This window comes from Herpailurus yagouaroundi, unplaced genomic scaffold, assembly GCF_014898765.1.
Source record: "Herpailurus yagouaroundi ecotype Mexico unplaced genomic scaffold, PumYag 188, whole genome shotgun sequence".
In the NCBI taxonomy this organism is placed as follows: domain Eukaryota; kingdom Metazoa; phylum Chordata; class Mammalia; order Carnivora; family Felidae; genus Herpailurus; species Herpailurus yagouaroundi.
Window position 1 is genome coordinate 32,885,260 of NW_024412419.1, and position 71,895 is coordinate 32,957,154.

Sequence of the window (71,895 nt, forward strand, 5' to 3'; positions counted from 1 at the left end):
TTTTCGTTAGGGCACAGTCCCTAGGAGAGTGACGTTCTGTACTGTACCTAGGATCATGGCTTGCAAATGTGAACAGCCACTAAATGTTATTGTTGCAGATGATAAATAACAGTGACAACAGCTGCCGTTTATATCCGGACCACTTATTATAGGTCAGCCTTTACATTCACTATGTTGCTAAGTGCTTTATGATCACTTACTTGGATTTGCTTTGATTTGGATTTGATTCTTACGGCAACCCTAAGAAGAATATTACTGCTTGGATCCCCATTGCTCACATGAGGGAACAGAGGTGTGGAGAGGCTATGTAAGTCCCTCTTCCCCACAACAAAATCACGCTAGAATTTGAACCCAAGTCTTGGACTCCACATCCCAGACTCTGTATTGTCTCTCTATGTATCATCAGGACATATCACTGGACCCCCCTGCCTTGGCTGGGAGGGGGGGGGGGCGTGCATTATCTTGGTGTGCTTGAGTGTTTACGAGGAGGCCTTGATGTGAACCTCTCAATTCTTCTAGCTACATTTCCCCCTAAGCAATCTTATCTCATCCCGAGAATTTAAATATCAACATACATACAACACCTATATGCTGACATCTCTACAAATCTAAATCTTCATTCCAGAATGCTTGCCTGCCTCTCAGGCTCATATATCCAACGGAGATTTCTAAATGGCATCTTCAGCCTAACAAATCCAAAACAGAATTTTTACTTCTCCCCCAAGTATCCTGACATCCCACACATGATACCACAGTTCGAACAGACCAGAAATGGGTGCCTGGGCCTTGGTTTCTCCTTTCCCTCATCTGGACTCCCAGTAATTCTGTGACTTCAACCTCTACCCACTTCTCTGTGTCTGTTGTTGTCTCTTTAGTCTAAACCACTAATAACCCTTGTCTGGACTATTGCAATAGACTCCAGACTGGTTTCCCCTGCTTTTGTACCTGCCATCCTCAGCCCCAATTCACTTTTCCCATAGTCTTCTGAGTGACATTTAAAACACAAATCAACTCATGCTCCACACCTGCTTAAAACTCTTCAAAGGCTTTCATTTGACTAAACTCCAAACTCCATAGCATGGCCTTCAAGACCACATCTGATCTGGCCCTTGGCTAGGCCTGCAACTGAATCTCATACCCACTCACTGCCTTACTTCTTGCTCTCTGGCTATAGTGGTCTCTTTTCAGTTCCTCAGTGGTACAAAGCTCTTTCGTGCCTCAGGACCTTTGCACTGGCTGTTCCCGCTACCTGGAATGTTCTCTCCCTGGCCCGTAGGCACTCAAGAAACGTTACATGAAAAAATGAGAATAGTAGATTGCCTCTCCTACAAAAATAATATAAATAATGTGAAAGACATCACGTCATTAATAACTTATTTAGCCATTTGTGTTTATGATATATAAATGAGGTGAGTTTAAGATAATTAGGTTATGGATTTTCTGAAGCCTGTTTATATGGAGTAGAGAGAAGGTAGAAGGTAGTCGGGGGGAGGGTGGGGGGTAACATATTTAACATGCGGTAATCATGAATTGTGAATCCTGTGGGGTAGGTGTTGATATCCCTTTTTGTTGAAACTTAGGTGATTTGGAGACGTCAGCTAACTGGTTAAGTGTTAGCAGGCAGGAAGCGGCAGGTCTGCAATTTACAGGTGGTCTGACTCCAGTGCCTCTGTGCGGTTCCCAGATCCGGGTGACTTAGAGCAGACAGAGTGGAGGGAGGAGGTTCAAAGGTAAGAGAAAGGGAGTCACCTGGAAACACTAGCTCTTTTGTTCACGTGGACAGCGTCCCCGGCTGCCATGGACTGGAGAGGCTGAGTATCTCAACTATATCCAATTCTACACTGGTTGTCAAACGTGGCCTCAGTGAGCTGCACTAGACCCCAACTTCAAAACCCAGTATCCACATACACAGACAAGGCAGGAAATACAGTTACGTATGGCAATTAATAAGTTACCATCTGCTGAAACATCACACTCTGAGTGGGATTTAACATGGCTCTGGATTTCTTTGAATGTGTGTGTGTGTGTGTGTGTGTGTGTGTGTGTTTTTCCCACCATATGTGTTTAAAGGCTCCAAAAAGGAAACAGCTTAATCCAGGAATGTGAAAAAAATTGGTGACATTCTGTGGTGTGTCACTGAAATGAGAAACTTATCAGGCACCGTCTATTTCGGGGGTTTTGTGGTATTTTATGGTTCCAGGGTTTGAGTTAGTGACAAAATGGCACTCCCAGCGTGACTTACCACCTGCGTGGGGTGCAGAAGAGCACTGTGGTAGGCACCACTTTTAAAATTTACTTTTGGCTTTGCCCTGGGCTGAGATGACACACATACAGAAAATATGCCTTTCCCTCCAAGGCCTAACTGAGATCGCGTCTATTCCACTTGGCTTTACCTGTATTCTTCCCAGTGGAAATTAACCTCTCTGTACTAGATTTTCCTCTGTGAACCTCTGTGATGGTGCTCATCCCAGACAATCCTTCCTTGCATAGCCTCTTGCATTTTTATTTTCCTCCTCCACGGACTTAAACTCCCTTGAGGGCACAGGCCCTGGTTTTTTCATCCCTGCATAATCCGGTCGGACCTAGACGTCCTCAATATATGCTATTGAATGAAATTAAAATTGTTTTAGGGAAACAGATCGGGATAATGACTTTAACACAAGATACTTCAGTTATTTGCAGAAACGACATATTGCATATCAATAACATCATTCACTAGATCCTTATGTGAAATGCTAAAAAAAAGTCTGATATTACCAAAAAAAAAAAAAAAAAAAAAAAGCAAAAAAATCCCATTCTTTATTAAGCCAGGGGGTGGTTTGGTTAAACTTCACAGTCTAAATTCTGTGGAATCCAAATGTTTGAAATGAAGAACGATGTTGCTTTTGGTCTCAACATTGGGGCAAAAGGGTGAAAGCCTTTTAGAATGTTCATGGTTAGCATGGGTAGCTTAGCATAGGTATGTCAAAAAATCATTGCCGTGGCTCTGTGATAAGTGGAGGTTTGTGCACACACACACGGACATTTTGTAAGGAAATATTTATTTAAGAACTTCCTGGTTGTGAAGAGAAATACGATGAATGTCACAAAGCACCTAGATATTATGATAAGTGTGTTTGCAGAAGACAAAAGTATTTTGTTTTCTAAATATTTAAACATGGCCAACACACCAGTCGGGATGTGTAAACGTTATGGGAATAAAGAAGGACTCTAGAGTAATATAGCGGATAATGTGAGTAATATAGTGGGTAATGCTCTCGAACCTGGAAAGGAGAGTTGGAAGCCGAAGGATGACATAATCAAAGTCTTATTTGAGAAAGAGGCATTTGGCAACAGTATCCAGGATAACTTCAGGCAGTGCTGCTCGTGAAACCATTGGGGCCAAAAGGGAGGCTGTGACAATAATCCAGATGTGAGGGGATAGAGACATAGTGATGGCAAGTGGCAGAAATGTAGAGGAAGGACTGGCTATAAAAGATGTTTCAAAGGAAAAACCCCTGTGATTTTTGTGAACGTGATAGATAATTCTCCAATACTGAGTTTGAGGACTTGAATGACCTGTCAACGCCAAGGAAGGAGAAGTGGGGAGGGGCAGCCAGACCACAGGAAAATAGGAATTTGCTTTTGCACATGTAGAAGTCAATAATGCAGTGAGACACCCACATGGCAGTTCCCTGGCTCTACCCCCATCATTTCAGGATGTTGTGGCTCCCTGAGGGATGCAAAGGGGATATCAGACCTTGCGATGGCAAAGACGAAATTTAAAGCAGATGAGAAACCAGTTAAGTTTGAAAATGTTGAGGTCATAACATGGCCACAGCTGAGACATGCCACCATGTTCTGGTTGGATATCTGACCTCCTATCTCCTTGACTCTCTGCCAGGCTAAAAGCCCTCACACACTGACCGTATTCTGGCTTACACTTCTGCTTCTAGTCATCTGCAAGCATTTAGCTTGGCGTCCGGCATTAGAACATGCTGGCTTCAAGATTTAAAAATGTGGAAAACACTTCTTATTTTACGGTGGCCCCAAATATTAAAGCCTCCAAGCTTGTGAAGTAGATCTGTAAATCAAAGAGGTACATTCTGACTGTAATGCCAATATCTCTGATCTAATCCTCTTGGTAAAGTTTAACGCATCCTTTGGAACTAACTCAGAAGTTACTCTCTCTCTAAGTAGCCTGCCTGACTCCCCAGGCATTTTTTCATTGTCCGTGTTCCCACAACACTTTGTTCTTATTTCTGCTAGAGCACATGGGACTGATTATGTGATTCTCTTACCACTGGCCTGGGAGCATCTTGAAGAGGGGAACTGTTCACTCATCTTTGTACCTCCACGCCCCTAACAGAGTGGGGGTTAGTGGGTGATACTTCATTGTCAGAAATATCCAAAGGAGAATTTTTAGGAACATGGACGGTGCGATGTGCAGTTGCCGTAGCAAAGAGTGTGTATACATCATATGTCACATCCCTGCTGATGCTGTTAATGCTGCATCGGCAGAGGCAGGGCTCTCATTACATGCTGCTGGCCCATGTTTGTAATGTGTGACATTTTTTACGAAATACTATCAAGGGTAATCCATCATAGAGTAACCTTTGGATTATATGCTGAGACTGGTTTTGACCATAGGCATAAATGAACTTCAGAAATAATGCTATTTTCTAAGGAGGGTATGATCAAAGAGTTCCGGCTAGGAAAATAAAGCAGAACATTAGGTTCTTTTAAGTTAAACAAAAGTGCCTGAAAAAGAGGTTTCCTTCTGTGCACTTCAGTTGGGGACAGGGTTCTTGGGTGAAGATAATCAGGTGACCCTGAAACGTGGCATAATATTTATTTCTTGCAGGATGTCTGTGCATGAAAAAGGGGTGAGGGCTTGCTAAGGTCTGATGACCCTTGGGGCTTGCAACGTTTCTCTCAAGAGGCATTTTTTTTTTTTTAAATAAAAAGACATGTGACAATTTGAGTGAATTTCAGATGTCAACTGTAGGCTCACTGTTAGAGGTATTTCTCTCTTGTGTATCCACAAAGATCGAGGATTTTACACACATTATAGAGTATAAATAAAAGAAAGCTTCTAAGGCTCATAATTTTTGTGTAAATCCAGATAAGACTCCTTTGATGAGCTTAGCGTTTCCTGTTAAGGAAAAGCTTATAGGTGAGAGAAACACTAAAATTATAATTCTTTGTCTTCCTTAATTAGACCAGAGCTCCCCATAGATTGTGCTGAAGCTGTGAGAAAACCCAGGCCATAATTCACATTGTCAGGTCAGCAGATATGGGCACGGGGGTCCGATGTGCGGAAAGGTTTGCTTAAGCGACCTATCTGTGAACTACACAGCTCAGAAGAGGTACACCGTCTTCATCGGAAACATATGCTCCGAAGCTGCCCAGCACAAACAGCTATGGAAATAAATCCCAGCAAGATTCTCATGCCACCTTCACAGACACCATTCCAGAGGAAGTGTATAAATCCCATTAATACCAATTGATGTGGGGCACTAATTAATAAGTCCCATTAAATCATGCAGTAATGACATTTAGCGTCTAATGAATGCCTCATAATCTCTTGATCATTAATATTTTATAGCACAAGAACACAAGAATTGGCATCCCTGGGCTCATGCAGCAAGGTTTTCTGTCTGTGACATGGCCCCAAGGGCATTAAATGGCACCAGGGTATCGCACCTCTGTAGGAAGACGACACAACATAAGCCATTGAATCCCTCAGTTACCCCCTGCCTTCTAACACTTCGTCATTTTAGGAAATGTGAAGCTGTCATTCTCCTAATTAACATCTATGACCGCCGAGTGCCCTGGAAGACCAGAAGAGGGCTGAGCTGTGGACTTTGTCGTGCAGCGTTGCTTTTTTGTCGACCCTCCCATCCCATGCAAGAAACTTGGGCGGGAGAAAATCATTTCTTTTAAAATCACTGATCTATCCCTGGGGGCTTTCTTTATTCAAATGCAATAATCGCCTCACAGAGCACGTGCCATTGCAAGGGTTCGTGGATCCTCTGCTCTTCTAGAAATTCCAGGAGGCCGTCACTCTGCCTGGAGATAGAGGTGGTCTACAAAAAAGCAGTCGTCTCACAACAGGCTCAGGGGAAGTGGAAGAACATCCCCCGCCAACGTTCCATCGCTCCAGTGACACTCGGTGCCTCTCCCGCCCCCCCAGCCCCCGCCCCCAGAAGAGGGGCTGGAGCAGAGAGAACGCTTAGAGGTTGCAGTGGACAAGTGAGAGGGAAAGAGAGCACCGACAGAGAGCGGCCAAGGGGTCTAAGAGGCTGCATCCTTCAGGCGTCGAGAGACCGGGGCTCCAGCTCCAGATCACGATTCCAAAGAGTTAAATATCACCACGCAGCCAGCTCTGGATGGGATTTGCTTCTGGGTGCAAAACGGGACACTGATCAAAATCAACTTGGACAAGTGACAAGACTGAGTCTGATTTCGGTGGATGTCTTTTAAGGTCGTTGGAGGGGAGAGGACGCGAGGCAGCGTGCTCGGGGGTAGGTGGAGAGAAGCTTCCAGTCCAGGGCAGGGGTATAAAGGGACACGGAGTCGGCGAACGGCGAGACCAAACGAGTGGGGAAAAGAGAGAGGAAGAGTTGAAGAAAAGTAGGGGGAAGTGGGGCCAGGGTTAGGGGGGGAGAGAGGAGGACAGGAGAGAAAAGTGAGGGCGGCGGGGAGGGATTAAAAGGGAAGGGGGATCGCCGGGGAGAAGGGCGGACGGCAGGCACGGGCGGTGGAGAGGAGGCGAGGGGAGTGAGCGGGTGGGGGGCGCCGCGGGGCCGGGGAGGAGGGGGAGGGGGAGGGCCGGAAAGTGCGAGCGGCGCGGGGGGGGGCGGCGGGGAGCCGGGGGCCCGGTGGGGGCGGGGGGGGGCGGTCGGAGGAGCGGAGCCGGGCGGGGAGCCGGGGGGGCGGGGAGGCCGCGGGAGGGAGGGAGGTGGGGGGCAGGTGGGGGAGCGCGGGAGGGAGCGCGGCGGAGAGCCGAGGCCAAGTGCATTGTGTCTGGCGGCGGCGCGCGAGCCCACCGGCGGCTGCGGCGGGGCGGGAAGCCATGGAGCCGCGGGCGCTCGTCACGGCGCTCAGCCTCGGCCTCAGCCTCTGCTCCCTGGGGCTGCTGGTCACGGCCATCTTCACCGACCACTGGTACGAGACCGACCCCCGGCGCCACAAGGAGAGCTGCGAGCGCAGCCGCGCGGGCGCCGACCCCCCGGACCAGAAGAACCGCCTCATGCCGCTGTCGCACCTGCCGCTGCGGGACTCGCCCCCGCTGGGGCGCCGACTGCTCCCGGGGGGCCCGGGGCGCGCCGACCCCGAGTCCTGGCGCTCGCTGCTGGGGCTCGGCGGGCTGGACGCCGAGTGCGGCCGGCCGCTCTTCGCCACCTACTCGGGCCTCTGGAGGAAGTGCTACTTCCTGGGCATCGACCGGGACATCGACACCCTCATCCTGAAAGGTGAGCGGCGGGCGCGCCCTGCGCCCCGGGCGCCCGCGCGGGGAGCGCCGGTCCCCGCGGCCGCGTCCCCGCGCCCCTCTCCCCGGCCCATTCTTTCATCCTTCCCGGCCGCCTCGGTTCTTCCTTTCTCGTCCTTTCTTGCTTCCCCGTCCCTCCCCTCTTCTCTTCTCTGGCTCTTAATTTCCACGACTCTTCCCTTCTCATCCTGCCCTCCCCTCCTTCCCTCAAGCCTGTGCTGTAGCCACCCCCCCCCCCCCCCACGGCTTCTAGCTGCTTCTTTCTTTCCCTTGCCTCCTGTGCCCCTCTTCCTTTCCTCTCCCCTCGTCCTTCGCTGTCTTTGTACACCTGCCAGACTTGGGATGCATGTGCAGCTTTTCTCGCCGCTGCTCCCCTACGGAGGGTAACAATAAGAAAGACCCGACCTTTCCGAGCCGGCCACCTCTCAAGTTGTGCCTTCCTTTTAGAAATACCTTTGGAAGTAAAGTGGTGCAAGCCTCAGAAGAGGCAGAAAGGGGCTTTTTCTTGTATTGTGCTCCTGTCGGCATTGGACGGAACTGGTGTGGTCATCCCAGCCTGGCAGGCTAATGGGAAGCTAAGGAGGCCCGAGGTTTTCTTCCCAACCCCAAAGTGCAGGGTTCGTATTGATTAGACCTCAGATAGCATTAATTCGTTGGTGAGGCAGCTGCACACAGATAGGACGTCTACTTTTTTTCCAGCCTTCCGGATCCATCACTCCTCACACCATCCTCTGTGTCTAGGCACGCCAGGGTGAGAGGAGAGAACCCTCCAAAGCCCTTTAAAGTGCAGCTTTCTGGGTTTGGAGTGGAGTCTCTCGTGTTTGGGATACCGTGTAAGGCTGCTTTTGTCGTTTTGGTTTTGGGTACTGAGTTGTAGAGCATCAGTTTGCTCTTCTGAAGTCTATGCAACACCTGGGTCCCGTGCATGTAATCAAAAGTTTGATTTTTTTTTTTTTTTTTTTTTTGGTAATCTCATTCATGTAAAAATATTCAACGAGACCGTCCTATGGGTGAAGCTTCCTTCTAACTTTCAGGGTTCCACTCTTAATGTACATTCTTTTTCTCTGAGATGAAAAAGCATACCTTCTTTCCCTTGGACTCATTCTTGCAAAAAGGAAAAAGTCTAAAATTTGTACGTTTTAGTATCTAGGAGCCATTCAGGAAAGCCAGAGAAGGGACTTGTGTTGAATTATAGTGTGGAACGGAATCCTGTAGAAAGGAGGGGGTTAATAACGGTTTGGCCTTCAGAGTCTTGTTAGTTGGCATATTCTTCATTTCTCATACATGTCAACTTCCTCCTTCCCATGGCTAGCTCAGCTGGGGACTGCCATCTGAAACCTGTCTGTGCATGGAAGGACTCCAGAGCTTTTTTTTGGGGGGGGGGGGGAGGAATAAGGACAGAAGCCTTCCTTAAGGAAGTAAACCTTTTTCTTTCCTCTCCTAACTCACATCCAAATCTGATTTCACCTCATGAAGATGCTGCATAATTAATTCTGATAGTAGCATAGTACATGAACAAACTGCAAAAGCTGAATTTGGAGGCTCAGTTATGGAATGCTCATTTAGGCAAGGCAATTTTGAAAGCTAAGCAGCGTAGTCTGTCTTTGGAAACGAGAGAGCTGCATTGCCTTACACTCTTTCTATGCCTACAGTAGTTGATTGCATGTAAATTGGCTAGAGAGGAATGCCTGGGACAGCAGGGCAGAGTCTAACCTGACAACAGGAGAGGGACCACCTCCCCACCCCCACCCTGGGATACCGCACCTTCCCCACCTCTGGAAGTGCCCTGGCTAGCTGTGGTGCCCAGGTCTTGGGCAGTCCAGAATCAAATGATCCTAAAGGTGGAAGGGACTTTAGAGGTCACTGAATCCAATCTCCTGCCTATTGTTCAAAATCCCTTCTTCTACAGTCTTTCTGGCAAATGTTTGTCCAGACTACAACTTCCATAAGATTCCTATACTAGTTAAAAGAATTATATTTTTCTCATCATGAATGCGGTGTTTTAGATGAAAGCAATATCAGCTTTGTAATATTGATGGTGTTTAGCTCATTCTTTGTGCAGAACACTAGAGGGTTCTAGGCTGTAACCAGAAGACACGGGCTCTGCTGCTCAGTTGCAATGTGTCCTCCAAGAAGTGTCTGGGTCTCATTGGCCTTCAGTTTGCTTGTCGGTGGTATCAGGAAAGCTGACTACTCTTTAGGGAATTTTCTAGTTCTAAAATTTAACATTGTTGTAATAATAACAGTGTAAATTTAGCTTTCTGGGAAGTTAATGAGCTGACATTATTAAGACATGAGGAGTTTGGAGAAAATGACAGATATCAGTACATTATAGGATCATAATTTGTTTTTTGGGAGATGGCCAAAAATGTGTCAAGTACTTTCAACATTCCTACTAATCTACCTTGGGCTGGTTATATAACTCTTATGGATCTCCGTTTCATTAGCTACGAAATGAATGGGCAAAACGAACGGCTTTAAAATTCTGTGAGTCTATGAACAATTTGATTTTGGCATCAGTATTAGGGAAACATTATTACCTTTGTCTTGGCATCAGACCTTAGTGGCTGTGGTATGAATTTCTTAAATGAGTCATATACATCTAGCAGTTGAAATCACATCTCACTTAAAAATTTAGGGGCACCTGGGTGGCGCAGTCGGTTAAGCGTCCGACTTCAGCCAGGTCACGATCTCACGGTCCGTGAGTTCGAGCCCCGCGTCAGGCTCTGGGCTGATGGCTCGGAGCCTGGAGCCTGTTTCCGATTCTGTGTCTCCCTCTCTCTCTGCCCCTCCCCCGTTCATGCTGTCTCTGTCTGTCCCATAAATAAATAAAAACGTTGAAAAAAAATTAAAAAAAAAAATTTAGATAACTAGGGTCTTATGTTCTATTTTTACTTTCTTCTCTGAATTGCCTTGTTTATGAGTTCTAACCTTTAGAAATTTTAACCATAAGAAATGAAGGAAAGTAGATTCAAATGGGAGAGTGGGGTGGGGTGGGCAAGGGCCACAGACCTGCCTGGGATAGTTAGTGAGCTTTTGAGAGAAAAAGAAAGAGATTAGCTGTTCTACATACGGACTTAGAAGGCCAAGCCTGGAGGTGAGTAAAGTTGGGGAGAAGAAAGTGTGAGTTGATAATGTGGAAAACATTCTCATAGTTGGGATTGTTTGCATTTCGTGTTCCCGGAGGCCAGGCAAGTATTTCTGAGAGATGTAGAGGAGACAGAAACAGTCTCAATGTAGAGAATGAGAGATTAGTTTAGAAATGACACGGATAGACGGATAGTCTATGTCATCTTACTCTACTGAAGAGAAATCACATGAGCCAGAAAAGCATTGGTCTCGATGGGACAGATATTTGGGAAAAGTCACCAAATTCTGATCGTCACCCTTCATTTATGATTCTAGTTCACTGCTAGCCCAGCGTGACCCTAGGAGGTCTAGACTGGCCCTACAAGCAGGACCTTCAATGAGAATGGCGGTGAAGTTATTATTGATAAATCCATTAAGAACCAAGACTAGATAGAGCCTACCAGGCTGACAGAGGGCCATTCGACAGCACAATTGGAAGACATTTGTTTTTCCAGCTGCAAGTCCTCTAACCAGCCCTACGCTGACCAGTCCACATTTCACTCTCTTGCCCACTGGGATAGCTTGTAAAGGCTTTAGAGATATTAGGTTCACACTGTATTTTTCCATAGTTTACTATCCAGTGTGGTAAGTGCCCACTGAAAACCTATTATGTTCAAGGCAATATGAGGAAGATTTGCCATGTGTGGCTCTTTTGTGTTTGAGTTGGTCCGTTGATTCTAAATTATTTTTCCATGTAGTTCCTTCTTGCAGCTAACTTTTGATGCTAAGGAAGCTTCACTGGTCAAAGTAGGGACTATATCCAAAGAAGTCATCCTCCACTTGCCAGTAAGAATATAAAAGTTGAGAGACCCTGGTTGCAGGAACTTGAGAGAATAGACTTAAAGCATAGAGCCTCAGGTGCCTCAGTGCCACCGGGACTGCTAGAATTTTGAATGCGACCTGTCCATGCAAAAGTCACAGAAAGCCAGTAAAGCGGGTAGACGTGGCATGGATTAAATAAGAAGCCCAGAAAATGAGAAGAGGTGACCTAAAGACAGGATCTTCATTCATTCATTGACTCATTCATTCATCCATCCGATTTATTCACTCAACAGATATATATTAGGTACCCTGTATTACTGTAAGTGTGGAGGATACAGGAATGAATCAATGCATACAAACATTTGTCCTCGTAGAGTTCATATCAAGTGGTGCAGTTAGTTTCTAGTGGGTTATGTAGTAACTGCACTTAGTAGGTTATGGGAAGAGCACTTGGGGAGGGCAGCTAGCACTGGTTGGCAAATGATAGAGAGTACAGTGCATAGTGATGGAGTGCTCTGCCCTTTGGGGTCCCCGGCCCTTCTGTTCCAAGTACAACTCCTCTGTTTAAACCACTCGATGAACATTCAAATAGGAGGGCAGATGGAAGGAATCTCAGTTGGAAACATTATATAATGCTGCTTTCAGTAACTGAAAACACTGATTTTAATAAATAAACATTGATGAGACTTGTGAATACATTATGTGGTGAGCTTTGGAGAAATTAATTTTGAATGGGGATTAGTCGTTGAAATTATATCAGAAGTTCCAACTGTTCTTACTGGCCTTCACTTTAGTTTCCTAAAATTTTTTAATTAAAAATCTTCATTAAAAGCAATTAACATTATGTTTCAAATATATGTGCCTTGTTGATGGAGATCACATTCTGATTATATATTGCCTGCAATAAACAAAAAGAAAATTAATGTTGCAGTGTTTTGTTTTTATGAAATTTAAAGGGATAGAATTTCAGAAATGTGAAGATCATAATTCTGTATGCATAATGTTAACTTGTATAAATCATTTGGGATTGAATTCTTGAAACTTGAAATAAAACATGTCCTTGTGGTTTCAGAAGCATTTTTCATCTAATGAGATAAACAGAGATATCAAAGACAGTGGGACACAAATACTTTGTCATTTTGTTCTCTGCAAGAGAAAGAAAGTAGGAAAATTGGTAGGAAATTCACTGGATCACTCTGCTAATGATTTATCTGTTTCGCTTGTTGCTTATTTTCCATGAAATTAATAGTCTGTACAGGACCCACAAAGTTCTACCTGACACAGAATTAGATTGATGCTTTTCTTCAGCCCGTTTGTAGACCAAAGTATCATTTGTGTTAGAATAATTATCTCCCAAGAGTAGCTATATCTAGGAAGGTTGAGAGACTAGCACTGTTTCTCCCCTCTGACCCATTAGGTCACATATTGTTCCCAGATCTTCTCTTGGACCGGAAGACGCCGCTGGCAAAGGGATTCCTTAGTTTTGGGGGTGCTGGGGATATCAATAAGACTTCCTTTTTCTTTCTTTTTTCTCAAAGCAAGTGGTCTCTGAAACTGTTTTGAGCAGCACTCCATATCGCTTGTATTTATTCATTTTTAAATTATGTGCATGGACCGTACTAACACATGCATCATAAAGCACAGACAGAAGCAAATTTTGAAGGGATGTGGTAATAGATATCGACAGAAGTTCAACTCTTTTCACCCTGCATTCCAAAAGATGGCACGTACACACCCCACTTGGAAGAGCGTTTCTCTCCCTGCTCGTTAGCAGAGCCAAGTCTCTCATCTGAGCAGAGAAAGGAGTGATCTTTCCCATCCTGGCTGAACTTCATGGGGGATCTCCCAGTGCACTGTTATGTCACACACATTCATCTTGCACGAGGGGAAGAAGACACATTTTCTTTCTGCATCATTTCTGACACTAGGCACAGTATTAAATGAGCCCTTTTTGATTAAACAACTGCCGGCTCATACCACACAACTCTTAACGACTAGATTTGTAGTTTTGCCGCACAGCGTTTTGAGGCTGAACAGAGTGTGTTTCCACACATTCTATTGCTAACGCTCCTGAAGGTTATCTTGAAGAGAAATTAAATTCTGACTTGCCACTCTGCTAGCAAAAAAAAAAAAAAAAAAAAAAAATACTTGCTTAAATTCTTTCCGTCTGCACATAGGAATTGTCTTTTAAAACGGACTTCTAAACACAAAAGTGGATGGTGTGTTAAGTGGCTTGTGAACGAAATTGCCAGAATCAATGACATTTGTATCCACCATGTCTCATGGATAACATTTAGCAATGGCTTTGAGGGAGAAAAAAGGAAGAGTTTTTGCTATGTCATAGAAAGTTCATATCCAATTATATCCAAGTTGCTGTGATTTTTTTTGTGTTAGCTACTGATTTTTCTTCTCCACAGCTCAACAAGAGCCCTCAAATCCCATCAGGCAGGCTACTGGTAATTGCAAGTGTTCTTGATTGCTGTGGAAGATAAGCTTTTGTTAGGGGAGCATCTGGACGTTACATTCCATTGAGGGAGTAAGGGAGACTCCCAGTGTGGATGCTGAGCTGGAGACCGTAATGAGTGGGAACATTGAAGGAATTTAGGCGGGCCATCCGGTGTTCCCAACACTTACCAAGCATGACCTTTCCTTTGATCTCCCTTATACCTGAAGTGCAGTGCACCCCAGATTATTGGTCTGTGACCTCTGCCAAGCAAGCTGTGACCTTGGTGTGGCTGTCTCCTCATTCCCTCAGCCCACCTTGCTTGTTCCCATCTTACCTCTCAGGGAGCTTCCACTGTTCTTTGCTACCCAATCGCGTGAACATCTGGGTTCCATTTTCTGGTACTGCTTGCTGGCTAAAAGAATAAAAATAATCAGATTTGGTCATCCTCTTCACTTCCTCCCCCCTTGCAAAAGCAACTGGTGAAATAGAAAGGCCAAGTTAAAAACAATCAAACTGGAAGATTGGTAAATACATCACATAGCCAATATGTCTCTTTCGGAGTAAAACCTAACGCCACATTTTGGGGCAATTCAGCTAAGATCATTTTTAAGACCGTGTAGACTTGCTTTAGGTTTAAAAAATTTGTTTTTTCCTACAGTTACGATTAAAAAAAAAAAACCAGCACAATATTGATATTGTCTAAAGCTTTGCACAACTGGTTGTAAAGATTTTTATCAAAATAAAGGCATCTGTAAATAGAAAGTGGACGTTGTCTTCGAAACCTGATAAAATTTATGTCAGTTTATTTTTTTCCCCACTTTCTTACAGTGTTTCTCTGTGGTTAAAAGTGATTGCAGTGATTAATCTATTTTATTGCAAGTTTTAACTAAAAGGATGTGACTGAACTTGGAGCATGGGAGTAGGCATTGGCCGTCTGAGGCCGGCAGCCTTTGTTTGCTGCGGAGTTAACTGGAAACTGTATGCCGCGCTCCATCTTTCTTGGAGTTCAGCCAGATAAACTGATTGCAGACCTAACAATAATGTCATGGGGGCATCCATCAGAGGATGCATTAGCAAGGGGAAAAAGGGAAACAATACCAACCGTATTTTAGTTTCTGTGATCTTAAATTACTGCGGACACATGGAATGATTTTCTAGAACTTGCTAGAAAAGTGTTCAGACTTTTCGATGTTTTGTTCACAGGTAAAAATCAATCGACTCATTTCTCCTCTAAGGACCTAGAGGATGTACTATGTTCCCTTTTGGTTTCTCCGGGTAATTTGATACCATATAAGTATGGAGGGAAAAGATTCCAGGAACAGAAGTTGGAAATTCCGAATGTATCCATAATTCCAGGGGGGCTTGACTGTCCCTTTGCAACAGGTCACTCAACTGCAAATCAACACTAATCCTTTCATCTGCCAATAAGCACTGACATGCAGACTTCCGGTCTGTCGCAGGGGAACAGGCAAGGTTGGGAGAATGGTTGGAGTGGGGAGGGTGGGGAACCTATATTTGGCTCGGATCTCTTTTGTTTAACATTTTAAGGAATTTTTCTTTGGTGTAGGGGATGTGAGCATTTGCTTCACTCAGTGATCAGTCAACAAATATTACTGAGTGTTGGAAAGGAAATGCCTTTGAAGATAAGAGGCTGCTTAGTGAAAAATATGGGTGCTATGTCCTCCCGTCTTGTGGGGTTGTACTTTCCCTAACCATACCCAGAGCAGTGAGGAAGGAGGTTTGGGTAGGTCGTTAATTTGGGTTCAAAAGCCATTTCTTAAGTTCTCACGATTTTGAAAACTGCTTACAGTAACGGTTACAGCTGTCATGGAATTTTAAGCATGTGCCTGCCGTAAAATGGTCCTCAATGAAGTTATTCCGAAAAACAACAGAACTGGTCACCTTGTCATGGGATTGAGAAATCATGAAACAGATCATCACGGTGACAATGGGAGTTACAATGGGAGTAACTGAGCCCAGGCCAACTGGAGCTCAGTATTTGTTTTATGTCACTGATGCTTCAGAATCACTTCTTCTGGATCATTTCCTTCTTCGCATCCAACACATTGGAGGAAACTTTGGTGTTCAGACAATGGAAGCTTTGGCTGAAGAAAGCTAAAACTCACAAGCACTAGACAAATGATGAGACGAGCTGAAGAAAAGTGTGGCGGGAAAAGTGACAGTGACTGCTAACACGAATGTTTCTGAAAAGCGCCGTCTCTTTGTTCGGGTGTCGAAACAAACAAAACAAAAGATGCAAGGAAAGCGTTTACTACTCAGCAGTAGAAGAGAACATCCAGCCAGAAGATGTCCGCCCAAGAAGCATGAAAGTCAGGTTGTAGTTCTTTCCTCCTTTTTTCTCAAGAGTTACCTTTTCTTTCTGAAGGACACTCAGCATGGTAGGAGGAAAATAGGTAAGCACATGTAGAATCAAAGATCCACAGAGTTGAAAGGAACTTTGAGCGGCGATCCTCACCCAATTTTTTTTGCGACGATGCCTGGGGTAGAAGATTTCCACGTGTGCTGCGAATGCCTATCAATTACATGCAATTCCCAGCACACCGGCCCGAATTCCCTCCTTTTCTTCCTGAAAGCCCATTATCAGAATGCCTGTGAGGGAGGGGATGTTGTAATCAGCAGCATTTTGAATCTGTTTTAATTTATAAAACAGTCTATCATTTGGAGAAAGGAGGCCCTTCAATCTTGTATAGAAGAAGCTGAGAGATTGCAGTCTGACAGGCAGTGGGGGGCTTTATCCACATTGCATATTCTTCGTGGAGGGCGGTGAAGGGAGCTGATGGATATTGTGCGCATGGGCGCTTCGGTCCCCCGGAGTCATTCTGGACACCACTACTGACTTGGAAAATTGGGAGCTGTGTAAATAACTCATTACCGGTTAGTCTTCTGAACTGGCCCCAGCACACCTGATTTGGGACAATTTTTAAAAAGTGACAGGAGCACAGTTTTGTATGCCCTCCAAATGTGACACGGTTATTGAAATAAATATGTCTGAGAGCCTCTGAGAGACCTTAAACGGAGTCACTCCCTGTTCTCTAATCCACACATACAGATGATTCTGCAGTAATATTTTGATTACGCCACGGGGGATATTGAGCGCTTCTTCCTAATTGGCCAGATTTTCATTTTGGAGATTTGTGGCATGGATACTTTTTAGAGCATGTTTTTTTTGTTTTTTTGTTTGGTTGGTTTTTTATTTCTAAACTATCACAGAGTTTTTGTTTTAGCATGCTTCCAGTTCTATTTACAGGTTAAAATGGCAGACTTATTTCCTGCCCCTGGCCAAGTAGTCTATATATGGAGTTTTCTGGAGTTGTTTTTATTTCTGCAAAGGTCAGGTAGAGCAGCATTTCTGATTAGGTATGAAACATTATAATTTGAGCTGTGGGTCTAATTTTTATAAAAGGCAATTAATAAAGTGCTTGATAAACACCCACTTACCTAGGTGGGTTTATCAGTTGAGGATCTCTTAGTGCCAAATGACAGAAAACCTAAATAAAAACGGCTTTACCTACAAGGAAAATGTATTATCTCCCATAACAAGAAGACTGGAGGAAGCCTGCACCTGGGCTGATTAAAGATTCAGTGCTATTGGGCTTTAGTAGTCCCAACATGGCTGTTTTTGCCTCCAGGCTTGTCTCTTCCTGGTCACAGCGGTGCCATGAGTCACTTCCCCATACAGCAACAGTTCAAACTAGGAAGGAAGGGAGACTACCCCATTTGGTGAACCTCTTTGATAAAAAGTGTAATTTCCCATAAGTCTCCCAGCAGACTTCCCAGAGGTCTCATTGGTGAGAATTCTGTCACATGACCGTTCCCTAAACCAATCCCTGGAAGTGGAATGGAATGATCAGAATTCCCGTAGACCAATTAAGTTTTCTTCTGGCCCTGGAGAAGGAAGGGCCCAGTGTTCCCAGGAAGCATTTGGCTGCCTGACAGGGTAACAAGATTTGGTTTCTGTTAGCTAAGGAAATGTGGTTGTTGTGTTTACAACCATAGTGCCTGCCGCAGTAGGGAACTTCAAATGGCAGTCCTGGCCCAGCTCTGGTTATTCTGCAGGTAGATCAGGACTGAGAGGAGAACCCAGGTTTTCTACTAGCTTTCCCAGATTTACTATGTTGTCTCTCTGTATCCTGCCCTCATGGGCAAAGGGGAAGAAAAATACCTTTTTCCCTCTGCACGCCTAGCTTCTCTACTTGGGACCTTATAAATCAGATTTATGGAATTCACATTAACAAAAGGAAAACAACAGAAATTTAACATATGCATGGTGCATATACACAGGAGCACTTAGAGATGAATTTCCAACCTTCCTGGTAGATAGGGGAAGGAGGAGGGCAGAGAAGTAGTCTTATATCTACTTCTTCTCAATTGCCTTCAGCTCACAATAGTCCTTATGCAAAAGTAGCATGTTTTGGGGCAGCATATTCTGCTAACTTTCTTGGGCACACAGTAGTGCCTTGAAATCCCAGTGCCTTTGTTGTTGTTTTTTTTCTTTAATTGTTAAAAAGTATTTATTTATTTTTGAAACAGAGACAGAGACAGAGCGTGAGCAGGGGAGGGGCAGAGAGAGAGAGAGAGAGAGAGAGAGAGCGAGATACAATCTGAAGCAGGCTCCAGGCTCTGTGCTGACAGCACAGGCTCAGCACAGAGCCTTGACGCAGGGCTCGAACTCACGAACTGTGAGATCATGACCTGAGCCAAAACCAAGAGTCAGATGTGTAACCGACTGAGTCACCCAGGTGAAATCCCGGTACCTTTGTGAAGAGCCCGTTGTGATTCTTTACTCTCTAATGACCTAGAGACCTCATGATTATTTCTAAGGAGGCTTATTTATAATTGCACTTTTAGACATGGAAGGTAAAGTGTTCAAAATTGTGTGTGTTAGGGGCTATGGATGTACTCTAAGATTTGATAGTGCAGTTGCTATAAATCTGATGCACACTACTTTGGTGAGTTCAATGTTTTTAGTGCTTCCTGGATATACATTTGCCCCCATCCCCAACCTCCCCTCCCCCCACTCAACCCATGTAGAAGTTCAGTGCACAGTAGAGAAGAGCTCTGTGGCGACCATTATTCTGAATATACCTTTCTCCCCACCTCAAGCCAGCTTGGTTTATAAAAATCTGTTCACCCCATAGTATGACTTGTTTTAATTTCTTGTAGGAAAACCATGGTGACTATAACATATTTCATTCTCATCCCTTGACTGGTGACCGAGTGGCCATTATTAGAGACAGCATGTGTCTGTCACTACAACAACTGGAGAAAGGAAATGAGCAACTCACTCCGCGGTTGTCCGTGTCCTGATGTGTTGGTACAGGCACGTAGTCAAAACCTGAGAAGCTAACCAATTCTAATCTGAAGAAGAGCCGCTTTACCAGTGTCTTTACGGGGCTTGAATAATCCTTGAGATCTCTGTGAAGAACTGTTTGCTTTCAGAATTGCAAATCCGGAAGGCCACGTGAGGAGGCAGTTGTTTGGTCGTGTATGATCTTGGGTTTGGAGGAGGGGGTGGAGGGAGACTGTGTCAGGGTGAATCTCAGTCATCTCAGCAGGAATGTTCAAAGCCAGCCCACTCCAGCGCACCTCACATTTCTTGATGGAATTGCTACGCTCCTCTTGGACGTCTTATTTGAAACTGAGCGGCCTATTTATTAAAGCTTGATACCTCTTTAGAGCAGGAATTTCAAGGCAAGAAAATAATCTGAACCATTGCAGATGGGCTGAGCTAGCAGGATTTTAGCACAGAAGCCTCAGAAGATGGTGGAGAGCCACAAGGTATGTGGGTGGACATATATTTGGACCACCAGATTGCATGCCAATTTGTAGGTTCAAAAAAAAAAAAAAAAAAAGGCAAGAGAGCAGGCAGGAAAGGAAAGAAAGCAGGAAAGAACAAATGAGCAACTATTTGGTGAATCGTTGGAGGACCATCTCTATGGGGATCTTATTTCTTTAAATATCTATTAGTGCATTAATCTTTCTAAAATACAATCTTATCATGCCTTTCCTTTTATTAAAAGTCTCTGTCTGCAGGGTTCCTCAATAAATTAAGCACAGAATTACCAAATGATCCAGCCATTCCACTCGTAGAAATAAACTCGGAAGAATCGAAAACGGGGACTCAAATGAAATCTTCTACACGAATGTGCCTAGCACCATTCATATTAGCCCAAAGTGGATACAACCCAGATGTCCATCCATTGATGAATAGATCAACAAAATGTGGTATATTATACCATGGAACATTATGCAGCCATAAAAAGGAATTATTTGCTGATGCATGTTTCAATACAGATGAATCATGAAACCATTATGCTAAGTGGAAGGAGCCAGACACAAAAGGCAAAGTATTGTATGATTCCATTTATAGAAATGTCCAGAATAGGCCAATCCACAGAGAAACACCGTGCCCTCTTGTCCATCTGGGCACTCTTCCTTGAAAGCTTAGTGCCTTTGTTATTTCCTCTCTAAACTTCCTTGACCCTAGCCTCAGCCCCTTGCTTGGCAAAATTAATTGCTTTATTAGCTGAGACCCCAGTGTGTTTTATACATTCCTCTATGAAAGCACTTCTTACATTGTATTGTGGTTTGTTTCCTTGTCCGTTTTTCTCCCTACCTTACGGCCAGGGACAGATGCCACCCAGCCCAGCATCTGGCACATGGTGATCTTTCCATAGAATGGCTGTTGAAAGAATTGCATTGGATTGATTCAAGTCGTGGTCATCCTATCTGGTTCATTTTCTTGTCACCCCCTCCATCATTTTTTGTGCAATTCATGGGCAAGGAGAAGGGAGAATTATTCCCAGTTTTCAAAGCCTGGGACTCTAATAATGAATTCAAGACAAAGTACTTGGCATTTTTAAAAAGTAGTCATAGTTTAGATGTAAAAAAGCATTTATGACCTGCTTTTATTTTTGAAGTGCTCAAAACAATCACTGTAAAATTAACAAAGTGCTTCTGTACGAGGGATTTTCCTCCTGAAATGTTCTTAATCCTGCACTAAAGGATTATATTATTATTGAGGTTTTCTTGTCTTTCTGCTTATCTCCACAGGAAGTCTCTCCCCTCAAGGAACTGCCCAGGTTGTCCCTGTTCACTCACAGGACTTAGCAGGGCGCTTTATAAGTACTAGGAACCCGGTACATACGTAGTGTTTTGCAAAGCTCGTTCTAAGTGTTCCTTTGTACAGTTTTGGTATGTTAAATACTCTTTTTTTTTTTTTCCAATAGCATTGTTGCAAGCCCAATTACATACTTCCTTTGACCAGCAACCTGAATAGCTGGAATAAACTGCAGAAAGACCTTTGGCTGTGCCCTTCATCAGGCTCGATACCGAGCTGTCCGCTGAGTCGGGCTCATTACTAGAAGGCTCTCATCAGCTAGAGAATCGAACGGGGTACAAGAGCACTTTTAGGGCTCTCCCAGCAGAGGTGGCTCTCCAGGAGCTTTGCTGGCATTCTGAAGTGATCTCTCTCCAACACGTTTATTTTGCAGTTTTCTGAGGAGACAGGAGTCAGGAGACTTGGGGCATCCTCACCGCTCTGTTATTAACTCACTCTGTGACCTTGGGCAAGTCGCCTCACCTCTCCAGCCTCATTTTCTCATTCGTACATACAGAGATTGGATCAGCGTAACCTGTAGGGTCTCTTTCACCATTACCTGGTGGTAATTACAGGATACCCAGAAAACAGCAGCTTAATTGACTTTGCAAAGTGTAAGGATAGGAAAAGGTCAGTTCTCTCTAGAAGCAGGTGAGCATTAGGACAATTCAAATTTGAGAGGCTTTTCCTGTGTTCAGATTGTTCCCCCATATGTCTTTCTTTTCTTTGCTTTTTTGAATGTGACAGGCTTTCTTACTGCTTAATTTTCTTTTTCGTTTCCTGAGGCTTTCAAGAGAGAAAGCAGGACTTTTCTGTATTGTTCCGGGAATTCTCTTCTGTGGGAGCAATGTTTGCCATTTGGTTGGAAGAATTCACCTGTATAATTTTTTTTTTCTTCTTAGAGGATTTTATAGGGAATTGGTAATAATATGTTCTATCTGGTTTTAGGGACTAGAGTCAGAGTTTATAATAGAGAACAAAAAGGATTACCCTTTAGAAAATTGCATAGTATCATTTAAATATTGCCTTACTTGCTCATTTTTAAATGTCTTTGAGGAAGTTTTGAAAAGATTTTGATGAAAGAAAAAAACTCATATATTTTTTTTGTTACTACAGAAAAAATTCTAGCTTTATTCCTTCTTTGCTTCGAAGAGTGTTTAATACTTATAATCCACGTGAAGTCAATGAGAAGTCTACAGTTATGTGTTACACTTCATTTTGTTCAAAAGTTTTAAAGATATGCTTTCTGAATTTAATATTCCACTGTGTGTGATACCTGGAAGTTATATTTGATCAGTTTAATTTAATTCTTGTTATGAATCCTGATTATTCATTTCAGTTTCTTTTTCCCCCCTCAAATGATATTTTAGGTTGCTTGCCACATATTGTAACTGGCATAATAGTTAATTTTAGGGGCACCTGGGTGGCTTAGTCGGTTAAGCGTCTGACTTTGGCTCAGGTCATGATTTCACAGTTTGTGAGTCCGAGCCCCGCGTCGGGCTCTGTGCTGACCGCTCAGAGCCTGGAGCCTGCTTCGGATTCTGTGTCTGCCCCTCTCTCTGCCCTCCCCAGCTTGTGCTCTGTCTCTCTCTCTCTCTCTCTCTCAAAAATAAAATAAACTTTAAAAAAATTTTTTAAATAGTTAATTATACTGAAAGCCTTATTCAAAAAATTTGAACATGCCATGACTTTCCTTGACCCCAAATTTCCTCCTTTGCCGAGGAAAGGATATACCCAGGTAACCTCTTTAGTCATCCCTGGCCGTGATAGCACATCTGCTGCTCAACTTCTGATCCTTGATAGGAACAGTTGTTTTCACTGAAATCCTTCCACACGAAGCAGAGAATAGGTAGACAGGTCAATTATCTACATCGTCTCCATTGGGGTCAGGCTGGTTCTCACCGAGAGAGCCAGAGTGTGACTTCCAGAAGACAGTATGTGGTCTAAGGTACTGAGTGTAGTCCCTAACCTGGCCCCTGTCGTAAGCATTTGGTTATTTGGAAGACCTACTTAGAAGATTGTCTAAGAGGAGGGAAAAAAGTTAAGGAAACCACACTGAACGGTGATGGGAAAGAAGGGAGAGAAGCAAGTCCATGGAGAATGAGAGGCGTCACAGAATGGTCTTAATTTTGGTCCCTTGATTTGGGAATATTTTTCTTAGAAAGTTTCTTCCTTCTTTTGGGATTTTGTTTCTCTCTTTCCTTTTATTTTATTTATTTTATTTTTTTTAATTTTTTTCAACGTTTATTTATTTTTGGGACAGAGAGAGACAGAGCATGAATGGGCGAGGGGCAGAGAGAGAGGGAGACACAGAATCGGAAACAGGCTCCAGGCTCCGAGCCATCAGCCCAGAGCCTGACGCGGGGCTCGAACTCCCGGACCGCGAGATCGTGACCTGGCTGAAGTCGGACGCTTAACCGACTGTGCCACCCAGGCGCCCCTCTCTTTCCTTTTATAAACAGTAATGCTAGGGAAGAGTTTTATACAATCCCTGGGAGATTATGAACTAGGTAAGTGAAATTACTCTGTCGTAGCCATGCGATGAGCATGATGCTTATGGAGTAAGAAAAAAGCACCTTAAATGTACACAGCATGTTCCTTTCACGTCACTCGAAGCAGCTTTTTACGAGGAGAAAGAGGAAACGTGTTTCCAGAGTAAGTACATGTGGTAGAGGAGAAGGACATTAGAACTGCTGGTAGTTACCATTTATATACAGAGGGGGTTCAAGTGTTCCAGCGGTGGTGGGATATGGGGGCAGGGGGGAGATGAGGAAACCTGGGCACCAGGAGCTACAGGCCTACCTGTATGCATAGAAGACCTTGCCGAGTCACGTAAACCTCTCTAGACCTCAGCTGGACGTATGTATGTATGTATGTGTGTATGTATGTATTTATTTATTATATTTATTTATTTATTTAAAAATAAGTGAAAGTTATTTCCTTAATTTTATTTATTTATTTATTTAAAAATTAATAAATTTTATTTGAAAATAAATTTATTGATTTATATTTAAAAATAAATTTTATTCATACTTAAAAATAAGTTTATGTATTTATATTTAAATATAAATAAATTTATATATTTAAATCAATAAATTTATATTTTAAATATATTTAAATTTAAATATTTAAATATTAATTCAAAATATAAATTTATTTATATTTAAAAATAAATTTATTTATTTAAATATATAAGCTTATTTATTTAAGAGTATAAATAAATTTATTTATTTAAGAATATAAATACCTTTATTTATTTAAGAATACATAAATAAATAAATAAGTAGAATAAAAAGAATAGATAAATAAAATAAATTTAAAGAAGGGGGGCAGAGAGAGAAGGAGACAGAGAATCCAGAGCAGACTTTGTGGTGTCAGTGCAGAGCCCCACGTGAGGCTCAAACTCAAACTCAGGAACCGTGAGATCACGACCGAGCCGAAGTCAGACGCTTAACTGACTGAGCCACCCAGGCTCCCCTCAGCTGGTCATTTTTAAAGTGAAGGGTCGGACTTCATGACTTCTAAGAGTTTTCCAAATTATTACATTTTATGGTTTATTTATAGCATCAGGACGTCGGGGTGAGTTTTCCAGATAGCTGAAACCTGCCTTTCTGTGCATCAATACTGGTGTTTATCTAAATGGATGGATATATTTATTCAATGCCTTATGCGCATCCCTGCCTTCTGGAACAGCACTAAATTTAACTTTTGCGTAGTGATTCAGGTGATCGTTATGAACAATGATGTAGTACTTAGGTACCCGTAGGGAATGTAGTGAGTGTGTAGAACTATTGGCCTCAAGACTAAGTAACACCACAGTCTACTATTCTTAAAAAAATTGTGCTTTCTCTCTTTTTTGTTTTGTTTTCGTTTGTTTTTTAAGGCTTGCTGCTTTTCTAAATACCACTTCCTTTTGCTTCTGTTATCTGACCCGCCGCCTCTAACTTCCCTTTTTATATTCTACTTTGCTGGTTTGAATGGGCTAGGAACAGGGGGCTGGAGACAAGCAAGTAGGAATTAGGTCTGAAGTTAGAGCAAACAGCCTCTAGGAGGGATTTCAGGAGGTATTCCTGCCAGTTGAAGACCTGATTGCCAGCGCTTGAGGCTTTTGGGGGCGTTCTTCCCCGTTGCAGTAAGTAAGCCTTGCATGAGTACAGTATGAAGGTATATTTACGGAACGATGTAAAGTTTGTGACCACTCTCCTTGCAGGAGAAAACATGAACGGTGGTAGGGCAAGAATGCCAAGAGGGCTCAGAAATAGAAAGGGGTCACTGAGAGGGCAAATGGGCGGATCTGTGAGAGTGTCAGATGATGGACAGGCAAGGCCAGGTCTCATTCGTAGGGCGTCCCCCACCATCATCCTGTTCCTAGCCTTGGCTTGCCAGCCATTCTCTGCCGTGACAGCCCATTACTACCTCCTTTAGATAAAGCAGATACAGGGGGTTGGCAGTGGCCGAGTTGAATTAGGACCCATGGATGCTGAACTTCTGGTTAATTGTCATCGTACTGATCCTCAAGGCCACTTGTAGAAGATTAAGAAAAGGTAAATTGGTTATTCATTTTCTGCATATTTACATGGAAATGCCACTTTATTAGCTTGCAAAATACGGTATCTTCCCTTTCAGCATAAATTTGGACACTGACTAATTTGCACTTGTTTAATCTTGCAAGCTTGGCAATTTTGGGAAGCCTCCTACACCCCCCCCCCCATCCTCCCTCCCCATAGTCTCACCTCACCCATCCGGCAAAGCCAAGAATGTTGCTTCACGCTCTAGGAGCCATATTAAAAAATACCACTGGGTTTCTCTAAGCTTTTCTGAAGTAAATTAATTAATTAATAAGCATCGCATAGGTTGGTCTCTCCTAGGGCTCTCTTTGCTGTGCTTTCTGGGTGCACCCAGCGAAGCAGTGAGACCTGGTGCTTCCTGGGACCACAGCTCCCTTGCCCAGGTGGGGGACAGGAGCTCATCCTGGGTAGGAGGGGAGCATGGGGGCTCTAAAGTCGGCAGCTGTGGCTTCATCCAGGTGTTTACGTACCTCTTGAGGGTAATAGGGAGGTATGGGGGGAAAGCCACGAGGTGATCAGTAATTAGAGAAATGGGGCTACACGCGCCACCTCTTTTGTCGTGGAAGTTACGTGTGCCACGATTGTGTACCTACCACCTGTGTTAGCTTTGTCCTCCCTTTTAACACAATCAGCGTGGGTGACGATGGGCACAGGTGCGGAAGCAACTTCTGCTTTCTTCCCTACTAATGCTGTCCCCGCCTCACTTCCAGAAAAATGCTGTCAGACTTGAGCTCAGGATTCTGGAATATATAACAGTATATATAACAGTATAGCCTGTGGGCTTATTTATCCGAGGCTTCGGATTGACTTCTGCTTTATTGATCGGGGCTGATAATCATGCAGTCTGTTGGGCTGTTCCTAATTATTCTGGCTATCTTAATTATTGGATTGTGCATGATCTGTTCTGTTCAAATAATTTCTCAGCAAAAAGAATTGAACCAGCTGAAGAGTGTGTATACATCTACCTCATTCCTATCTACTCTGCCTCTAGCCCTCTGTGTCACGTTAAATGAATCATTTTCGCCTCCCTGTTTTTCATTTTCCTCTCTGTGAACACAGAACGATATGATCTTGTGGCTTAAGATTTAGGGTCACTGGATATCAGGCACTAGCAAAATGTAAATTGTTGCCACCAGTTTGATAGGACCATTCATGCTGACTTTATGTCGTTTAAATCTTGATATTTTTCTCATTATGAGCTTACAAAAACATATGCTCGTCGTAGAAACTGCTGAAAACCGCAGAGAGGAAAACAAAAATCATTTATAACCCTGCGACTTAGTTATAGAAGCCTGGTAAAGTTTGATTTCTTCTCATCCAGACTTTACACAAATGTATACACAAAGACGTATTTGGGATAATATAATATATACTGCTTTGCAGCCAGCGTTAAGCCACAAGAATTTTTGCAGTTTTCATCATTTTTAATATCTGCATAGTATTTTAATGTGTGGACGCCCAGTCTTCTAGTTAACTATTCTTTCTGACTCTCCTATGTCCTCATATCCCTTTTTTTCCCCCCCAACTGACAGAATCTTCTATCTGAAATAAAACTTGATCCTATCACTGGCCTGCTGAAACCCTTCTGTGGCTCCTGATAACCTACTGGGTGAGGCCTTGCAGTGGGGAGAAAGCTAGGCTGCCAGCTGCCTGCCAACCTCTCCTTTCAGATCCTTATTCTTATCACTCTCCATCTCACACTTCATGCTCCGGCAGCACTGACCCTCCTGTCCGTCAGTCCCTGCAAACGCTCCTTCCCTCTGCACTTTTGCCTTAGCTCTTCCTCTGTCCGGAATGCCCATTCCTTCCCCTGACGTCACCACCTGTGACCTGGCTGACGCTGACTCAGTTTTAAAATTCACTCCTGGGGGCGCCTGGGTGGCGCAGTCGGTTAAGCGTCCGACTTCAGCCAGGTCACGATCTCGCGGTCCGTGAGTTCGAGCCCCGCGTCGGGCTCTGGGCTGATGGCTCAGAGCCTGGAGCCTGTTTCCGATTCTGTGTCTCCCTCTCTCTCTGCCCCTCCCCCGTTCATGCTCTGTCTCTCTCTGTCCCAAAAATAAATAAACGTTGAAAAAAAAATTTTTTTTAAATTCACTCCTGGATGGCATCTCTGACTTCCCCCTTTCACGGGGAACGGGTCTCTCCGGGCAGTTCTGTAACAGCCTGTTTGTACCCCCATCACTTAAGTGACTCCTGGCCCCCTCCAATCCGTTCTCTACATGAAGGCAAGAATGAAGTGCTTTATACTTGTTTCAAAAACAAAAAATCAATTCTGAGCCTGTCCTCAATTCTGATCGTTTGTAATCTGTGGCGACTCCCATTGAGGCTCTGCCTCAATCCGCCTTCAGGCTCTCCATGTTCCAGTCCCCACTCAGCTCTCTAGCAACACCTTCCCTGGCCCCCTCACACTCTGCACCCCAGTACCTCAGACCCTCCTCTTATCACAGGATTTTGCAACTTTGAAGAATGAAGAGGTGGGCACAAAATGAGCAGCAGGCAAAAGTTTATTAGAATATAAGATTGGAAAGGGAGAGAATAGTAGGCAAGTTCTTTTTACAGAAAGGGGGCATTCGAAAGTGAATGCCTGCGAACTATAGGCGAGGGTTCTTGTTTTATAAGGGTCTGATGCCCTCCTCCTTCCCCTCAAGTGGGGTCTGCACCTGTTCCTTCTCAGGTTCTACCCTTCTTGGCTTGATAGTTTTAGGTGCTGTGTTGTCCATTCCTGATTGGCTCATTTCCATTGTAGGAGGGGTGGTCTATGGCCATCTTCTGTCAGATTCCTGAGGGAAACCTCAGGGGGAGTGGGAAGTGTCTGTTACATTCTTAACAGGAACCTTATGCCTTCAGGGGGTTTGCTGTGGTCACCTGTTCCCAGCATTGTTGCAGAGTAAGTGTTTTCCCCACCCAGGGACCTCAAGTCCCATCCTTTCCATCTCTGACTATTTTATCCTATCTTTTCCTATCATACTCTTCAAAGTCCTGTCCATGCCCTTCCTTCTGCCCCATGAGAATATTCCTGCCTATCCTCAAGACCTCAGCCGTCTTGGACTGCCCTCATGGCTCAGGCATCCTGTCCCATGGTCTCAGGGAACTGTGTGCTTCTCCTTCATGTCTGAGTTGCAATGTTGCATCTATTTGTGCTATTATTTCAATAACGCCAGTGTCTTTCACTAGACTCTAAGCTCTCTGAGGGTAGGGCCTCTGTTCGTTTTCATCCAGTTTATAGATAGAATTGGATTGGGGGAAGAATCCCCACATCCAATAGCTGAGGTTAGGCAAAGTCTTCAAGAGATCGAGCTGGATAGATGTGAGATAGATGTGACCAAGTCGGGCAGCGCAGGAGCTGTGGATTAAAGGTGGTCGTGCATAAAAGTACCTGCTCTTTTATAGTCCTGGGCATACCCTGTGAAATCAATACTACCAGCCCCATTTTACAGGTTAACGAAGACTCAGAGAATTTCATAAAGATGGCAGGTGGTAGGGCCATAATTGGATGTTGAGCCATCTTTCAGGATGGGGAGGCAGCCTGGAATGAAGGACAGGCCAGTCCAGGCTGTCTACTAGGAAGTGATGGACCTCTTGGGGTACTGTTGTAGAGCCCCACATGTTCTTTATGTGCCCCAGGTTGTCCTTTGGCAGCTGGCTGACTCGTTTGCGTGGTCTGAAACCGGCCAGGCAGCAAAGACGTGCAGCCAGAAGCATTTCATCACTGCACATTTGTGCCCCTGGCAATTAATGGTGCTCTCCCAGTCCTTTTGCCTTGCGCTACACAGGTGGGGGCAGCTCCTGGCCAGGGTACCGGGATCCTCGGAGGGTACTGTGCTAAGTCCTGGGCACAGCGCTGAGACTAGGGAAACAGGTATTCCGAGCCCTGCGAGGAAACCAAGGTGGCCCTTCCGCTTCTAGTCCAAGGCTTTCGAAAGTTACCCCCACCCCCACCCCTACAGGAGGCTGAGAACCGTGGGGTTCCCTGGAACGCCAGACTTCTAGCCCCAGGCTTTGAAAACCCAACAGAGGCAAAACATAAGTCTTCTGGCAAAGGAGAATAATCCAGGAAGGATGTTGCCAGAGAGTTTTAAAAAAATTCTTCAGGATTTTCTTAAATTAGGTTTTCCTTTTAATTACCTAGTTATCCTTCAGAAACTTGGAACAGTCCCATTCCTTATCAACATATTCCTTGTCAATTATGCACAGGCTCAGGCTTATGGTGCCGAGGGTGATGCTTAAGTACCAGGCAGCTGGAAGTTTTCCCCTTGGGTTGTGGGGAGTGTCAGGAATGCTAATGCGCTGTGCTCTGGGCTGAGCTGGTGGCTGAAGGCAGAGGCCTCACTGAGCACTGGCCCAGGGGCAGGGCGGGGAGCAGATAAGAGGCTTGGGGTCTGCACTGCCCTCCCCAGGGGGAGGGAGGGTGGCCCCACCCGGCGAACTGGGGGGCTGAGCGTTAATCTCTAATTTTTGTGATTCTGATAGACCCTCCCCCACTCCCTGGTTCTTAACACTGCATTCTCACAGGATTGGAATGATGCTTAGCAAAACTGCTTATTGGCACTTTTTTTTCCCCCCCTGTCTGGCTGTCTGTGTCATTCAGGCTGCCTGAGGTAAAATTAGGGCTGGAAACATCGTGCGGGCATGTTCTGATGTGATGTGGGCTGGAGCGTGGCAGGGCTCGTGTGTGATGCGAGGCCACAGTGGTGAGGTGCAGGTCTGGACCATTCGCGAGTTATCTTGTCCCCTCCACGTCCTCCGCCGAGGCTTCTGGGGGCTGCATGTGATAAGCACAGGTGGTCAGAGAGAGAAGCCCAGCTTCGCTGCACGCTGTCGTTGGAACTGGACCAGAAGCACGTTTTATATTTCGGGCCCAAGCCCTTGACGGTTGTTTTGACCCTTTGAGCTGTGTGGGTGGGTGGGGAGTTGTGGTAGGAGGAAGAATGGGGACTTCACTTTGGAGTGTGCAGCCGTGGGGGTGGGCCTCTTTCCCCACATAGAGATTCCCAAATGGATGGAGGTTCCAATTTGGCCCAGGGGGAGTGTTTCTAGGTTTGGAGTGTTTCCCCTCCAATCTGGGGCTCAGGTGTGGGGCTCTGGGTGACAGAGAGATGCAGTCGAGCCCTCATTCCCGGCCACCGTGCTCCACCTGCTTCCCTCTCCTCAGGCACCCCTGTGCCCCTTCTGTTTGTTCTCAGCCCTCCTCCGGGGTTTTAGGCACCTGACTGCCTGCTCGGCCAGCAGGGAAAGAAATCTGTGCATGCAGAGGTTTGGACAGTGGTTTCCTCGAGTATTTCCTTCTGTTTCCTTGTGGGTAGAGGGCAGCATGAGAACAAAGGAAATGGAAGCATACAAATAATACTGCGGATAAAAGCAACGCACAAGTCCAGCCGTGCCTGCCTGCTTTGTCCTCGTCCCTTTAAGGGGACCAGTTGGGCACGATCAGGTGTAGTCATTAGTGACTCACACCTGACAAGGTCTGTTAAGATATCTGAGACTGGCTTTGGAAGGAGATACAGATTCCATGCCAGCTCTGTTAGCCCTGGGACTTTGGACAGATGGTTTAGCCTCACTGAGCCTCAGTTTCCTCCTCTGTAAAACAGAGGTAGCCTCAGAGTCTGTCTCACGAGGGACATGTGAGCAAAGCGCTGAGCCTAGAGTCTGGCGTCATCTAGCAATCCTTCAGTAAGCTATGCTCACAACTACTTATTTCTTTATGTATCTAAAATCTTTGTATTTTTGGAGAGAGCAGTGGGGGAGGGGCAGAGAGAGGGGGACAGAGGATCTGAAGCAGGGTCTGTGCCGACAGGCTGACGCCAGCGAGCCCGATGTGGGGCTCGGCCTCACGGATCGGGACAGGCCACCTAAGGGGTGTGTGCCTTGTTCTTCCTATTTGTAAGAGGAACAGAATGTCGTCCGTATATGACTTGTGAGGATGTGTGACGAGACACTCTGAACACAGCGTAACAGGCTACGTGATAAATAAAAGCATGATTATGCCATTTTCCTGTAGGCCACACCAGAGCAATTCTGGTGGTCCCGCACCGGTGCTTACCTGGCTGCAGAGTTATGCCATGACTTAGGGGTGTCTGTGGAGCTGCTGGAGGAACCGGCACACACGGGAAATAGTGGGAAAGAGGGTCCCGCCCGGACTCTCATCTTCCTTGCCGCTGCCTCAAAAGGCTCTGGGGATGTGGTTTCTTCCTACCATAAAGTTCTTGCTGCTGGGAGGTGGTGAGTGCCATCCTCCATTGTTCACGTTGCAGTGAATCCTGGATAATCCATTCAATTTGGAGATTTTGTCCCCCTTCACTTCTTGTCTCTGGTGTCTTCCCGGCCACCTGACTATGAAGGGGCCGGAGAAGGGAAAGGAAATGAAATCGGACTTGTCAGGTTTGCTCGGTCGTTGCTCATTCTTGATCATTACTGCGAAAAAGTTGAAAATATTGTTTCCAATCAATTTATATTGTTTTTTGAAATTGATTTCAATAGCCTACCGAAGCCCAGGAGTACAACTCTATCAATTATCGAGCCAGCAATAGAACAGGTGCTCTCTATAGATCGCGAAGTCTGGCTCTAAAGGGCTCCCAGTTTCCATTTATCTTGATATGTATCTGTGACATGTCTCATCATAAATCCAGCAGCCCATCTGGTGAAGGGGACATAAGAACATTGTTCATGGTAGCAAATACGTTTAAATTTTTTCACAGTTTGAGCAGATCCATTACCCTTGTCTATACTGCCATAAATTAGTTCTACCAAACATTGCTTCCCTAATCTCCATATCCGCCAGTAATTAGTCAATTCAGCTTGATCCAGGGTTCACTTTCATAAAGGAAACAAACTTCTGAAAGTTAGGAATTCCTAATCTTCAATTAGGAAGACTCTATGAAGGCACCTGGAAACAGCCAAGAGTGCATTGTTTTTAAGGATAATTTGCCCTGGAACACTGCCAACCCACTCCACAATGGGCAGTCTTTCTCCAGTAACTTGCTCTTTTCTGAGTAGTTGGGAAACTGCTAACGTCATCAGAAGTTATGGGTCCCCATGTGGCATGTGGGAGATTTCTCTCCCTCTCTCTCTCTCTCTATCTCTCCATCCCTCCTTCCGCCCTCCCTGTTTCAGAGTCAGGGCATTTTTGTGGAACCATAGTCTAGATTCAGAAAGTAGGTCTTCTGTCTAGAAGGCACTTGCCAAATAAATGTTTGTTGAACAAATGAATAAATGAATGAGTGAAAGAAAGACTAAATGAGGAGATGATTGACTTTTGATGGCAAAAGGTAATGACTGATCCTTGGCCCCTAATTTTTTCCCCAAATGCTGGAGGTGAGGATGAGGTTACAAGTATCGCAGTCCCTCTGGTCAGGACTCACGCTTTACTGGTGCTACTTACAAAGACAGCAGGAAGAGGGCGTGGATGACCACTGTCCCTGTGCACTAGGCACTGTTAGGACACTTTATATATATTATCTCATTCGGTCCTCATGACAATTCTGTGAGGTTGTATTACCTCTACGGTACAAATGAGGAAAGGGAGGCTCAGAGTTGTTGAGTTTATTGCTCTAAGTCACATAGCTGGTTCTAAAAACAATATTCTCCTTTACACACTTGTGTGCCGCTGTTTCTACGCACATACTAAATGTAGAAAAGTCCCGATATTTGAGAGTACGCAGGTTTAAACTTCCAATTAAAAAAGTCATATTCATCAATGTTCATACTACTGGAAAAAAGTCACACTGGAGAGTGAATGAATAAAGCTGAGGTTTGCTTCCCACACCGACCGGATGCCTTCCAGAATCTAGGAGATTTGAACATCAGGTGTGTATTAACAGCTTTAGACTCGTGTACTATTAAGACAGGTTTTGTTCAGACTGTATCGATCTCTCTGAGGTCAGCAGGTCATGATCAGAGCAAGAGTAACCAGCAGCAACTGTTGGCCTGTCCCTGTAACATGGCATCCCCCGTGGGAAGGGAAATACCACTGTGTACTGAGCTGGAACGTCCATTGAGCCCGTGGCTGTATTTGGTCTCACCTGGGTCGGGGCCCAGGGAGCAAGGTATGGGACAGGTGTCAGACCTTGCTTGTGTCCGCCTTCTCACCAATGGCGTAATCATATCTCCCTTGCCCACATCGGCAGCTCTGAGATGGAGAGGAAAGAATGGAACCTAGCTCCACATTGTGGTTCACCATCTCCCGTTAGAGAGAGAAGGTAAAAGGAAGGAGAGGAGAAAGTGGAGGGAGAGAGAAACAAGCAGACAGCACTCCGGTGGGCTGAAATCCCCCATCAGCTGCATAAAATCACATCCTGTCTTTAATCTCCAATCGTGAATCCATGTCCTACCAGCTAATCACCAACTGCGTGCTCTCACGGTTTTGAGAAGCTGAGAATCCCTGGTTTTGATTTTTTTAATTCTTTTTTTTTTTTTTTATTGTAGATATACTAACTACACTAAAGGAAATTGAAAAATGGATTCAGCAAACCAGCGGTCTTTCACTGCTTTAACCCCGTGACAGCTGCTACCTGTGCACAAGATCATGCTTGTTTGAGCACTGTTATTTCTGGTTTGCTCCCCTGCTCCCCTCCTCCTTTCAACTTCCTGTGGTGATGTTTACTCTCTCTGCAGTAGGTTGAATCTGTCAGACCTGTCACTGAATCCTCCCTCTTTGGCCCCTAGAGATCATGTGTTTACAGTTCAAGGAACTCACTAGAGTCTTGCCTTCAAGGAATAGTCCAGTTGTCTGGGTTTGTTCAGGTAAAAAAAAAAAAAAAAAAAAGTAGCAGTAGCAGAATAATGATAATAATGAATAATAATAATGATAAATATAATAACGATAGTGATAGAAGCTAACACTAACAGTATTATATGAATGCCTCATTTAATCCTCTAGGATAGATGGACTACCCCTGTCCATATATTATAGCTGAGGAAACTGCTGTTAGGAAGTTTGCTGAGGACACACAGCTAGTGAGTGGTGAAGCCAGAATGCAAATCCAGGTGTCTTGCTTCAAAGAGGACATAGAGGGGCACCTGGGCGGCTCAGTCGGTTGAGCATCCAACTCTTGATTTTGGCTCAGGTCATAATCTTGTGGTTCGTGGGATTGAGCCCGAGTCGGGCTCTGCACTGACAGCTTGAAGCCTGCTTGGGCTTCTCTCTTTCTCCCTCTCCCTCTGCCTCTCTGTCTCTCTCTCTGTCAAAAATAAATAAATAAACATTTTTTTTTTTTTTTTTTAAAGAGAGGGAATTGGGCTCCTGGGTGGCTCAGTCAGTTAAGTGTCCGACTTCAGCTCAGGTCGTGATCTCACAGTTCGTGAGTTTGAGCCCTGCATCAGGCTCTGTGCTGATGGCTCAGAGCCTGGAGCCTGCTTCGGATTCTGTGTCTCCATCTCTCTGCTCCTCCCCCACTCATGCTCTGTCTCTCTTTCTCCTTCAAAAATAAATAAAAACATTTTAAAAAATTTAAAAAAAATTAAAAAGAGAGAGAATATAGAGTGAACACAGATATAATTCCACGCAAGTGAGGTGATTCCCCATTAGTAATAAGAAACAAGAGTAGCAGAACAAAGTAGTGTGTTAAGGAGAGTCTAAACAAGAACGACTTTGACACCTGTCAGGTACTTCCTAGATCAAACACTTGCTCTCAGTTGCTTTTACTTCATTTGGAGTCTTGTTCACCTTCATCTGGAACTTTCCTCTCTCTGGTACAGTGGCCAGCAGCCACGTGAGACTGTTGAGCTCTTGGGATGAGACTTGCTGTGCTTTAAGTGAAAAACAGCAGATTTTGAAGATTTAGTGTGAAAAAAGTATGTAAAATATCTCACTAACGGGTGCCCGGCTGGCTCAGTTGGAAGAGCATAGGATTGTGAGTTCAAGCCCCATGCTGGGTGTCAAGATTACTAAAAAAAATAAGTAAACTCAAAAAAATTCCACTAATACTTTTTAAAATATTGATTTTATGTTAAATTAAAATAGAAGATAATTATTCTTGCCTATTTATTTTTGTAGCATGGCCACAGAAAACTTGAAGTTCTATATATGGCTTGTATTTCCACCGGTCAGTGCCACTCCACAGTCACTAACTTTGTACCTCTCTCCTCTCAGCTCTGGAGACCTGATGATGGGTTTGCCCTCAGGGCTTGACTTCAGGACTGGTTTTGGCCATTTGAGGCTTAAAATTGCCCGCATTAGCGCACTAAACTCACTGTATTTGGTTTATTTATCTCAGTGAGGGCTGTTCGTACCCCTTAAAGGAGGCGACAAGGAAGACGTTCTCTTTTGTCTGCTTAATACCTGATTCCCTCTGAAACGAAATCTCTCTGATGAGAACATGGCAGCCCCCTTGCCCTGTGACCCCATGATGGATCTTTCCTTTCAGACCGGGATGCGTGTCGGCAGAGCTGGTGTGAAAAGAGTTCTTTATTTTTCTGTCCACGGGCCAGTTATGGAATTCCACGTTGCCTCTGAAATGTTTTAGGAAACAGTGCAAGCTGTTCACTCACCCTTTCGTCTGCTAGCCATAGCTCTTACACGTCAAGGACCCAGAAAGAAGTCACAACCTCAGCTCTTAAGGAACTCGGGACACTCCGACGGAGGCAGACTCTCTGATCTATTAGGAAATGATCCAGAGCCAGATTGTGAGGCTCAGCCCCTAACATCACAACACCAGAGAAGAGAAATGAGCTGCGACGGCTGCTGTGTTCCTTCGGGAAGGCATTTTGAATGAAGGTGTTGGGCTTGGGGGGCTTAGGGGGTTTGGGGTGGTTCCAAGGTGATGGCTGTATAGCTGTAGGAAGAAAGGGGCCTGACCCTGCCAAGGTACATGTCTGGGAGTGGTGGAGATATAGTCCTGGGGACCAGTTGCAGTAAAAGTAAGTGAAGTGGGGGACGGGGATAAGTGACAAGGGCCTAGAGCCTGGTTTTGATTAGGGGGAAGCCAATGGTATGTTACTATTTAGAGGCAAGACAGAGCCAGATGATGAAAACCTCAGGCTTTATTGCTCTCAGGGACCACGAATTTTCTCATCTTCTGTTTGCCCAAGTGTGGAAGTTGGTACATTGGCACAGCATTAAAGCTATTTAATAAACAGGTGGCATTTACTATGTGCTGGGTACTTCATTTTAAAATAAGTACATAATTCTACAATAAATACCTAATTACATTATGGGAGGTAAAATTGTGTCCCACTTGTAGTAATCAATGTAAAGAAACATATTAAGTGCATGGCACTGTAAATGGCAGGTGATTATAGCAAAAATCTTGTTTTTTTAAATTATTTTTTAATTTGTTTATTTTGAGAGAGAGAAAGAGCGTGAGCAGGGAAGGGGGAGGGAGAGACAGAGAGAGAGAGAGAGAGAGAATCCCAAGCAGGCTCTGCACTGTCAGCACAGAACCCGACGTAGGGCTCAACCTCACCAACCCGCGAGATCATGACCTGAGCCAAAATCAAGAGACGGACACTTAACTGACGGAGCCACCCAGGTGCCCCTTAGAGCAAAATCTTAAGGGTTGTCATAGTCTGCATTACAGATGGGCAGCTGAGGCTCCAGAGGCCCCAGACCTTTCCACAGCAGATTTATCCAGCAGTGGCAAGAGGGTGGGTTGGAGGGTGGAGAGAAGAGCGGTAAGGAGGCCAGTCGGCCAGCTCTTCAAGAGTGTAGCGATGGGAGTCTTGCACTGAGCGTTGAGTGGAGAGGAAACACGAGAGCCATTGGGTAGACCGCCGTTCAGGCGTTCCATTGCATGTGTTTATCTCTCTGTACACTTGGGTTAATCTGCGATGCACATTTGGGGTGCAGACTCCTTGTGTGTGTGGCAATAGTTCTGTATGGTGAATGTGAGCAAGTGCCAGGAGATATTTCGTAACCAAATGCTGACATTTATCGAGTGCTTCGACTGGCTGCGTCCCATGCTAAGTCCTTGAATGACCTCTTTCATTCCTCATAATAACCACAGAAGGCATCTGCCGTTTCCCACCCCCACCCCCACCCCCCCGCCTTGTACAGATGAAGGCACAGAGGCTCAGAGAGTTTAAGTCACTTGCCAAAAGTCGCACAGCCGGGTTTCAAATCCAAGTCTGTCTGACTGCAAGACCTTTAGCCACCACATCATTGCCTGGTCCTAGTGACTTTTTACAGCATCTTCTGCTGTTTGTCTCTCATTTAACCTTGAGTATGAGTTTCTGTGACTTAGCTTAGAATTTGATTCATCTCCCTAAGCACCAGAAACAACAGATATTCACCGGACCATAAACCCTATTCCTAACCTCTGTGCAGTATATTTATGTATCTTCTTCTGTGGTTTATATCATCATTAAAGCGGCTCTACTTGGCCCTTTAAGAAGCTAATTAATCACTAAATATAGATCACAACTTGTTCTTTTCAACCCTCTGCATGTTTCTTCCCCCCATTGTGTGATGCCATCTGGTACTATGAGCTCATGCTTTTTGTGTTCCTTTTCAGAGAGCCAGATTCATTGCTGTCTATACCCAGAAAGCCAGTTAATTTCAAAGTTTGCATGCATGGCTTTGAAAAAATTGGAAGCTAATGCCTCCTTGTGGATTTCCACAGTATCACTTTTTAACATAACATCGCACAGAACTTCAGTCTTTACCACCATCCACACATACACACACACATGTCTTTTCATCAAAAGGACCTAATTTGTCTTTGGCAAGCTGTCAAGCAACTACAGGTCTTTTCCTGTGTGATTTTTGTCAAGTTTCATTTTGTCAGTTTAAAGCGTATGCTGTAAGGAGCCAGACCTTAATAATATACTCCCCCCTTCGAATCTATTTGACTTTCTGAGACAGCAGCGGAGTTTAAGAACAAGAAATACAACAGCTAATGTGGGCCCCTGACACTGCTGCTGATCTGTCCTTCACTCCCACTTTCTCTCCTAATTCTGCCTGGAGTCTTGATCATCTTCCAAGGGAGTGGAGCACAGGAGCCGTAGACTGTTTTCTTGCAAGCTCAGCTGAGGGGCTCTGGGCTTGCCAGCAGGCTCCCAATCAGTGGGATTGTTGAGTACTGCTTGTTACCGTCCGGTCCAGACCTTGTCACTCTCCACACCTCCTTTCTCTTCTCGTTTCAGAGCGCTTGGCAGTTTAAATTTAGCCTGGGAGCCTAGCGGGGAAGGAAAGGTAATTTGGCTACGTGAGCACTGCTTACCTCACTCCTGGCACATGCTGGATGCCCCTGGGGAAGCAGGAGAGCATTGGCCAGCTGCCTTCCTCCTTTCTGTGGCTCTTCCTCCTGGGATCGTGCCTGTTCCTAGCAAGGGGCTGAGATGAGCCCTGAGAATGTCCCCTGTGATGTAAAAGGAACCGTGTATTTCCCTAGCATAGAAGCTGTCCTAGGGCCAGCCCCTCGCGCTCTCAGAGAACGGTTTCTACTCAGTCCACACTCCATTTGAGCATGAAGCAGCTTCTGTGAGATGCAGGTAGAATGAAGTCACTGAGTCAGCCGTAGAGCCAATCCAGTCTCCAAATAACATTGTCAAAAGGTATGGGTAATATACAGACAGAAGCCTCAATTAAGTTTTGTTTCCAAAAGAGCACATGTTGTTACTAAACCAAAAAAAATGGGGGCGCCTGGATGGCTCAGTCAGTTAAGCCATTGACTTTTGATCGGTTGCACGTTGAAGCTCTGCATTGGGCTCCATTTTGGGCGTGGAGCCAACTTAAAAAAAAAAAAAAAGAAAAAAATGTGCTTTTCCCTGTAAATTGACAATTTGCTTAATAACTTGTTGTAGCCACCCACAGAATTAAGATGCACTTCTAAAAGATTAAGGATTTCTAATTTTCCTGAGTGACTAGTATACAAAATTTGAATAACAGCATATATGTTAAAGCTTGGTTACTACTTTGCACTGTGGCCTTAGGCTAGTTGCTTAATGTCTCTGAACTTCAAATTTTTCTACCTACTTAATGGAGCAAATCATACTTATTATTTTTTAATCTGGTTCATAGGGTTGTGGGTGAGCATCAAATAGATTTTGTCAAATGCTTTTTCTGCATTTAGGAGATGATCTTGTGGTTTCTGTGCTTTATTCTTTTCATAAGGCCTATTATATTAATTGATTTTCACATGTTGGAACAATCTTGCATTCATGATATCAATCCCACTTGGTCATGATGCATAGTCTTTGTTATATGTTGCTGAATTCAGTTTGCTAGTGTTTGTGGAGGATTTTTGTATATAATAGTCACAAGAATATTTTGAAATATTCTTTACTTGTTATGTTTTTGGTTTTTGTATCAGGTGTAATATTGACCTCCTAGAAAGATTTGGGAATTCTATTTTTTTTTTTTTGAAGAGTTTATGAATGATCGTTATTCTTTTTCAGATATTTGGTAAAATTTACCAGTAAGGATGTATGGTCCTGGGCTTTTCTTCACTGGAAGATTTTAATTGTAGAGATTTTATTTTTAAGTAATTTCTACACCTGACACGGGGCATGAACTCACAACCCCAAGAACAAGAGTCTCATGCTCTACTGACTGAGCCAGCCAGGCACTCCATCATTGGAAGATTTTTAATAAGTTATTTACTACCTTAATCTCTACCTATTATAGATCTTTTCAGATTTTCTATTTCTACTTGAGTCAGTTGTGGTAGTTTATGTCATTCTACAGATTTCATCTGTATAATTTGTTGGCATATAATTTTTTCACAATATTCTCTTACAATCCTTTTTATTTCCATATTGGTAATGCCCTCTGTTTTATTCTTGATTTTAGTAACTTGAGTCTTCTTTTTTTTTTTATTTTGGTTAGATTAACTAAATTTTATTAATCTTAATTTTGTCAATGTTATTAATCTTAGTGCCAATTTTTGGTCTTGCTTATTTTCTGGGTTCTTCTATTCTCTACTTCATTTGTTTCTACTGTAATTATGTAATCTCTTTTCTTCTGCTTAAGGTTTAGTTTGCTTTTCTTTTTTTGGTTTTTTAATGTAGACAGGTTATTGATTTGACATCTCGTTTTTTAATGTAGGCATTTGCAGCTATAAATTTTCCTCTAAGCACCACTTTAGCTGCATCCCATAAATTTTGGTATGCTGTGATTTAGTTTTCATTCATCTCAGAGTGCTTTTAAATTTCTCTTGTGATTTATTTTTTAAACACTTGGCTGTTTAGGAGTGTGTTACTACATTTCCACAAATTTGTGAATGTCTCAAGTTCTCTTATTGATTCTAACTTCATTATAGTATGGTCAGAGAACATACTCCATATGGTTTTAATAATTTTAAATATATTGAGATTTGTTTTATTGCCTAACATATGGTCTATCGTAGAGAACATTCTATGTGCACTCAAAAAGAATGTGTATTCTGCTGTGGTTGGGTAGAGTGTTCTATAGATGTGTTTTGTCTAGTTGTTTTAGAGTGTTGTTCAAATCTTCTATTTCTGTGTTGATCTTCTAATGTCGTACCATGTTTGAAAGTGGGATATTGAAGCCTTCAACTATTCTTGTTGAATTGTCTATTTCTCCCTTCAGTTTTTGCTTCCTGTATTTTGGGGGCTCTGTTGGTAAGTAGGTGCATATGTGTTTATAATTTTATAAATTCCCAGGGGATTGACCCTTTTACCATTCTAAAATGTCTTTGCCTATAGTAAAAATTTTTGTCTTTAAGTTTATTTTATCTGATGTTAGTATACCATTCCCATCTCTCTTTTGGTGATTGCATGGTATATCTTTTTCTGTACTTTTACTTTCAACCTATTTGCATCTTTGGATCTAAAGTGTGTCTCTTGTGGACATCATATAGGTGGATCACGTTTTATTTATAATGCCAATCTCTGTCTTTTGATTGGAGTGTTTGATCTGTTTAGATTTAATGTAATTCCTTATAAGGGAGGAGTTATGTCTGCTGTTTTGCTATTTGTTTTCTATACGTTCCTCTTTTCTTCCATTACTGTCTTCTTCTGTGTTAAATGGATGTTTTCTAGTAACCTTTTAAATATGTATTATATATGTATGTGTACACACACACACACACACACACACACAAGTTGCCTTGTGAATTACAATTAACATTTTAATTTATAGCAATCAAGTTTGGGTTAATACCAACTGAATTTCACTCGTATATAAAAGCTTTGCTGCTTTGTAGCTCCATTCCCTCTCCTCTCCTTTGCATGGTTATTATCATACACATTACATTGTATGATCCTCAACAGAGATTTACAATTATTGGTTAATGTTTTGTGTCTTTTAAATCAGGTAATAGAAAAAAAGTTACAGCACAGATAGTACATTTATATTGTCTTTTATGTTTACCCATGTCATGACCTTGACAAATGTTCTTTATTTTTTTCTAATGTTTATTTATTTTTGAGAGAGAGAGAGAGAGTGGGGAAGGTGCAGAGAGAGGGAGACACAGAATCCAAAGCAGGCTTCAGGCTCTGAGCTGTCACTACAGAGCCTGACGTAGGGCTCAAACCCACGGACCGTGAGATCACGACCTGAGCCAAAGTCGGACACTTAACTGACTGAGCCACCAAGGCACCCTGACAAATGTTCTTTATTTCTTCATGTAGATTCAGTTACTGTACTTTCCTTTCATCCAGAAGGACCCCCTTTAGTATTTCTTGTTGGACAGGTCTGCTAGTGACATACTCTCTCAGTTTTTGTTTTGCTGGAAATGTCTTAAATTTTCCTTCATTTCTGAAAGATGACTTTGTTGCATATAGAATTCTTGATTAATTTTCTTTCTTTCATTGCTTTGAATATGTCATCTCACTCCCTTCTGGCTTCCATAATTTCTGATGAGAAATCATCTTCTACTCTTTTGAGGAACGCTTGTATGTGATAAGTTGCTTTTCTCTTGCTTCTTTCAAAACGTTCTCTTTAGCTTTTGGGAGTTTGATTATGATGTGTCTGGGTGTGGCTCCCTTTGAGTTTATCCTATTTGTGGTTCATCAAACTTAGATGTGAGGATGTATGTTTTTCACCACATTTGGGGAACTTTTGACAATTATTTCATCAAATATTCTTTTTGCCCCTTTTTCTCTTTCCTCCTTCTTGCGACTCCCATTATACTGACATTGATATAATTGATGGTGTCTCACAGATCTCTGAGGCTCTGTTTATTTTCTTCTCTTCTTTCCTCATTTTTTTCAGACTGGATAATCTCAATTGACTTCTCTTCAAGTTTGCTGATTAATTTTTCTGCCCCTCCAGTGGATTTTTCATTTTATTTATTGTGCTTTTCAAGTTCAGGATTTCCACTTGTTTTTTTTTTTTTCTTTTTATCCTTCCTGTCACTTTACTGATATTCTCTGTAGGGTGAGACATCATTCTCATACTTGCCTTTAGTTCTTTGAACACATTTTAAGCAGCTGATTTAACGTCTTTGTCAGGTAAGTCCAACATCTGGGTTTCCTCAGTGATACTTTCTCCTGAATGGCTTTTTTCCTCATGCATGGACCATATGTTCTTGTTTCTTTGTATGTTGTATACTTTTTTACTGAAAACTGTGTATTTAAAAAAATATTATGTAGCAACTCTAGAAATTAGATTCTTCTTCTTCCTCCTCAGGGTTTGTTATTATTTGGTGGTGTTGTTGTTGGTTTCTTTAGTGTCTTTCCTTAACTGATTCTATAAAGTCTCTATTCTTTGTCATATGTGGCCCCTGAAGTCTCTGCTTGACCAGCTGTGTGTGAAGCTAATGGACAGAAATGTCCTTAGCTGCCTGGAACTAATAAGTCCCAGTGTTTGCTGATGGGCTCTGTGTGGATGTCGTTCATGTCTTCAGCTCTGCCTTAGCCTTCACTCCCTGCTTTACAGAGCCTCAAGGTCAGCCAGAGGATGAATACCGCTTGGAATGACAGTTTTGAAAAATACAAATGCAAGCTATTAATACATTTGCAGCATGTTATCTGCTACTATTCTCGTCCTAGATTGTTTGTTCTTTTTAAGCACAGGCGTTTTCTGACTTCTATGTAAACATCTAACTTATGTGCCTTAGACCACAGAACCACTGCCACGGGCCCATGTTGAAAAAACAAGGAGAAAAATAGAGCTTCGAACTTTGAGGGAATTGGTGGTTTCATGATGAAAAAAAAAAAAAAAAAAAGAAAAATCTTCCCCAAAGCAGAGGTAGTCTTGGGGCAGTGTTTCTCAAAGTGAGATTCAAGGACTGCCTGCCTCAGAATTACTTGGGATGTTTGTTAAAGTTCAGGTTCCTGGCTCCATCCCAAATCCTTTGATTTAGAATATCTTGGGTGGGGTCCATCCAGGAATGTACATTTTTTTTTTTTTATAACTTGAAAGAAAAAAATTTTTTTAACGCTTATTTATTTTTGAGAGGCAGAGAGAGACAGAGCACGAGCAAGGGAGGGGCAGAGAGAGAGGGAGACAGAATCCGAAGCAGGCTCCGGGCTCTGAGCTGTCAGCACAGAGCTGGATGTGGGGCTCAAACTCACCAAACCATGAGATCATGACCTGATCCGAAACAGAGTCAGACGCTTAACCGACTGAGACACCTATGTGCCCCCCAAAGTTTTATTTCTATAAGTAATTCAATTCCAGAAATTAGACATTTATTTGCATCTATGAGGATTTTTTTTTTTTTTTTTAGTAGCTGCAGGGTTATCATAGGATTCAGGCTGAATCATGGGACTCAGAAGATTTTAGGGGAAAAATAAGCCCGTATTTATTTATGCAATAAAAGCATGGGTTGGGAGAGAGGGTAGGAGAAGATACTAGATAAATCAATGGGTATACTTGCTCATTTCAAAATATTGTGCCTAGGGCTGGGCATGCAGCCAGAAAAGGTAGGGAAAGTTTTTTCTTTCTCCTCTCTACTTTAATTTTCGTTTCCCTCTCTACTTTTAGTACTACTCTTTCTCTTGGGACGCAGAATTTAGGTCAGTAAAATTTATATTAAGGAAATGCATCAGCTGCCCTGGGGTTAAATAGGCTCTTGAGGCTTATCTGGTGACTGAATCACCACCTAAGCCACCACGTAGAGGGTTGTCTTCATGGAATAATGTCTTCTGGTTTCCAAATAACACACTTCCTAATGAACTTTTTGATGCAACCCGTTTGAGAGTTTGAGATTGGATCAAGTTCAGACACATGTAATTTATCTGGGTTAACTTAAAATTTTAAGCTGATTTCCCCCAACCACATGTATACTTTTAGGCCATTTTTCCTTGAGGAGTTTTGCGTTTAGTTAACACAAACTCAGCGTTGAAAAACAATTTGGGGAGTTTAGATCTTTATCAAATTTATGACATTCACAAGTGACACGTGATTTAAAAAATTATTTCACATTTTAGATTTTTACTGCTCTGACTTGCCTGTATCACTGAGAGTCATCAGGTGATTCCTATCCCTCCCCCCATTCAACCCAGTTCAGGACACATTATTGGGCTGTAGATCTCCAGAATTCTATTACAAATACACGGACTAGTAAATCGCATTTCTTATTTCCTTCAAGGTATTGCACAGCGATGCACAGCCATCAAGTACCACTTTTCTCAGCCAATCCGCTTACGAAACATTCCTTTCAATTTAACCAAGACAATTCAGCAAGATGAATGGCACCTGCTTCGTGAGTATTTCGGGGAACGGGTCAGAGAGGAAATGGTGTCTTGCCGCACAAAAAGTATTCCCACCAGCCCTCTCAGGTTTGGACGGAAGGACGTTGTGCTGATTCTATGTGGGCCCAATCTGACTTGGTCAGCGACTCAGGGAGTCATTTCGACTCAGGGAGTCATTTCGCTAGGCTGCAGTCACAACTTGTTTACAGGTGGAACGTGTGAAAATCAGGCCTGAGGCTTTTTGAGACAGGGCAGTGTGTGTGTGTGTGTGTGTGTGTGTGTGTGTGTGTGTGTTTCTGCCCTGGGGGCATCTGTACCGAAATGGCCTCCTGCATCTTTTCTTTACCAAGTCATCGTGCATGAAGATCTGCTCTGCCACTTAGGTTAGTAAACCAAGGAGATTATACCTTAGGTACTCTCGGTTTTGTTTCGTTTGTAGAATATTCATTTTAGCTACCACGTCTATCTCAGACCTTGGTATTTCTGCCAAAATATCTTTATGAGTGCATGTTGTAATTTTCTCACAGGAGGTCTGTTATCAGAGGACATCTCAATGATGGGAACTACTCTTTTTCACTGTCAGGAAAATGTGAAAATCTAGAAAGGACCATGCCATGTGATACTAAAGAGGGCAGATATCTACCTGAAAATTGCTGACTCATGCTGCCTGGTGATAGATGACTCAGGAAAGCAAAAAAAAAAAAAAAGAGAGAGAGAGAGAAAAAAACTAGACCCTAATCGGAGGCCGACACTGTCATTTGCCAATGACATAAGCAGCGAGGACGTTGGTGATCCAGTTGGGTGGCCAAGGCCACTGCAGAAAACCAAGCAGAACCTCATTTTGTGAGGAAATCTCTGCAGATGAAAGGCTCTGTTTTGAACTCTACACCCGACCATGGAAGCTCTTATGACACGGCTCCAGCAGCAATCTCAATGTTACACATACTCTGATTGGCAGATTTAGGACTTGGAAAGTCATTGGCTGAAATGTGGTTTTTTCCTTAGTGCTATGACTCCCTGAGAACTCTCTCTTGTTGGCTGATCTTAACAAGCATTTCTCAGCAGGTCTGAGAGTTTTATCTAAGTGTTCTCACATCTGAATTCTTTATGAGCGTGTTTGGAGTTCTTTGCCTTAATCAACAAGTCTAGAAAGCCACACAGTCACTGATTTTTCTGTCTGGTGAGAAAAGATAGACATAGGAACCTGAGAAAGAGCGCCACCTCTGTACTCAAGGAGTCTGTGCCCTGCTGTTGCCCAGCAAGACGGTATTTGAGTGTTCCCTTCATCCTCTTGGAGGTTCTCCCAGAAAGAGACTTTCGGTATCTGCATGCATAGCCCTTTCTGAGAAAGTTATATTTGGTGATTTGTACTATGTTTATCAGATAAGCTTAACATGTCTGGTACTGATGCAAATCCTATGTGGATTATATCTGAACCTTGTACCTTTTAATGGTCATAGACAAGAGAATTACTACTGAAACCACAGGGAATTTAGGGAGTTGAGATACTAATGACTGAACTCTTCTGACATTTCCCCTGTTCAGATGTGGATGTCTCCAAATGACTTATACCCTTAACATTAAACTCAGCCCCTTTAAATTATCACTGTCCCTGGCCCTTGGTCTGAGGTGTCTATACTTCCTCATCTAGGCAGAGATGCTCTGCTTTCATTTAATGCTCTGAGCTGAAAATGGGAAATCCCTTTGAAAGTAAATATATGATATCACTCATATGTGGAATTTAAGAAACAGAACAGATGAACATAGGGGAAGGGAAGGAAAAATAAGATGAAAAGAGAGGAGACAAACCATAGGAGACTCTTAAATACAGAGAACAAACTGAGGGTGCTGGGGGGAGGTGTGGGGGGTATGGGATAAATGGGGGATGGACATTAAGGAGGGCACTTGTTGGGATGAGCAATGGGTGTTATATGTAAGGGATGAATCACTAAATTCTCCTCCTGAAATCATTATTAAGCTATATGTTAACTAACTTGTATTTAAATAAAATTAAAAAATAAAAATATATACATATATAAAATTAAATTAAAATAAATTAAAAAAAAAAAAAAAGGAATGGTCCAAGGGTGCCCAGAGCTATTGACTGGCCTCAGGGGCACTGGATCTCTGCTCGAGATCTATTGTTTTAAGAAGGGTCACAGGTATTCAGCTAACAATTTTAAAAATGTACATTTGTTCAAACAAAAGGCAAGGAGATAGAAGAAGTGAAATAGCAAAGGGTGGGCAATCAGAGCACTGCTTGAGGGTAGCAATCAGAGTGACAATACGTCAGGTGCCTGCAGTCCGTCCATCTCATGGTTTTGCCTAGGAGGTGGTGGAGGGGCTGGGGTTTTGGCTCCGGGATCCCGATTGCGTCTTTGTGACAGACCATACCTGCCGGTTGTGTCTACGGCAGACCCTTGGCCATGAGAAAGGTCTCTCCTCAGCCTGTGGAAATGGGTACTTGGGCTGTGGGGCCTGTGTTTAAGGGGAGAGGGAGTTTACGAGCAGATATCCCATATGTGCACTTTGGGCCCCATTTCAGTCACCACGATTGCCTCCACTTTCTCAAATCCTTTTTGAAAATAGGCGGGAGTAGATGTAAACGAGAAATAAAACAATCGGCCATCAAGGTGCTCAGGTAAAACCATATTTCACTGTAACACACTTTGTGGGCTCTTTCTCCAAAGCCGGATTAAGTAGAGCCACTACAGTGGTGGTAAGCTACATTTCCATCACTCTGTTAAGGGAAGTAAAGATATTTCTCTTACCTACCTCACTCTCAGTACATTAAGGAACTTGCTATCTATTACCCAGGTTTACCCTGGCATTGTCCTCTGGCCTACTCTCCGTGGGGTACAGACTTCTCCGTGGACTCAGAGAAGGTAGACTCTGCCCCCTGGATTTGCTGGACCCCGTCTGTCCTCTTCTGGAATACCTGGGGAGAGACTTCCCTAAACCACCTCAGCCCCACAGACCCTAAGACTGCCTGTGTCACTTACTAGTTTTGACAATGTATATTCAAAGCTCTTCATTCTCTGGTTTTCAATGACTTTGCTGCTTCTGCTTTTCATTCGGAATGTTTGTGTTTCGAGAGTAGACTTGAGAAGAATCACTGCCGGCTTCCTGGGCATGGCTGTAGCCGTCCTGCTCTGTGGCTGCATCGTGGCCACGGTCAGTTTCTTCTGGGAGGAAAGCTTGACCCAACACGTGGCCGGACTCCTTTTCCTCATGACAGGTACGCCCAACACCTCAGCAAAAGTGGAGGCTGCCTGCCTGTGGCCAGCCTCGCTCTGTTAATTTTGCTTTCACTTGTGCAAAGAGCAACCAGAGGTCGTTTGGCTTTTGTGGGTAATACACAATTTAAAGAAAACAGCAGTGTTAATAGTACAGGCCTGGTTTCTCCACTGTGGGCCCCGAGAAGGTTGGACAGAAATGTCTTGGGCTTGATCTCCGTATGAGCCAGCCCTGTATTTTCTGTCTCTGCTTCATACCATGTCCCTAGCCCTGGCCTGGACTCCTGGCAAGCCCTGGTCATCATTTATCAGGAGCCCGCAAGGAGAGAAAGAGTGATCAGCACAACCCGCCCCCAAGGCTGAAAGTTAACTCAAAGTACTTCTCTTAGTGATGGTGTCTTTGGTGTCATCTTTCTTTCTTTCTTTCTTTCTTTCTTTCTTTCTTTCTAGAAAACAAAGACAGCATGAGTGAGGGAGGGGCAGAGAGAGAAAGAGAGAGAGAGAGAGAGAGAGAGAATGAGAATCCCAAGCAGGCTCCACACTATCAGCACAGAGCCGGACACGGGGCTTAAACCCACGAACCGTGAGATCATGACCTGAGCCAAAACCAAGAGTCAGATGCGTAACCAACCGGCTGAGCCGCCCAGGCACCGTGGTGTCATTTTTACACACAAATTACTCCACAGATGTTTTTTGAGGACTTACTACTCTAGGTACCAGAAACACCATGAATAAGGCAAACAGAATCCTTCTCCATTTCTGTCGCAGGGAGACGGAGACCATAACTTGTGATAATGATAAATACTGTGAGGAAAACAAAGAAGGTGGAATAGGGGTCTCAGGGAACACCTGGCTGAGGTGATTTCCCAGCTAAATCATGGAAAGCAGCCGGCAGAGGGTGGGCATGTGCTGCAGGGCGAGCCGCGTCCTGAGGCAGGGGTGGCTTGGTGTATCTTGAGCCATGGAAAGAAGACCAGTGTGGTTGGAGGGCAGGGAGAAAAAGGCTAGTGTCTCTTGAGGTGGGAGATGCAGGCAGTGGCTGGATTTCAATCCAAGGGTAATGGAAGCCACCAGGTTTTAAGCAGAAGAGGGATCTTCAAGCAGGGTATTGGAAAGGGGGTAGTGTGTGGAGACAGGCCTGTGGTCTCTTTGATTAGCAGGTGAAGGGTGCTTTTGTCTAAAAAGGAGTCAGGAGCTGAGTTGACAGCTAACACTGAAGGCGGCTACAGGGAAGAAACCTTTTTTTTCCCTTCTCCTCTTTCACAAGGTAATTAATGTATTAGTGATTAGTAAATGCCAAATTAACAGTTTCACAAGTATACTCAGTATGGGAGCCAATATGACTCTGCATATGTCGCCATTTTGAACAAGCCTATTGCCTATTTCTCTGGAGTTCAGTTTTTCAAACGACCACACCTGGGTTTGCTAGCGCTTCTTCCTTAATAGCCGCTCCCCCACCGGTTAACTGGAGGCAGTGATGCCTGACACCATTGGCTGGCACCATTTCCTGTCTGTCCTTCTTTCAGGGTTGACACGTAGGTGGCGCTTTGCTTTCTGGTGTGGTTGGACAATCAGCAGCCTAAGTAACCCAAGTCACAGGCAGGGGCCCTTCCTTCAGCCCCTTTCTCTCTCTGTGAGCAAGATGGGTCATCGTCGTCGTCGTAAGCACCCTGACAGAACCGTCTGAGGTCACACGGCCCCTGAGTAGTCTGAGCAGAAAACCAAGTTGAGCTTTCCATATTTTGGTGAATGCTCTTAGATTGTAGCACAGGGAGGCTAAAATTCTAGGTCCTGAGGTTTTGGAGGAAGATTTGAACCCTCCAGACTAGCCATTGGGTACCTCATTTAAAATCCAAATTGCAGGGGCGCCTGGGTGGCGCAGTCGGTTAAGCGTCCGACTTCAGCCAGGTCACGATTTCGCGGTCCGGTCCGTGAGTTCGAGCCCCGCGTCGGGCTCCGGGCTGATGGCTCAGAGCCTGGAGCCTGTTTCCGATTCTGTGTCTCCCTCTCTCTCTGCCCCTCCCCCGTTCATGCTCTGTCTCTCTCTGTCCCAAAAATAAATAAAAACGTTGAAAAAAAAAATTTAAAATCCAAATTGCAGAACGGATGAGTCAGGGTAGCAAAAAGCAGAGAGGCCTGTCTGCCCGGAGGATCCCTTTAAGCCTCTGCTGGGGCATAATGGTCGTTAAAAATCTCATCCGTGTTCTTCCCTCCCATTATTGGTTGATCCCCCATTTTCCTGACTCTCGTCCGTCCGTGTATACATCAAAGAACTGCAGATTCGCCTCCCCTCCCAACCCTGGAAAGACTCACCTTATATCCCCTCGTCAGGAAAATGAGAGAAGCTGTAGACAAGAAAACCTTAGTGGTGGTTTTAAAGCACACTTTAATATGGGTAATGCATAAATAATTTAGGATGCTCTTAGATATAAAACAATCGTTAGCAGTAAAATAAATCACTGGGCCATAAAAGCCAGGGCGAGTGAGAGTTCCTAGGAAGGTCGCAGGCCGGACTGGTTTTAAATAAAGGGGGGTGGTTGTTGAGCACTGGGTAGGCAGGGAGAAAGGCTAGCAGCCAAGCGTCCTGCCCCCGCTCCACATTTCCATGCTCAGCCCTTATATCTGATCCTCATGTGGACTAGAACTCCGAGCCAGATTGACTCCGGCATCCTCAGGATTTATCATCAAAAGCCCATGTGCAATTGTTAAACAAAAACGAAACAAACAAAACAATAGCCACAATCACAAAAACCCCACAACAGCCAAAAAAAAAACACCATACCCCAGGCTTAGAAACTTGAAGTCTGATGACCAGTCCTGAAGGACTAACAGACACAACATAACATCGTCCAGTTTTCTTGGCTTTTGGTTGGCCAAACAAATGTTTGGTTGGCCCAACATTTGGGAATAAGGAGAAAATCCTCTTGTAGATCCCACCACCTGAAAAAGGAGGTTGTTGAAATATTTTTCTTATTCTGGACCAAATCTTGCCCATGAGTTTGCCTCATTTAAAAAAAAAAAAAGATGTTCGTAACCATGATCACAGTAAAGTATTTAGTCTTCTGGGCTTCCATTTAACATCCTCCATTTGGGTTCTGTGTCTCCCTGTCTCTCTCTGCCCCTTCCCCACTTGCACTCTGTCTCTCTCAAAATAAATGAACGTTAAAAAAAATTTTAAAAAGAAAGGGGAGATCCTGGGTGGCTCAGTTGGTTAAGAGTCCGACTTCGGCTTGGGACATGATCTCAAGGCTCGTGAGTTCGAGCCCCGTGTCGGGCTCTCTACTGACAGCTCAGAGCCTGGAGCCTGCTTCCCCTTCCCTGCTTGTGCTCTGGCTCTCTGTCTCTGTCTCTCTCTCTCTCTCTCTCAAAATAAATAAACATTATAAAAAATTAGGAAAAAAAATAACATCCTGCCATAAGCTTTCCCCACATTGTTCTGCTGTTTTTTTGCTCTGTTGTTTTCAATGGTATTCCATAGTTACATGCTCGTCCGAGGGGTGGATATGCTGTGTTGTGTTCATCTGTTCCCTTCCTTGTAGGGTTTAGAGAGGTTTGTTTGATTTTTGCTATTTCAAATCGTGCCTTTATATTTCCTTTGTAAATGCCGGGGTAGCGACATTAATCCACTGCACGAGATAAATTAGCTGGAGGATGTTCATATGTAGTAGCAGTGGAAGAGAGCAACTAAGGGTTAAAAGAATTGATTTTAATTAAGCAGAAGTGTCTTCAGCAGCGCTTGTCAGCATCTCTCCCACAGATTTCTGATGCTAAACTTAGCCCCTTCTAATGCGCTGGCATCTTCGTTCTCCGCCTGAACTTATTAGCCAAACCTTCAATGGAGAGCATCAGGGATGTGACAGTTTGAGATGTTAAAATGGAAACTTTGAAACAGTCTTCCTCCTTCTGCCTTATTGCATACAGACAGCTCTTGATTACCCACATGTGGACCAGCAGTGCTGCTGACTGTTCACAATGGGAGCCGCGTTCTGGGCCCCTTCCCCCCTTTGGGGCCTCTCCAGGGGCCTTCTAGCAGGACCCGGGGAAGGCCTCACATCCCCCAGAGCCCCCCAGATACAGCCTTTCGACTTCATGGCGTCTGAGCTCTCCCTCCCTCTCTCTCTCTCTCTCTCTCTCTCTCTCTCTCTCTCACACACACACACACACACACACACACACACACACACACACAGGATCGAAGAGGCCCGAGCAGAGGACTGAGGGATTAAGACGTTCTCAGGTTTATCTTCTGCTCTCGGGGTGCTGTGAAAGCCCATTTCCATCAACATTCAATGATGCATCGCCGTGGTGATATAATCATGATACTTATAATTTCAGTTATTTATACACAAATCTTTAAAAGGGTTAACTTATTCAAAGCAAACATTTTAAAATGTAACGTTTATGTTGCTGTTGCTTTTGTTTTATTATCTTTTAAAATCTTGGGAATCTCAAAAATTGGGTAAAGCTTGGGCCTTTCTCGATGGGGGCCTCACTGCCCACTGGGTCATTCCCCGTCACAGGCAGCGCTGTCCAGTGAGTGTTGTGACAGCCGACAAAAAGTGACAGAGCCCAGGCTGCCCAGCAAAGCTCAGGGACAGTCAACACCCATGTTGGGTTATCCCTTCCTTTGCTTTGATGCATTAAAGGGGGGAAAAAAAAGACTTCACTGTAGTAGATAAATGAAATTATCTAGGTTATCCATTGATTATGACCTAAAACCACAGGTCCTTAGGACCTCAGTTGAAACATTTGGGGCCAGATGTGTTTTGGAATTCAGGATTTTTAAGTTTCATTTTAGAAAAGTAAATATGGTGAATATACCTTATATTATCTAACACCCTCAGCAGGGTCTGAAATCAAACCCATTAACATTTCTGCAGCAAAACATATGAATATTCACATGAAGCAGGATCAATAAGGACTATAAATAGACTCATGTCACATCAGGTCAGGGTTTGCATTAAACAAGATTGCTGCAAACTTTCAGGAAAAGAGTGGATGTTTTGGATTTAATAATTGCAGCTTGTGGACCTTCTATTTTATTTTATTTTTTTTTTAAGTTTTGTCTGTTTCTGTTAGTCTTGCCTATTCATTTAGGAGAGACAATTGAGGGATGGCTTTTTGGGCAATCTGCGTGAAAAATCGCAGGAGGCATTTTTGCGGGAAGAGCAAAGAGACCAGAATGATGGGCAGGCTGTCTTTTGAAGGAGTGAAAAAAAAAAATCAATGTTTATGCCTTGGGGTGTTGCGGTTGTGTTATTTATCAAGCAGGCTAACCAGGGTGAGGCGGCCTCACTCCTTTCGGACTGTTAAGCACATCAAAGGAGGATGGTCAGAAGAGAAGACTGGGACCAATTAGGGCCCAGTTACCCTAATTACAGCTTGCCAGCTGGCCACAGGCACCTTGAAGATTTCAGGGAAGGAAATTAGGTTGATGATCTGGGACGGCTGCATAAATTTGCTTCCATCCTGATCCGCAAAAGATCCCTTCCAACCCTATAATTCTGTGATATCCTGGTATCTTCTAATTAAGAATATTGGTAGAAAACTTTTTAATATTTTATAAGAAAAGGAGTTGCATACAGGGCTTTTCAGAACCAGTAATTATTCACTGTTTTTGCAGTCAAATGCTCTACCCCTGAGCTATACCCCCAATTATTCACTGTTTTGAAGATGCTACCAGCAATAACCATGACCGAGGCTGGGACTCAAGAACCTCTCTCCCCAGGCACCACCAGCTGGGCTGAAGACTGTCAGTGGTAGATGAGGGGGACTTCTGGCTGGTCAGGGAGTGAGCGAAAGGGAAGGAACGCCTCGGAGAAGAATGGAGGAGAGACGACGTCTCTCTCCATGGATCATCAGGAAGGACCGTTAGGTTTTGAACTTTCTGAGTGCAGGCGTGGTACCTTATTTATATTTTCATACCCCTGCCCCATACCTTGCATTAATTAGATCGCTAATGATAAAAATGCAGCATTAACAGCAATAACTGGCTCTAGGGGGTAAGTCCTACACGGGGTAATTTGGGATGAATTGGTCCTTAGATTGGTAGAACTCAGTGTGTTGTAGAAGTCAGTTTCATTCATCAGGTTTTGTTGACTCCATGTGCTCAGCTCTATTAGACTCTATGTGGAACTTACCAAAAGTCTAGGAGGTCTCTACTACCTTGCCCTGAGATGCATGCTGGAAAGCGAAGTGGGTTCCTGATCATGGCGACGTCAAACACATCATGGCTGTGACCAACAAGGACTCGTTAAACCACCTCTAATATAATCAGAACTGGATTGGGACATAGTAGATGCTTGATAACTAATCACTGAATAACTGATCAAGTAACATTTAAAATAGTAAACTCTTGCTAAGACCTATGAAAGGAATAGAAATATACTTCACGCATTGACTACACCCACAGATGATGTTACGGACTGGGTTGTATCCCTCCCCAAATTCGGATGTTTGAAGTTCTAACCCCCCCCTTACTTCACAGTGTGACTGCATTTGGAGATGGGGTCTTTAAAGAGGTGATTAAGGTAAAATAAGGTCATGAAGGTGGGCCTTAATCCTATAATATGATCAACACTCTTTCTTGGTGTCTTTAGTGTTGGAGTTTTTTTTTTTTTCCTTTTTAAAATATCTTCAGTGGGTTAGGCCTCTTTTATAAAGTCTTTTTGGGCAAGGTGGAAACAATGTTTTGTCTCCTGTCAGTACATTTCCTGGAAATAATCACAAACAGGCCTTCCCATCCCACAAAAAGCAGCTGTGGCAGCGACCTATGTTCAAGCTCTCTGAACGATGTGAGAGTCTGAAAAAGAGGAACTCTCGCATATGCTGTTTTGTTCATCTTTGCTTTCCTCTTTCTCAGAACAATTTCATTTATTTATTTATTTATTTATTTATTTCAACGTTTATTTATTTTTGGGACAGAGAGAGACAGAGCATGAACGGGGGAGGGTCAGAGAGAGAGGGAGACACAGAATCGAAAACAGGCTCCAGGCTCTGAGCCATCAGCCCAGAGCCTGATGCGGGGCTCGAACTCACAGACCGCAAGATCGTGACCTGGCTGAAGTCAGGCGCTTAACCGACTGCGCCACCCAGGCGCCCCTCTCAGAACAATTTCAAAAGCATCTTGGAAAAATTAAAAATGTCACCGAAGGACAGCTTGTGAGAGCACTGGTGGGAAGGGAGAAGGGCAGACGGGGGAATTTTTGTGGGTTCGCAGTAACCCTCCCGCCAACTTTAAGCAAAGTGAGTAAAGGCAGCAGAAAATAAGGCAGGTTTTCATCCAGATCTGACAAGTGCCCTCTTCCAAAAAGAACTTGAGAGACATAGATATTTCACCATAAAATAAATACAAGTAATACAAATACGACAAAGGGACAATTGGGTTTGCAAGGCAAGATGGGTCCGAGGGTGAGATCAGTAGCAAAAACCATGACATGAAGTACCCAACTTTTGCTCATGGTGGGCCACTGATTAGCTTTAGGGAGTTTCAGGAACTTGGTCAGAGAAAGAAAATTTTTTTTTTTAATGTTTTATTTATTTTTTTAAGACAGAGAGCATGAGTGGGGATGGGGCAGAGAGAGAGGGAGACACAGAACGCAAAGCAGGCTCTAGGCTCTGAGCTGTCAGCACAGAGCCCAGTGCGGGGCTCAAACTCACAAGCCATGAGATCATGACCTGAGCTGAATGAAGTCGGACACTTAACTGACTGAGCCACCCAGGCGCCCCAGAGAAAGGAATTTCTGTTAGTGACATCTTTCCCAGTCTCCATGAGCTCCGTAGACATAAGGCACAATCATTCATGACAACAGGGGCAGAGAAAATCATCCTTCTGGTTAAGCCTTCAGGGTAGATGATTTCTTATAATCCACTTCTATTCAGTGTAAACCGGTGGTGTTATACTAAAATTCATTTCACCAAAAGCAATTTTATGGAGTTGGCAGGGGAGAGGTGCTAATAAAATCAATGTTCAGTATAAAATCAACGGTAGCATATATAGTATATACATGGCATTCTTTTTTTGGTGGGGGGTGGGGGTGGGGAATGTTCTTGCTCCATGCCTTTATTTTGGAATAACAGAATCACAGAAATCTGATACTGTAAGGGTCTGCAGTAACTAAGTCCCCATTTCTTTTTCCCGGTTGAGGAAACTAAGACTTGGGTAATTTCAAGGTCACACAGTGATCAGCGGTAGATCTGGGGACCAGAAGACACATTTCCCGCATCTCAGCCCAATGCATTTGGACATCAAAGGATGCTTAAAAGTCTTAGTTTGAACTCAAGTTTTCAGAGGTCATTAAACCTACATTACTTGTAAAAAGCCTTGCTTTTAGGCATTCAGCTCTGTGCAGACAGCTGAATGCAGAATAGAGTTGTTTTTCCTATGAATGGGTCATTGTTCTATTATATTTTACCTGTTGATACTCCAGAGATCATTTTTTTCTAACTGCCTTATTGTTCTATGACCAGCATTCCTTAGAAGGACTTTGTTATATAGAAACACTGGCTTTGTTTTGGTGCCAGTGAAAACATTCATGTAAACGTAAGAACGTTTGCTCTTCATGAGGTTTGAAAAAAGCAGAGGAGTATTATTTTTTGACTGGCCTGTTCCTTTATGGAAGAATTATTTCCATCTGATCTTTGGGGAACTCAAAATGATATGTTTGCCATAGTAATCTGGAACAGGAAGTCAGAAGATAAGATTGTATCCTTTTTGGAAAAACAGAATTAGACAAAGAGTCGGAAACATCAAATTATCTCAGATCAAGTATCCTCTTAATTTGAAACATTTCTTTTCTAAATGCACAATTGGAAAAGGATTCAGGCAATGTGCCCTTATGTGATTTAAGTGCAGGCAGAATTCTGGCACTTAAAAATGGCATTAAGGTCACCTTTATTTTCTCCCAATTGCTGCTTGCACTGAATTTGGTTTTCTGCTAGTGTTTCTGATCGCCAGAGCTCTATTAAAAAGGATGGAGGGAAATCTGTTACTTTAGGCCCTCTCTTTTTAGCCCTCAAATCTATGTCTATTCCCTATGGAGATGCTCAATATATCCTCAATGCAATTTTCAAGCAAATAGATACAACCTCCATTGTTCGCTGGGATAAACCAAAGTATGAAGCAGAGAGGCACCGGACTTGGAACAGAACTAGGCATCCCATTACTGCACTAGGTGTTCATTTCTGTTTTCATTACCCATCGTCAGCAACTGCCACATTCTGATCCCCTGCCCATCAAAAGGAGCACCCCTGGCAGTCCATTGTGGTGGAATAGACCATCTATATCCTTGGAACATCACTTAAGTACTAAAAAATACTGTGTTTGGAGAATTTTTATCAAAGTCTTGATTTTAGCGTTCTGGAAAGACAATTATACATACGTGTGCTGGTACAAAAAAGTAAAATTTGGGGTCTGTCCATTTTCTTTTCTTTTTTTTTTTAAATGTTTATTTCTGAGAGAGACAGAGTGCAAGCAGGGGAGGTGCAGAGACGGAGAGGGAGACACAGAATCCGAAGCAGGTTCCAGGCTCTGAGCTGTCAGCACAGAGCCGGACATGGGGCTCGATCTCACGAACCCTGAGATCATGACCTGAGCCGAAGTCAGACGCTCAACTGACTGAGCCACCCAGGGGTCCCTGTCTATTTTCTTTATGTCACTCAAATTGCCTCCTATATTCTGAATGGTTGAAGTATATTATCTCCTAACTCAGGTATTTTACATCAAATTCCAACATCCTGAATTTAATTTATATCACTTAAAAGCTTTTATTCATCCATTGAAAAAAACCTACAATGATTTGTTGAGGCCTTGGTATATACCATGCTCTGTACCTTAAAACATAATTTAGCACTTGAAAATTTCATGTAAGATATTATTTACAGGGAACATGGTAAATACTAATGAAAATAGTAATTGAAAAAGAAAATAGACTGTGTGATGCTTGCAACTGCATAAAAATGTATCCCATCACGTACAGAACAAGGGGAAAGGAAGACTCTCGTATTAGGTGTGAGTGATTATAGAAAAGATCGTTTCCTCAAAAATAGTTAGAATTTTTATTTTATTGTTTTAAGAACAAAAGCCAAGGGGCGCCTGGGTGGCCCAGTCGGTTAAGCTTCCGACTTCGGCCCAGGTCATGATCTCACGGTCTGTGAGTTCGAGCCCCGCGTCGGGCTCTGTGCTGACAGCTCAGAGCCTGGAGCCTGCTTCGGATTCTGTGTCTCTCCTTTTCTCGTGCTCTCTCTCTGTCTCTCTCTCTTTCTCTCAAAAATAAATAAACATTAAAAAAATTAAAAAAAAAAAAGAACAAAAGCCAAAAATAAGTTCAAACATACATAAAATCCAAGCAAGCTAATTCTGAATAATTCAAGATGTCGGAATTTCCTCCTGTATTCTTTCCTCTTCTACCTCCAACACCTCGTGTACAGCCTGGCTCACGAAAGTTTCTCCAGTGTTTGTGGAACGAATTCAGGTGACTTCCAGTGCGGGAATTACAGCTCCTTTACAAATTTGGAGTGACCACCTCATCAGTTGGCCCGATTTTCACAGAGGCCTGTGTGGCACTTGCCTTCTAGCAGGCAACACCGTAACCGTGTTCTCTTTTGCATTATTTATAGGGATATTTTGCACCATCTCCCTCTGTACGTATGCTGCCAGCATCTCCTACGACTTGCACCGGCTCCCGAAGCTCATTTATAGCCTGCCTGATGACGTGGAACATGGCTACAGCTGGTCCATCTTTTGTGCCTGGTGCAGTTTGGGCTTTATCGTGGCAGCTGGAGGTCTGTGCATCGCTTATCCGTTTATTAGCCGGACCAAGATTGCACATCTAAAGTCTGGCAGGGACTCCACGGTATGACTGTCCGCACTCAAGTTCACTGCTCGGTGGCCCGTCCACAGTGCCGACGACTCCTGAGAGGAACGTGGTGGAATTCAAGTCGGGATCCCAAGCACAAAGCGGTCTTTTACGTTCCGAACCGTTGCCTGCCAGCCCTTTCTGGACGACTGATAGAAAATCACGCAAAACCTCCATACCTTTCTACGGACAAGACTACTGTGGATTCAAGTGCTTTAATGACTATTTATGCTTTGACTGTGAGAAATTGGGAGCAGTGCCATGGAACATTTCTAGGTTTAGAAAAAAGGGGAAATTGCAATGGGAAAATTTGTATGATTGCCGTTTATTTCAGAAAGTTTGTATATAACAATTACCCGAGAGTCCTTTCTATTTGCAAAAGGGTTCGTAACAAAGCAAGTATAATTTTCTTGTCATTGTACCACGCTTGTTAAGTTTTAATGCGGTCCCTTCGGCACGTGTCCTAATGGTGTCTTGTGTCAGCACCAAATATCTGTGCATCATTGGTGGGTGTTCCTTGTCACGGGAAGGTTCCTCTTCTGTTGCCTTATTTATTTATTTATTTATTTTTAATGGAAGTCTCTTCTCTGTCTTTGTACCGGCATCCAAATCCTAAGAAGAACAGACCAACCGTGTAAGAGCTAATCCGTGACACTATGCAGTATTGTTCGATGTCTTCCCTGTTGGTTAATCTCTGTCTCTTTCTGTTAACTGGATTTCTGCATTAAATGACTGCCCTCTTGTTAGTCTGGGTGTGCTTTCTTTCCGCAGTGGTAATGGGTCTCCTTACCCATGTGCACAGGGAGGAATTCTGTTGTTTTAGTAAGACTCTTGCTAAGGCTTACTAGTTGCTTCCATTAGGTTGGTTATAATTTATCTTTTGTGGCAGCCACACACTTGCTATTTGTGTGTGTCATTTTCTTTTAAAAAAATTTTTTTTTCAACGTTTTTATTTATTTTTGGGACAGAAAGAGACAGAGCATGAACGGGGGAGGGGCAGAGAGAGAGGGAGACACAGAATCGGAAACAGGCTCCAGGCTCCGAGCCATCAGCCCAGAGCCTGACGCGGGGCTCGAACTCACGGACCGCGAGATCGTGACCTGGCTGAAGTCGGACGCTTAACCGACTGCGCCACCCAGGCACCCCGTGTGTGTCATTTTCAAACTTCTTTCCATAGTATTTAAAAATTTTTCCTCTCTCTTCCTCTATCATCTATCTGGTAGTCAGCCCATGCTAAGGAACCACGGTCTCTCCTTTGTCCCTGGACCTCCTAGGCCAGCGGGTTTCAATCTTGGCTGCACATGAAGAATCACTTGGTGAGGGGCGCCTGGGTGGCTCAGCTGGATAAGCGTCCGAGTTTGGCTCAGGTCATGATCTCGGGGTCTGTGAGTTCGAGCCCCACGTCGGGCTCTGTACTGACAGCTCAGAGCCTGGAACCTGCTTCGGATTCTGTGTCTCCCTCTCTCTCTGCCCCTGTCCCATTCACACTGTGTCTCTCTTTCTCAAAAGTAAATAAACATTAAAAAAAAATTAAAAAAGAAAGTCACCTGGTGAATTTCTCAGCCACATCTAAGCTAGGCCCCTCCTCAGACCGATTGACTCAGAATGTCTGCAGCAGGGCCCAGGCTTGAGTATTTTTGAAGCAATATCCCAGAAAATTCTGATGTGCAGCTGGATTGAGGTCCCTGTTCTGGGCCAGCATTGTGGTAATCTCCTTAGTAGTTAGCATTTATTTCACACTGAAGGTGTGTCAGTAAGTGGGCTATGTCTTTTTTCCCCCCAGGTATGATTTCATTTAAAAATTTTTTTAATGTTTTTATTTATTTTTGAGAGAGAGACAGAGTGAGTGGGCGAGGGGCAGAGAGAGAGACACACACGCACACAGAATCTGAAGCAGGCTCCAGGCTCTGAGCTGTCAGCACAGAGCCCAGTGCGGGTCTCAAACTCATGAGCAGTGAGATCATGACCTGAGCCAAAGTCAGGTGCTCAACCGACTGAGCCACCCAGGTGCCCCGGTGTGATTTCACTTAACCTTCTCAAAAGCTCTGTGAGACAGGGACTTTTATTCTATTTTTATGATAAGGAGCTGAGGATCAGACTCCGACTCAATTTGCTTCATTTTTTTTCTCAATCTTTTTCCTATGTCAGGGTATAGGACAAAAGTTAAAATCCTTCTATTGTGTTTCCTTATTTTTAAATAGAAGGGTGGACACTAGCGAACTTCTAAGCTTTTCCTTTTCCCTCTGACATTATCCTGTTTCCTGCACACAAGGTGTGCTAATGCTACTCTGTAAAAAAGGGGAAGATGCCATATTCGGAAGTAAGACATTGTTTCAGATTTTATTTTCGTGCCAGATATGTTTTTCTTTATTATAAAAGCTGCTTTGGTACTTGCGGAAGGATAACGATAATGATCATCTACCCCCTCCCCCCTCCCGTCCCCTACAAATAAAGCCTGATTTCCAAATGACAGTGTCCACCTATTGTCACATAAGCCTTTTGGAAGAGGTTAAATGATTCCAGTGACCACACAGGCTCTCGGGGCCTGTGGAGAGATTCCTCAGCAATCTCTCAGGTCTGTTTAATAAACCCATCCCTCTGAATGAGATCAGAGACATATAGCAAGGGGAATTATTTTCATTTATTACTTATGTGGGAAATGCTCAAAGCAGGAGAGCTGTTTCTTTGAAGTCTTCTTTAAAGATCCCCATAGAAGATGTCAAGACACTTCAACATTTATATTCCAACCACCAAAGCAGTGTCTGAGTGAGTGACTTTTGAAGTTTCTGAGAAGCTTCCTAGGGATTCGAGGTGAGAATGGAAAAAAGCCTCGAGTGACAGAAGGTTGAAGGGTTCACACACCACAAAGATGCCCAGAAGCCAGGGGGGTTCAGTTACATTCAAACGTGTGCTGGCAAAAACAGAGCCCCCCCTGCCTTCCAGCCAAAGTGAGCTCAGAGCAAGGAGTGATGTGCCCAATGGTTCCTTGCTTTCTATTTACTGTGAGCAAATGTTGCCCAAGTCAGGCATTGGGTCCCCAGTCCTTGGACTTCTCTTAGGAGTGTTTTCTTAATTGGCTTATCAATGAAGAATGATTGAAATGGCCGCTCGGTCCTGCATGGAAGAGAATAATTTATTGAGACGATCTATTTGTTCTCTTCACGTCCTCTCTGTCCCGCTTCTATCTGCATGCTGGTAGCCGGACTATATTCTTTTGCCTTGGGGATTTTTCTGCTGGGCACAAAGCAGAGGTGGTTGAGTTCATTTAAATGATGCAATGGATCCAGAAAGGAGGACAGGCTAGCAGGCTGACTTTGTGGGCTCAAAGTGCTCAAGGGCATCTCAGAGACTGAAATAGACAATCATGACAATCACATGACTGGCTGGACCGTACCCTCCCCGAAAGGTATCAGGACCACAGAGAGGATGGCTGTGTGGAGCGTCCAGGGAAACCAGGGTGTTCAGGGAAACTGAAGCCCTTGGAACAATGGGCTTCTCAGTCGTAGCCAGTCTGACCCCTGGCCCAGGGATATTGGCACAACTGTGTATGTGTGTGTGTTTCCCCAATAAAGACTGAGGGCTAATTCCTGCCTTCCTCCCCCACTCCTGCAAGATAGAGCTTTGAATATAAAGTAAGTGGATTTACAGAACACTTGGGATTGACTAGATTAAGAGTCATGTCCATATGCCATATATAGACAACATTTACCAAAAAAGAGAGCTTTATCCTAAACCTTGATGAGGTAATCATAAGCCCCACAGGCCTCTCCTTTTACCAATGTTGTCCTTGGTTTCTTTGCAACATTGGGACTATTGCAGCCCACTCTGAGGGAACCCCAACCCCTCTTTCATTGGAGTATTATGGACCCTTGATAGTCAAGAGTCCAGGATGTAGGAAACTTACACAGAATGTGATTCCTCTATAAGAGCACTATATCTTTCAACAGTTATTTATTGAGTGCCTACTGTGTGCCAAGTACTATTCCAGGCATTTGGAAAACATCAATGAAGCAAAACAAAGGTTCTTGCCCTCGTGAACCTTATTCTAGTAAAATGCGGCAAAGTACAAGTAAAAATTAAAGTCGCCCTTTTAAGCCCCAAATGATTTCATAAATCCAGGATTAAAGTAATTCAACACAGGGGCGCCTGGGTGGCGCAGTCGGTTAAGCGTCCGACTTCAGCCAGGTCACGATCTCGCGGTCCGTGAGTTCGAGCCCCGCGTCAGGCTCTGGGCTGATGGCTCGGAGCCTGGAGCCTGTTTCCGATGCTGTGTCTCCCTCTCTCTCTGCCCCTCCCCCGTTCATGCTCTGTTTCTCTCTGTCCCAAAAATAAATAAAAAACGTTGAAAAAAAATTTTAAAGTAATTCAACACAGTTACTAAAATAAGTTTCTTTTGAATTACACTTTCATTGGCTATGCACTTCATATCATTTTTATTTGAATCTATCCTCAGTTACACAAAAAGTACATTGTTAACTTTTTGGGGGTGCCGGGGCATGGCTTCTCCAGGATTTCCCATTTGAAATTTAAACCTGAGAACAAGAAAGATGTTTGGCACAGGTAAACCTCAATTTACCTGAGCTGAGGAACCCGGGTTCTTGGGCATTTAAGGTTACCTAAGCTAAAGATGAAGAGGAATCTAGGATCCTGGAGACTCAGAAATCTGCAAGATCAAGATGAACTACCCAATAAAAGCCAGTCCATCTGGGATGCTAATGCCACATGGTCACTGCCTCCAGGTCTCTACTCAGGCTGTTTCCTCCGTTGGGGACTCAAACTGTGCCTGGCTCACGCTGACTTTTCCTTGTGTCTCAGCTTCCGTGCAATGCTCCTGGAGCCTGCCTTTTGCCAGTTACGCTCTGCATGCTAACTGGGTATAAACTGTGTCTTGTTCGTGTTTTGTCTCCAGTGCTCAGCCGAGGAACACAGTCGGTGTTCGTCAATCTTTGTGGAATAAATGCATGAATTCCGAGGCACAAAGATAAACTTTCATCTCTCTTGGACAGAAGTGACTCCCTTTGTACCACTTGTAGGGAGCTCATCAAAATATATACGGTAGTATAATCGGCTAAATGGAATGAGAATATAGCTTGGCAAGCAAGTAAGCCTCATTAGAATAATTAAAGGGACTATTAACCCAAACTAGCCCAGATGTAACTTGAAATGTGTTATGAACTAAGTACTATGGAACATTTACTTGATGGCTCAAATACTATTAAGTTAGTAACCTCAATATGATTCTACACCTCAATTTAAAGCTTTCCCATTTATGTGCGGGTATGTTTTCAATCTCTAATTGGAATTCCGAAAGGAACACTTCAAAAATGACTTCCTTTGAATGCAAATAGCTATACTGACCAAGAACCCTTTTAAATTGTGTTGGTTGAGTTTCTCCAGGACCCTGTCCTTAGATTCAAAGGAGATGAGGACAAACACAAAAGCTTGAAGATGCTCAGGGCACCCCCATTGGACACTGGGAACATGGCTGTCCCATGTATTTCCCCCCATATGCAATCTATATTTTTCCAACCTTCAAAGCAAGATTTCTACTTCTTCTAAAACCTATTAGCATATGTCTTCTGGTAGCTTCCATAAAGGAAAACAAACTGGTCGGCTATAAGATACTTTTCTGTCCTTCTTTTTTTTTTCCTCCCCATGGCATGTACTGTAAAATACTGCCTGCTGTCTGCTGTCTGGGGCTGTGCTCAGGCTTCTGTGCAGACCAGAACTGTGAGAAGACCATGGGGCTGGAAAGGTGAGAATAAAGGGGCAGAGGAGCAAGTGAGATTGCAGAGATAAGGCAAAGGTATGTTGGCTGCCCTAAGGAAGCTGGGTTTCATTCTGGCTGCGGTAAGCCATGAGAGTGTTTAAGGAAGCACAGTGATGTGATCTGATTGTTGTTTTCCAATGTCGGTGTGGCCACTGGGTGAAACATGGATTGGAAGAAGCCAGTGGAGGTGAGGAAGCCAGTTGAGGAGGAGAGTGTTGCAGGAGTCCGGGAGACGTGATGGTGGCCCGGACCAAGAAGGTGAGTGTGGATATATTTCAGAGATGGGTCTGACAAGACTTGCTGGGTGGATGGAGAGGAGGAAATAAAGGGACATTATCAAGGATGACAACTAAGCAATTGTTTGAGTTAGGTTATTTACTAAGGAAATTATGATTCTTGTATTAAAGAAGTGATACGGATTTGAAAAGGAGGGAAAAGATACTAAGTTTCATGGTGAACCCAGTGTCACCTAGGATGGCATTTATCCTTAACTGAGTAGAACCCAGGACTGAAAAGCTACGGGTGAGAGTATGGTCCAATGACCCCAATGCACCTTCTCCCTAATTGATCCAACTACCAGCCTCATCTTCTTTGATTTCCAGTTATTCTCCAGAAGCTGCCTATGCCCAAAGCACTAATCAGTTTGAGTGTGAACTTGAGAAATTAGCAGTGACTGTGAAGATTTCAGTCCAGGCACAAGGGGAAAGCGTGTAGTGATTGGAAACGAATGGAAAAGACAGGTCATACACGGGCCTCCCCAGCGTACATCATACCTGATAGACTATTGGTCCGCTTTTATTACGTTTCTATCATGTCTTAAGACTGGCATTGCCAACGTGCACAAGATGCATAGACCACTGCCCCATGATCTGCTCATTTTGGATGACCAAGGCTCTGATGACACCATACCCTCGAGTGCAGGTTGTGCGGATGGATGAACTATACCTCAGGCTCTTAGGGAATGTCCTCAATCCACAAAGGACCTTAGAGGTAAATTCCCCCAATATCTGCATAGATGTGGAGTGACATCCTCTGGGAATTCTGGAAAGTACACGGAAGCCTTGCTAGAATGGGGGTTCCTGGAGGGTCTACTAGATCCGGACAAGAATCTGGACTGTGACTCCATTGACTACATCCCCAGAACACAATAGGTACCCATCAGTCCCAGCCAGATGTCAAAATCAGGGTGCTTAGTTCTTGAATCATATAACACCTTTCATTTTTATCTTCAAGATTTTGCCTGCCAGTCAAGTTGACTGTGATGAGCACATGAGTACTTGCTTTACAAACTTGCCTGAACTGAACTTCACTCAACAGTGGCTTCAGCGGGCTTCAAACTCATTCCCTGCCCGTGACACACATCCTGTCTCATCACACGGGTTGAAACTGTTGAGCCTAAGAGGACAAAAGGAACCCAGAAAGCTGCAGAGATTGTTGAGGCTTTCTCACTTCTCTTGAAGCCCTGGGCTTCCTTTCATTACTTCTGGATTCTACTGGGTGCTCAAAAGAACCCCACCTCTCTCTCTTGGAAGTCCCCGATTCTAAATGGATGGTGCTGGAGTTCCATTCCCGCCAATCCGGATGTCTCCTACGTTCATGTAAATGTTAGACGTCAACAAGAAGTGGAAAAGAAAGCTCTGACTTTCAAAATCCTCTCCAGACCCGTCTTTTGGCATTGAGGAGATGCTACATGTAGGACTGATTCAGCATTTCCTCAGTGCCAAACTCTATCTTGTTATTATCACCTCTACATTATGGATGGCACAACCAAGGCTTCATAGAGGTTAAAGAACCTTCCCTAAGATCCTAAGTGGCAGAGCCAAGGTTTGGTGGTGAATTTTTCTGCTTTCCCACATAGCATCCTACCTGAGACCCAGCACAAGCAGCAATAGTGCATCTTTAACCATATCTGAGCTTATTTCCCCTGATTATACACATCTAGATAGATTCACATTCCCCCATGGTTTTCGTGGTTCCCCTTGGAAGTTACCATTCTGCAGTTTTTTTTAAGTTTATTCATTTATGTTTTAGTAATCTCTACACCCAACATGGGGCTTGGACCCTGACCCTGAGATCAAGAGTCGCATGCTTTGCTGACTGAGCCAGCCAGGCACCCCTGCTCTACAGTTTTTAATCAGGTAGCTGCATTTCTAAACCAGAGCACACACTACCCTTTGTAATTCTGTAAAGAATGCCAGACCTATTTTTATAAGCACAGAACCTCTCCTTACTGATTGACCTTCAGGAGCCCCTGTCCTCTGCAGTAGCCTAAAGGTATGACAGCAATTTTAATTACCTTCTTGGCACTGTTCCCACAGAACATTTTGAGAAATTCCCATGTCACCAGGACTGCTCAAAGATTAATATTTAAATGGGTAGATCCTCCTTACTTTGTCCTGTGAAAGCATCCCTGGTGGCTTTTTAAAAATTATTCAATGAAAGCAATTCAATTACTCAAAAAAGGAGGCTATATAGTCTTGTGGTTAGAGATAGGATAGGAACTCAGAGACACATGACGTTTAGTCTTTGTTTTGTGACTATGTTCCACAAAGTCAATCATCTCTCCTGAACCTCTGGAGACATTCAGGAGCTCATGGGCTTTCCAGGGACTCTGGCAATACCACACGTTTAAGAAGCCCGTGAAATACTTTGAACACCTCTATAAACTTTTATATTCTTTTCCAAGTTGAATGTGAACTAATCTTTTGTAATGTGAACGAATTTTAAAAATACAGCATGTAGGGGCACCTGGGTGGCTCAGTCGGTTAAGCATCCAACTTTGGCTCAGGTCATGATCTCACAGTGTGTGAGTTTGACTCCCTCGTCAGGCTCTGCCCTGGCATCGTGGAGTCTGCTTGGGATTCTCTCTCTTCCTCTTTCTCTCTCTGCTCCTCCCCCACTCATGCTCTCTCTCTTAAAAATAAATAAACACTGGATTGTGATCAAGATGGCGGAGCAGCATGGAGACCCTCTGCTTTTCTCATCCCTGAAACACAGCTAGATAAGCCCCAAAACATTTCGCATACCCAGGAAATTGATCTGACTATTAACACAACAATCTGTATAACTTGAGACAGAGAACTTGGCAGGTACACAGTGCAGGTGTACTGGGGGAGAGGTGAACTGGGGGAGAGAAAAGCCATGGAGGGTAGGGAGCTGTTTTTGCAGAGGAAGGACAGAGAAAGGGGGAGAGTGCAGCACTTCGGGAGAGTGCAGGAAAAACACTCCCCTGAAAGTAGCTGGAGAGACAGAGTAAAAACACTCGCAGGCAACTGAACAAGAAATCTGTTTCCCAAAACCACTGATGGGAAGAAAGGAGAGGGTTTCAATACCACCAGGATTCTATAAACAGTGGAGTGAGAGTCTGAAGTTCCAGAGCTCAATGCCTGGTGGTGCTCTGGTGAGGAAGCAGAACGAATCCCCAGGAGCAGACAGCCAGGTCTGAGGGGTCTGTGTGCACACAAGGAGAAGCAGTTCTCCTGCTTGGAGAGCAATTGGTAGAGGCCATACAGCCTCCCCACAGGCAGAGGTGACCACTAAACCAGCCCCACAAGAAATTTTAAGGGGAACTCTTTAAGTGGAGAAAATAAAAAACAAAACAAAAAAGACCAAAAACAACAAAGATGAGAAAGGACCAGAGAATGTCACCAGAAACACCAACTCTACACGCAACACGATGACACTCAATTCATATCTTCCAGTACTCACTCTAAATGTCAATGGACTAAATGCTCCAATCAAAAGACATAGGGTATCAGAAATAGATAAGAAAACAAGACCCATCTATGTGCTGCTTACACGAGACTCATTTTAGACTTAAAGACACCTGTAGATTGAAAGTAAGGGGATGGAGAACAATCTATCATGCTAGTGGTCATCAGAAGAAAGCCAGAGTAGCCATACTTATGTCAGACAAACTAGATTTTAAAATAAAGACTGTAATAAGAGATGAAGAAGGGCATTACATCATAATTAAGGGGTCTATTCACCAAGAAGATCTAACCATTGTAAATATTTATGCTCCAAATGTGAAAATACCCAAATATATAAACCAATTAACCACAAATATAAAGAAACTCATTGATAATAACACCATAATAGCAAGGGACTTCAATGCCCTATTTATAGCAATGGACGGATCGTGTAAGCAGAAAATCAACAAGGAAACAGTGGCTTTGAATGACCCACTGGACTGGTTGGACTTAACAGAGATATTCAGAACATTTCATCCAAAAGCAGCAGAATACACATGGAGTGCACATGGAACATTCTCCAGAATAGATCACATACTGGGTCACAAATCAGCCCTCAACAAGTACAAAAAGATCGAGATCATACCTTGTGTATTTTCAGACCACAAAACTATGAAACCTAAAATCAACTACAAGAAAAAATTTGGAAAGACCATGAATACTTGGGGATTAAAGAACATCCTACTAAAGAATGAATGGCTTAACCAAGAAATTAAAGAGGAAATAACAAAGCACATGGAAGCCAATGAAAATGGAAAACATGACAGCCCCAAACCTCTGGGTGATCATAAGAAGGAATTATATAGCAATCCAGGCCTTCCTAAAGAAGGAAGAAAAGTCTCAAATACACAACCTAACCTTACACCCAAAATAACTGGAAAAAGAACAGCAAATAAAGCCCAAAACCAGCATAAGAAGGGAAAAAATAAGGTTAGAGCAGAAATCAATTATACCAAAAAACAAAACAAAACAAAACAAAAAAACAGTAGAACAGATCAATGAAATCAGAAGCTGGTTCTTTGAAAGAATTAGCAAAATTGATAAACCCCTAGCCAATCTGATTAAAAAGAAAAAGGAAAGGACCCAAATAAATAAAATCAAGAATGAAAGAAGAGAGATCACAGCCAACACAGCAGAAATACAAACAATAATAAGAGAATATTATGGGCGATTATACGTCAATAAAATGGGCAATCTGGAAGAAATGGACAAGTTCCTAGAAACATATAAACTACCAAAACTGAAACAAGAAGAAACAGAAGATTTGAACCGACCCATAACTAGTAAAGAAATTGAGTTAGTAATCAAAGTCTCCCAAAAAACAAGAGTCCAGGGCCAGATGGCTTTCCAGGGGAATTCTACCAAACATTTCAAGAAGAGTTAACACCTATTATTTTGAAGCTGTTCCAAAAAGTAGAAATGGAAGGAAAATTTCCAAACTCACTCTATGTATCCAGCAGTACCTTGATTCCAAAACCAGACAGACTTCACTAAAAAGGAGAACTACAGACCAATTTCCCTGATGAGCATGGATGCAAAAATCTTCAACATGATGCTAGCCAACTGGATCCAACAATACATTAAAAGAATTATTCACCATGACCACGTGGGATTTATATCCAGGATGCAGGCTGGTTCAATATCTGCAAAACAATCAATGTGATACATCACATCAATAAAAGAAAGGACAAGAACAACATGATCCTCTCAATAGATGCAGAGAAAAGCGTTTGACAAAATACAACATCCTTTCTTGATAAAAACTCTCAAGAATGTAGGGATAGAAGGATGGTACCTCAAGATCATAAAAGCCATATATGAAAGACCCACCGCTAATATCATCCTCAATGGGGAAAAACTGAGTTTCCCCCTAAGGTCAGGAACACAACAAGGATGTCTACTCTCACAACTGTTATCCAACATAGTGTTGGAAGTCCTAGCCTCAGCCATGAGACAGCACAAAGAAGTAAAAGGCATCCAGATCAGCGAGAAGGAAGTCAACCTTTCATTCTTTGCAGATGACATAAAACTTAAGTGGAAAACCCAAAGCCTCCACCAAAAAACTGCTGGAACTGATCCATGAATTCAGCAAGATCGCAGGATATAAAATCAATATACAGAAAGCGGTTGCATTTCTATACATTAATAATGAAGCGGCAGAAATAGAAATCAAGGAATTGATCCCACTTACAGTTGCTCTGAAAACCATAAAATACCTAGGAATAAACGTAACCAAAGAGGTGAAAAATCTATACACTGAATACTATAGAAAGCTTATGAAGGAAATTGAAAAAGACAAACCCACACACACAAATGGAAAAACATTCCATGCTCATGGATTGAAAGACCAAATATTGTTAAAATCTCAATACTACCCAAAGCAATCTACATATTCAATATAATCCCTATCAGATTAACAACAGCATTCTTCACAGAGCTAGAACAAAAAAATCCTCAAATTTGTATGGAACCAGAAAAGACCCCGAATAGCCAAAGAAATCCTGAAAAAGAAAACCAAAGCTGGAGACATCACAATTCCGGACTTTAAGCTGTATTACAAAGCTGTAATCATCAAGTCAGTATGGTACTGGCACAAGAACAGACACACAGATCAATGGAACAGAGTAGAGAACCCAGAAATGGACCCACAGACTTATGGCCAACTAATCTTTGACAAAGCAGGAAAGAATATCCAATGGAAGAAAGATACTCTCTTCAGCAAATGATGTTGGGAAAACTGGACACAAAGTGCAGAAGAATGAACCTGCATCATTTTCGTACACTATACACAAAAATAAACTCAAAATGGATGAAAGACTTAAACGTAAGACAGGAAGCCATCAAAATCCTCGTGGAGCAAACAGGCAACGACCTCTTTGAACTGGCAGGCAGCAACTTCTCAATTGACACGTCCTGGAGGCAAGGGAAACAAAAACAAAAATGAACACTTGGGACCTCATCAAGATAAAAAGCTTCTGCACAGCGAAGGTAACAATCAGCAAAACTAAAAGGCAACCAATGGGATGGGAGAAGATATTTGCAAATGACATATCAGATAAAGGGTTAGTATCTAAAATCTATAAAGAACTTATTAAACTCAACGCCCAAAAAACAAATAATCCCATGAAGAAATGGGCAAAAGACATGAATACTTTTCCAAAATTTAAAAAAAAAATTAAATAATTAAAAAAATAAAGTGAATGTTTTCACTGTGAAAAATTTTAAAAATTTAAATCGTAAAAAATA

The 71,895-nt window shown here is 43.5% G+C and overlaps 1 protein-coding gene across 3 annotated transcripts; it reads left to right on the forward strand.

Annotated features, from left to right (window-relative positions):
* The first annotated feature begins 6,961 nt into the window (after positions 1-6,961).
* On the forward strand, positions 6,962-59,873 carry TMEM178A (transmembrane protein 178A). Of its 3 annotated transcripts, XM_040496588.1 has the most exons (5): positions 24,821-25,295; positions 38,621-38,625; positions 44,933-45,046; positions 48,136-48,273; positions 58,889-59,873. In XM_040496588.1, exons 1-5 carry the CDS (start codon positions 25,090-25,092, stop codon positions 59,128-59,130), a joined length of 705 nt encoding a protein of 234 aa, XP_040352522.1. In that variant the 5' UTR covers positions 24,821-25,089; the 3' UTR covers positions 59,131-59,873. The 3 variants fall into 3 exon arrangements, with proteins under 3 accessions (XP_040352521.1, XP_040352520.1, XP_040352522.1); XM_040496586.1 differs by lacking the exons at positions 24,821-25,295; positions 38,621-38,625 and adding an exon at positions 6,967-7,457; XM_040496587.1 differs by lacking the exons at positions 24,821-25,295; positions 38,621-38,625; positions 48,136-48,273 and adding an exon at positions 6,962-7,457.
* The last annotated feature ends 12,022 nt before the right edge of the window (positions 59,874-71,895 follow it).

What these genes read in the sequence shown, in the direction of transcription:
- TMEM178A (XM_040496586.1), top strand. Translation starts at nt 7,058, where the DNA reads ATGGAGCCGCGGGCGCTCGTCACGGCGCTCAGCCTCGGCCTCAGCCTC. An exon ending in AGATGAATGGCACCTGCTTC is followed by an intron (nt 45,047 to 48,135) that starts GTGAGTATTTCG and finishes TTTCGAGAGTAG; the next exon opens with ACTTGAGAAGAATCACTGCC. An exon ending in ACTCCTTTTCCTCATGACAG is followed by an intron (nt 48,274 to 58,888) that starts GTACGCCCAACA and finishes CATTATTTATAG; the next exon opens with GGATATTTTGCACCATCTCC.